The following is a 72089-nucleotide window of genomic DNA, read 5'->3' as shown; positions in this document are numbered from 1 at the left end:
CATTCGCGATGTGTGGGCCTAGAAGCTAAACAAACAGCGCGACAGCCCCATGCACCTCGCCCAGAAAATGCGCCTGCCATAGCCCCAACAGGAACGACGTATCAATGGGCTGGGAGCTGTTGCCGAACCCGGGGCCTTTTGAGATGTGTGGGCCTAGAACCTGGATGAACAGTGCGACAGCCGCATGCACCTTACCCAGAAACTGCGCCCGCCACAGCCACAACAGCGATGGCGTACTGTTGCCGAGCCCGGGGCCTTTCGAGATGTGTGGGCCTCGAACCTGGATGAAGAGCGCGACAGCCTCATGCACCTCGCCCAGCAAATGCGCCCGCCACAGCCCCAACGGCAATGACGTACACAACGGGCCGGGTGCTGCTGCCGAATCCGAGGCCATTGAAGATGTGTGGGACTCGAGGCCGGACAAAGAGCGCGACAGCCCCATGCACCTCACCCAGCAACTGCGCCCGCACAGCCCCAACGGCAATGACGCATACAATTGGCTGGGAGCTGCTGCCGAACCCAGTGTCATTGGAGATGTGTGGTCCTCGAGCCCGGACGAAGACCGCGACAGCCCCATGCACCTCACCCAGAAACTGCGCCCGCCACAGCCCCAACGGCATTGACGTACACAATGGGCCGGGAGCTGCTGCCGAACCCGGGGCCATTAAAGATGTGTGGGCCTCGAGCCCGGATGAAGAGCGCGACAGCCCCATGCACCGCACCTAGCAAATGAGCCCGCCACAGCCCCAACGGCGATGACGTATCAACGGGCCGAGAGCTGTCGCTGAACCCTGCGCCGTTCGAGATGTGTGGGCCTCCAACCTGGACGAAGAGCCCGACATCACCACGAAAGTCGCCCAACAACTCCGTATGCCACTGCTCCAGAGGCGATGACGTCAACAAGGGGCCGGGAGCTGTGGCCGTACCATGTGCCATTCGAGATGTGTGGGCTTTTAACCTGGACGAAGAGGGCGACCGCCCCATGTACTTAAGCTTGGACGAAGTGTATGACACCACCATTCACCTCCTCGAGAAGTTCAACTTCGTCGCAGTTGTTACGGAGTTCCCGGTTGTTCTGGTGAAGCCCGACGGCCCTGACCTCCCACCTTCATTAGGCCACTACGCGTTGGTACGCGATAATGCCAGTCTGCTGGAACTCGCTCAGCGGGATTTTATTTTACTAAATGTAAATAGCGAGCTCATACCGAAGTGCTCCACATTGCAGTATAATTTAAAGGTTAGCGTGGAGAGAGGACGCGTATGTGAATGTTTCATTGCCATTGATAAATTAATCTAGCATTTAATTTGGCAGTCCCGAATGAAACATAATTGTTCCAAATGAGTTTCATTAGCGCTGCGCGACATCCGCGATAGTCCTCTGGTGCAGTGTCGAAAATGCAGCGCCTTTCACGCCACGTACAGTTACGCCTAGTTTCCCAAAGTGCTGACGGGGGAGAATTCCGCATAAACAGCGGCGTTCCCCGAACTGCTTCTGATTTACTTTCCCGTATCTTGTGACGCCAAGTAGATCATGAATGACTGCCCTGGTCTCATTGGAGTTGCGGAGATCGTAGCTAATATCGTTCAGGTTGAACGAGCGGGACCGCAACACCAAAGGAGGCAGTCATAGCATGCCCACAAGATTCGACAAGCGTAGTCTGAGGCGTAATGGACGAGGAAGGCCGCGGGCGGGCATACTCGGCTTGGGTGGCATTTCTGTCGTGCTGTGCGGTAGACTCCACTGTTGGGCATTTTGGAAATACAAGATTCCAGTGATGCCGAGCCTGAAGGTCCTTCTTATACCAAGCCTCCCAGTAACAAACTCCTGATGTACTCGTCCTGAAAAAACATTATGCGGCGATGCAGGGCGGTTCAAGCTCCAGCAATGCATACTCTGTAGCGGTTTCTTCCAAAATATTCTGAGGGAGGCTTTGAAGCCGTCCAAGGTTGGCTTTTATTTCTCTGCGTTTTTTTAATTGTCGTTGTCATATTGGTATATTGACGCCATAGCGTCATTTATGCGCAGAAAATTAGTAGTGTTTTCTGTACTCATAATACTTTTTATAACGAGATTTTATTCTGGTTCGTATATCCGCTTTCACATTGGTTTAATATTTACATGTTACCCTAATTTAATTTGTACTAATTATCTTGACTATTTCTTCTGTTTGAGTAAGTTCTGACACTATAACAGATTTGCCTACCCATTTGTTGTGTGTTTTTATACATTGTTGGGCTGCTTTTGTCCGATGTATCATCTATTTATAGCGTGTATGCATGCTTAGGTGATTTTCTTACGTTCGTGTGTTTCCCAGTGAGTCTTTAGCAGGTATGAATAATTTTAGTGCAGTCGATGCATGTCGAAACATATGCATATTTTTTCTGTTAATAAAACTGACATTGAATGCTGACTTTAATTTTTTTAAAACGTTGTTTCATGTATAGGTTTGAGATATGAATGCACCTTTTGTGACAACGAATGTGCCAATAGAGGTTAGCTGTGCTCTGTTAAAAAATTCACATTGGGTCCCAATCACGAAACCAAAACAAAGCTTTTTGCATTAAGGATATTAAGGTGGTGTCCTAAAGAGGCAAACAAACGACGTAAATTAAAAAAAAAAGGCGAATTCCTATTCAGTCGTGCTGCATGCATGAAACATTCGAAGTTTGCACCCCTATGGATTACCACCTCGTCCGTCATTTTTTCTTCCGAAAAATTGCCACCCTGATTGTTGCTTCTCTGAGCTACATAAGCTCTGCAATCTAAGTCCAGTTACGTGCTCAGCCCTCCGTACATATGCCCGTCCAGCTGGAAGGGCTCTCAAATCGACGTTTTGGCCGGCATCTTTCACGCGTACCGCGGCGACGCGTACATCACCGGTTGCTCCTTTTGCTTGCACGGGGAAGTGGGGGGGGGGGGGGGGAGGGAGGGGGCTTGCATGCACAGGCAGGCTTAACGCTCTAACCGTTGACATATCCGCCCGTGCGGCTGGGAGGAGATTTCAACACGGACATGTCACGGCCCGATTCGACCTGACGGCTATCCTCCGTATCGAGCGGTTGGGCTTGGTGTGCTATACAGATAGTAAGACGCCTACAGCGAAGGAGGGAAACGGACATCCCAATATTCGTCCCCTGGAATAAAATTTTTGTTTTCCGAACATTCATTCAGCAAGTTAGCTAGGAAGTTTCCGCAATCGCAAATAGCAAACAAACGGATTTCGTTTCGTGCACTCCTTGCACCTCGCCAACTTCGCTCGCTATCCTCCTCCACACAGAGGAAAAGCACTCATTTTTTTCTAGGCGTACGTATGCACGGAAGTGCTGATTTAGCTTCTTATACCTACAGAGGAGGACATGCGCCCAGGTATTTGCCAATGCTCTTAGGAATTTTGTTTACTCTTACGTATACCGGTACGCCTTGACGTCTAATGAAGTTAATGTGTGCCTCCTTTTTAACGTGCATTGGGTTTGACATTGCTTGGAGTGTTGTTAGGGCAAGCATTGGATCCACCTGCCTTTAAGCCTTACAGTGGCCATAAAGCGTGCCCAAAAGTGGAGTGGGGTGCGTACCCCCGGGATTTGCCGTTTCATTCGAGTCCCGATAGTCGAATGCCGATCACAAGCCCACACAGGAGCACGTCCCAGTAAAGATGTACAGGCTAGAGCTCACCCCCCTTCCCCTCGACCGCGTATTCACAAACCATATCCCCTAGGAGCTCACACGTGACCAGAACGCGTGACGCCATCTATGTGCCATATAGACCTTTGCGCGTGAGCATGCATGAGCATATGTGCACGTGCTTTTTATTCTGTGTAAACGCACTCGGACTGTCTGGTTTTGTGGTAATGATTTTATACCTGGTTCTTATCCTGTTTTTCACCGGTGTGTATCATTACCGCTTTACTAGCGGAATTGTTGTCAATATTTGGTTCACCGAATTCCAGGTTACCCGTTTCGCCTTGTATATTAAGCGCCATGATTTGTAAATAGTTATGGTACATATATTTCGCTATACAGTCTATTCCACTTATAACAGTGTCCAAGTGCCAAAAAAATCTCATCGTTATAAACGATGATTGTTATATGCGGGTTACTAAATAAAAAAAACGGAGCAAAGCTCAAAACATTTTATTTGCAGGCAGGCAAGGCCGTACTGCTACCTATTTGTGGAAAATAAGCCATACTCGGTCAACTTTGTTTGCTGCACATGAAGCTGGCGCACATCTTTTTCAAGAGCATCTATAGGTGATTCACCTAGCTGAGCAAAGGGTCCTTGGTGGAAACGAAATCCCTGAGAGACTATCATGCGTTGGGCCTCCTACGAGGGTGCTACCCGAGTAGGCTGTCCAACCGCGTCGTCAGAGTTGTCACTGCAACCGCTGTCCGCAACACGTATCCGCGCAACGATCGCCTCTTCAGTGAGGCACTCAGACGCTTCCAAAACATCGGCCCTGACGTCTAATCCGCGGAAAAACGGAGGTAGTTGAAGAGGTACCCAGTCAAATTCAAAGCAGCAGGCACGGGGACGGAGTCAAAGCGGCGGCATCGGGAGGGGTGTTTGGAAGGATAACTGTTTCCCTCCTCCTCTCGCTTCGTCGTAAGCGGCGCGCGGGATGCGAGGCGCATCGCGGCGCATGGCGTCGGCGTGATTGCGTGGAGAGTTCACTGTAGTAAAGAGCCGGCGGCCTCGCATTTTCGGTACTTGCTGTAACCCAATTCAATCGTTATATCCGATATCGCGGCCCTAGAGCATTGTAATAAGCGGTTTATTTTTCCATAGAACGCATACAAAAGTGGGGGGAGCCATAGCTGTTCATCGTTATATCCGATATATTGTTATAAATGGTATCGTTATAAGTGGACTCGACTGTATTAGAATCTCGCACCCCGGTCAAGTCATGCTTACTCATACTCTCGAAGCCGTTCAGGATCGCGCAGCTCGTTTTATATTGTGTGTAATTATTCACGTAATGCCAGCGTCACAGCCATGAAAATTACTCGGACCCCAACCTACTTACTACGTCGTAGTAAATTCTCTCGTCTTTCTCTTTTTCCCAAAATTTATAGTAATAACCCACCTTTAAAAGAGCAGCCTTTCTCTTCCCCGTTCTATATTTCACCTAGTTTATATAATCGTATTAAATTATGCTTGCTTTTTTTTCGATCAAATCATTACGGTGACTCCTTCATTCGAAGAACAGGCAAGAACTGGAACCGCCTTTCCGTCGACACCACATCCTTCGCCGACCCTGCAATGTTCAAACTCTCGTCATCATCATCACCAGCCTATCTACGCCCACTGAAGGGCAAAGGCCTCTCCCATTAATCTTCAATTATCCCGGTCCTGTGCTAGCTGCGACCAATTTATCCCCAAACTTCTTGATCTCATCTGTCCACCTAACTTTCTGCCGCCCCCTGCCACTCTTGCCTTCTCTATAGGGATCCACTCTGTTGCCATTAATGACCAACGGTTATCTTGCCTTCGAATTACAGGCCCTGCCCACGTCCATTTCTTCTTCTTAATTTCTACTAATATGTCCTTAACACGCATTTGCTCCCTGACCCACTCCGCTCTCTTCTTGTCCCTTAATCTTACACCTATCATCTTCCGTTCCATTGCGCCCTGAATCGTCCTCAATTTAAGTTGAACCTATTCGACTGCAAACTCTCCATCTTGCAACAATTTTAACATTGCACTATATTTGTTGCTGCATAGCCCTAACTCCTTTTTGTAAAGCCTTCGGACAAAGAAAGTAGTCAGATAAATAAATAAATAAATACCTAAATAAATAAATAAATAAATAGTGGTAGGTTTGTAAATTTGTTCCGTTTCCGTTTCTGTTAGGACGCGTTGCCGCGCACGAGAAAAGCGAACCCGCGTTGCATAATCATCCACGTTGGTGAACGGTCATTTTCTTCCGCTTCAACAAGAATTGCGTACAGTTAAGCGCGAGAACAAATAAGACAACGGAGAGTTGGCAGGGCACTCTTTGGGGTGCAGGTTAAAAAATGGTGTGCCTCAAATTGGTGTTTTGAACTGAACGTTGTTTATAGTAAAAATCAAATTCCTTTGAAAGGAGCTGCTACCATGTAGGTTTTATTCTATGTATGTGGACGACATCAAAAAACTTTCAAAGCGTGCAACATTGCAATTTGTGAATGCCAAGTGCAGCTAGGCGTCAACAAACTCGCTAACTGGGCAGACTAAAACGGGTTTAGAAACCTCGAAAAAATTACTTGTGTCGTGTTCTCCACGACATGTGGGATCAGGCCAGCACCTGATGTTAGGCTTAATGGTACCTCGATTCCTGCAAAAAAAGCCCAAATTCGAAGGTGTAGTGTTGCATTAAAAGCTAAAATAATTCCAAACATTACAATACTTAAAGATAAATGCCTAAAAACAATCAACATTCTCAAAGTCCCATCACACCACTCCTATGGGGCAGACAAACAACTCCTACTTCAAGCTTTTACCAGCTTTGTAGGTTCGTGCGTGGATACGGGAGTGTTGTTGATGGGTTCGCGTGTGCAACTGCGTTAAAAATGTTGGACCCACTGCTGCACCTAAGGCTCCGTCTTGCGTGCGGAGCTTTCCGGACAGGCCCATTCCAAATCCTTTATGTTGTGTGCGGCAAATAGAGGCTGGAGAACCACCGAACGCACATGAACTTGTTTTATACTTTTAAAATACCTTTCAATGGCCAATAATCCTTCTAAATTTGTCATCTTTATTACGCCTACGTTCCAGTTTTTCTTAAATCGCACATCTATGTCTGCTTGATTTTCACACAGAGTGAAAGAGCAATCGTCTGCACTTGATGTCCCTTTTATAGACACCTTTAAGAACTCTTTTACCGATCCTTTGTCAGCGTGGCAGCTCTGCTCGGTGTCATGCGACTTGCGTGTCATGAAAACTGATAAAAACCTAGTGGCAAGACGAGCAATTTTGGGGCACTTTTTACTTTGTAGTGTAAATATCAACATGCGGAATTCTACATCAATGCATCAAAAACTTCCACTATGGCGTCTTTTGCTGCTGACGGACCAAACTTCAATGCGTGCAGAACCATGAGCGAGCACAGCATGATTTTCTCAGCAGGGGAATATGGCAATTACTCATTGTATAACACATTGTTCAACATTACATTCCGAAGTTCATCATATATACAGATTTCCTGACCGTTGTGGGGGCATTGTCATTTCAGAAGTTTTGCACAACCCAAATAGTCAGTCTGGTTGTTAACTCCATCATGTTTGTGTATGCCCAAAAATTTGAACTGGTCCTGTTGGAGGTTCCAGGGCCACGCTGGGATCGCTGGCAACGAGGTGGTCGATGGGAAGGCCCGTGCTGCTGCACTCAGGAACACAGTGGACATAACTATGGTACCCTGCACTGATTTCAAGCCAAACTTCAGACAACACCTTTGTAAAACATGACACACACATTGAATTGACAGACAGTCAACAAACTACACGTAATAAAACCACACTTGGGACGATACACAACTGACTCACACAACAGATTTACTTAAGGTGCCTCATATAAGTTGCGGATAGGTCACACACATGCAACGCACTCACACATGCTTACAGGTGTGACTGTGCAGCCGGCGTGGACAACACTTATCCGTAATTAACATTATAAATAGGTGTAAGCCACTCAACACAACATGACATAAACACTTTCAAGAACTCTACAGATAACACATTACACCACACCCATCGTGCTTTATGGCTGAGGATATCATGGTTCCCATAAGCAGTTTATTTAAGTATTTATCAGAGGTTATCTCACGCACTAGGAACCGGGGCTTTTACATTAGTATTATCATTGACTTACCATTATCTGACACATTTTAAGTTCCCACAGGATGTTTTAATTTTAATACTTTTTGGTTCTCTTTGCCCTCAGTTGGTCTAGCGCCATTAAATGAAGATCATCATCATCATCAACAACAACAGAGCATTCGCTGTTGCTCGCGCTTCGTGCTGACGCTGCTGCCCTGGAACGTCTCAGGTCGCATTAGTCTGAAGCTTCCAGGCGCCCCTTGCCCCCGCGCTTCAGCACTACGGCCGCCTACAGCCCACCCCGCGTCCTGGTAAGACCTCAGGATAGCACTGTCGTTGCTGGACTGGCAGGGAGGCGATTACGCCCGGCTTCAGTGACGGCAATTAATAGTTAGGCCTATGCCTGTCGCAACTTGCCCCGTGTTGTTAGCGTGCCCTAAAAGCAGATTCACTGCTCTCGTAGCAGGTTTGGTGCTTCCGTCTGGTATCAGTCGGTGGCTAACTTTGGGTCTCGAATGTTCGTGAATGAGTATTAGCTGTATATGACGGACGCGTAAAATGTTTAATACAAACATTACGGCTTCCTTACGGCTTGCTCTAAACTAAACAGGTTTAGGCAACTTACGCCTCGCCCTCAATGGATGAACCAATCTCTGCTTCTATATTCGCATTGTGCTCTTTCCGATAAACTCAGCAACATGATAGCAACGCACTGTCTTTACGAGTTCGTTGATCTTCCCACCAGAAGCACCTGTGAAGGCAGCTGAACATTCGACTTGGGCTTTCTAAAAGCTGAGGCCTTGAATCCGTTACAGCAATCCCTGGCATCAGTGACTACGATGGAGTTCTTGCTAAAATTTCATGCAACCGACCGCAAGAAACCATATTCCAACCACGGAAAGTGTAGATTTTTGAGGCCATTTACAGTTTTAGTCAGTTTGGATGAACGCTATGGTGATTTCATTGTAGCCTTATGAACGTGTACTGTAGAGGGACTATGGGAGCAGTTCAGAAGTAGCCTGGTATTACCGGTCGACACATTCCATCAAAATATTTGTCTGGTACACAACAAGAAAACGTACCATGGTTCACCCGTGAGATTAAGCTATTACTAAAAAAAGAGCACGTGTCTTCAAAACATACCTCAGCAAAAAGAACGAAGGAAGTTTCAGCAGGCGCGAAAAAATTAGTAACGAAAGTGACATAAAAATACGGTATGTCAAAGACACATTTTATTCCTTTTTAAGCGAAAAAATTAAACGCAGTCTTCAGAAATTAGGGAAGTTCGTGAAGCAAAGTCGCAAGAAGGAAGAAACCATTCTTCCGGTGTCTGCGGTCGAGGCTTTATAACTAATTATGTCGACAAAGCTAATCTATTTAGCAAATACTTCCAGCTTTTTCTTGTCCTATAATTGGTGTACCCAGTAGAAAAAGTTCTCAATGTCATATTCTGGTCATGCCAGATATACTTTTAAAGTATAATGGGTAAGAATGCTTCTTGAAAAACTAAAACCTCATTCTGATTCCGTCCTGACGCAATACCCGGTCTAGTTTTGAAAAATTGCGCAGCCACGGTGTCTCAATTTTTTGTCACGATAGTAACATTACTCATGTCTTCAGGTCAGTTGCCGCTAGAATTAAAATCCCAAAACGTCGTACTTATTCATTAAAATGGAGCGCTTTGAAAGGCACTTAACTACAGACCCATATAGTCAACGAGCGTGTGCTGCAACATCCTTGAGCACATTATCTACTCGTACTTATTTCATCAATTGCAGGTAACATATATTTTTTAATGAACAACAAACATGCTTTAAAAGCTGGGAATTAATGCACTATCAAATCTGTGGAATTCTGTCATGAATTTTTTTACTGATGCGGGTGTTCAAGTAGATTTTGTATTTTTGGACTTCTGAGAGGCATTCGATGTGGTGCCTCACTCTAATTTACGTCATAGATTATATTGGTTCCACTGAAAAGTGTTTGCGTGGGTGCGCACTTATCTGTCTAATCGTTCTAAAGAAGGCTATTATTAAGGGCTTTTAATCCGAGATCGCCCGCGTTACCTCAGGAGTCCCGCAGGGGTCCATACTGGGCCCCCTGCTCTTTTTGATTTTTAATAATGATATTAGTGTAAGCGCTTCATCTAAATTACGGCTATGCCCTGATGACGCTGTGTTATACGGGGACATTAATGTTGTGTCGTGGGCGACGGCGAGCGGCCTCGGCGGCGACAGGAGCGAAGGCTCAGCGCGCCGGGCCCACGCACAAGCCCAAGAAGAAAGAGTGCGGCCTGCTCGCACCAAGATCAGAGCCCAAAGAGAACGTTTATTGTTCGACAAGAGACACCTAGACGCATACGCACGTGACCCGTCACGTGCGACCACAGCAACGACATCTAGTTACAATTAACACAACCAAGCGCCCACAGTGAGCGGGCGCTCCACTAGAGGGCGCCACTACACCACATCATCTTCCCGTGCAAAAGAAGTTCGCACACTCTGCGAAATACGCCACTACACCACATCATCTTCCCGTGCAAAAGAAGTTCGCACACTCTGCGAAATACATACAGCATCTTAAATGCACACTGCACATCATTCTCCCGCGCTTTGAAGAATGTCTGCCTCTTCCTTTCACTTGACTCACACAACAGGCTATCAGTCGCTCACGACAGTTCTATAAGTCCCAAAAAAAAAACCCGTCCAAAAAACATTTTCGCTCACGACAGTTCTCTAAAGTCCCAAAAAAAAAACCCGTCCAATACACTTTCAATGATGATATACGATTCAACACAGACATGACACGTTCAACATGACGCAAAGCATGAACCGTACGTATACCCCTTACTGCACATATTCGCGAAGCCACTGAGGCTGCTTAGTCTTACGGCGCGGACGCGTAGACGTTGAACTTGCATTATTTGACGATCCAGAAACCCCCTCATTTTCCCTTGTGTTGTCTACATGGCTATTTGGATCTGTTTGTTCACTATTTTCTTCCTGCCATTCTAATGGTTCCCGAGGGACAATGGATTCAGACCTTGCACTGGTAGAGACCTCCGACAGATCAGGGTCTGTCTGAACACTGGGGCTTGTCCCTTCTGACAACTGTAGACTAGGGGACTGACTGTCACAAATGTCCAAGTTAGACAAAGAGTACAAAAACTCTTTATGCCTCGACGAGAGTTCAACATTGTCATAGGAATACGGTGCCGAGCCAATCACAATTCCTTTCGGAACGACTGTGAGTTTCGAAGCGTTCCAGATCTTTCCATCACTGAGCTTAAAGGTGAAAGGTGCAACCTGAGCTTGCACTGTCAACGGCTTACTATACTTCAGAAATCCTTGCTTACGGAATTTTACCTTCACGACATCTCCCACCTTTATGCGGGTCGGCTGCGCACCTTTCCTTCTGTCAAAGTACTGTTTAGCTTTATGCTGCTTCGTGAAGACCTGATTCCGAACATGAGGCAGGAAATTGTCCGATTCTGCTGCCTTTTTACGTATCCTGAAGTTGCTAATATCCACTTTGGAACGAGGCTGACGTCCATGCAGCAAAAAAGCTGGAGAAAGACCTGTCACTGAATGTGGTGTGACCCTATACGACCCAAGAAATTGTGTAATGCTTTTCGAAGCATCCTTGCCTTCCAGTCTGGCTACCTGTAAATGTTCTTTGAGAACTCTGTTAAACCGTTCAATCTGGCCGTTAGCCTGAGGGTAATAATTCGACGAGAACACGTGGCGGATACCTTTTTCCTTTAGATACTCTTGCATTTGTTTGGAGACAAACTGGGGTCCATTATCCGTCACTAAAACCTCAGGGAGCCCTTCCCGACTGAAAGAAGAGTCCAACAACTTAATGACATCCTCAGTTGAAATGGAATTTGTGCCCAGAACCTCAGGCCACTTAGAGTAGTAATCGACTAGTGTAACAAGAAATCGGGGGTACGACACATCTAACGGACCGACGATGTCCATTCCCAACTTTTGCCAAGGCCCTTCAGGCCATTCCACTGGCTGCAACGGAGCTACATGAGGCTTAGCAGACTTGTCTGCCAGCTGACAAACGTGACAATGCTTTACATGTTCTTCAACATTGCGATCCATTTGGGGCCACCAGTAACGTTCCCGGAGAAGTTGCTTCGTTCGTACTATACCTTGATGATTTTCATGTGCCAACTCGAGAAATGTAGGTACCAGTACACAAGGGATAACTACACGGTCATCACGCATGAGTAATCCGTCCACAACAGAAAGTTCATCCCTTACATGTAAGTAAGCTGTTAAGTCACTGTGTACCTTTTTCTTATCAGGCCAACCCCTTGACACATACTCTGCTACCTTCTGCAACGTCACATCGGCCTTCGTTGCCAGCTGCACGGTTTCTTTATCGACTACTGATGTTACTAATGACACTATCTCTTCCTCCTTAACAAGTTCTTGACCGGTCTGAATGGGTAATCTCGATAGAGCGTCAGCCACCAGATTTTCTGACCCTTTGCAATACTCGATGTCAAAATTGTAGTACAGCAGACGAGCTGACCACCGTGAAATCCTTAAAGGTCTGCGACCTGAGTCTCCTGCGGCTAACAAAGCAACTACAGCCTGATGGTCAGTTCTAAGTGTGAACCGTCTGCCCCAAAGAAAAATGTGCCACTTTTCGCACGCGAACAAACAAGCCAGCGCTTCGCGCTCTCCCACAGAGTATTTTCTCTCAGTCTCCGACAAAGTTCTAGATGCAAAGGCTATGGTTTCAAGCCGAGAACCATACCGCTGCTGTAGTACCGCGCCAATTCCCACATCAGATGCGTCGGTAGTTACTACTACAGGCAAGTCAGGATTAAAGACTTTCACAACCGGAGAACATGTGAGGCACGCTTTCAACTGATCGAAACTGCTCTGAGCATCATCAGACCAACAAAATGTCTGACCCTTCCTGAGCATGAGGCGAAGTGGTTCAACTATCTCTGCATAGTTCTTTATGAACTTAGCATAGTATCCTGCAAGACCTAAAAATGATTGCAGTGACTTTAGGTCCGTAGGAGCGGGAGCATGAACTATAGCTTTTACTTTGCTCTCCAAAGGTGAGATGCCCTCAGCCGAAATCTTGTGACCCAAAAAATCAAGTTCCCTGACCGAAAAAAGACATTTGTCGTTCAACTTCATGCCACTGTTTGCTATACATGTTAAGACTTCAACCAGGCTCGCGTCATGCTCAGCTTGAGTCTTTCCCCACACAAGAATATCATCAAGATAGCAAACAACATTTCTGCAATTTTTTAAGATCTGAGACATCATTTTTTGAAAAACCGCAGGCGCCGACGCCAGACCAAAACACACCCTCTTAAACCTGAATAAACCTTCATGAGTCACGAAAGTAGTTAAGTCCCTACTGCCCTCTTCCAGCAACAACTGATGATAAGCCGACGCCAAGTCAAGCTTAGAAAAACAAACAGCACCATGAAACATCTGCAACAGCTCTTCAACATGCGGTAAAGGATACCCATCAATGATAATTGCCTTATTCGGTTCCCGGAGGTCCACACACAGCCGAATGTCCCCGTTCTTTTTCCGGACGACGACGAGTGGCGAAACCCACTCCGAGGCGTCGACACGCTCAATGACATCATTGTCCTCGAGGCGTCGCAGCTCGCTGGACACTGGATCACGGAGAGCAAGAGGCAATCTGCGTAGCTTAGATGAAACTGGAGTCACACCTGGCCGCCGTTGGATCTTATGCGAGACGTCCTTGACAAGACCCAACTCGCCGTTGAAGAGATGTTCGAAACCCGGGGGCACGTTCACGGGACACTGCACTGCACACACCGATGCTAGTCGACACGTAAGAGACGCACCGTCGATCTGAATGCCCAGTTGCTGGATGGCGTCGAGCCCCAAAAGAGATGTCCCTTTGTCGGTGACGTAGAATGTGACGGAGCAAGACCGTTGCAAGACTTGAACAGGAGCTTGGAATGAGCCGCGGATGCCGATACGTTGTTTGGAAAAATTCCACAAGCTGACGGAAGCCTTGGACAGCGCATGCTGTTTACTGAAGTGACGCTTGAAATCTTCGACAGTCATCAACGACACGGATGCTCCGGTATCGACTAAGAGTTGCATGGTCACTCCGCTGACTTCGGCTTGAACGACTAAGTCCTTTCTTGGAGGATTGTTGACGCTGACTTCAGCTTGGACGACTAAGTCCTTTCTAGAAGAAGTGCTGACTGTTAAGACGGAAGATCTTGCGGGTGCGTTGATCTCCGTGGATGCTGGATGCTCTACAGGTTCCGGTGTCGAAGCGGATCCCGTAGCTTCCTTCGAAGAAACTCGATGCACTGGTGCCGGCTTACGGCACATCGATGCGAAATGTCCCCACTTATTACAAGAGTTGCAGCGCCGATTTCGGGCTGGACAATTTTGAAATGCTGAATTATGCCATTTATTTCCGCATCGTTCGCACAACTGAAGCTTGCCTGCAAACTTCTGCTGAACTGTACCGCGGAACTCTACAGCTGACTGCGGATGGAAACGTCCATCTTGGAGGCCACCATCTTGCCTTCCCGAACCCAGTGGAATGACGTCACGGCCTCCCCGGCTGGCCAGGCCATCTTGAATTCCTGTGCCGCCATCTTGAGCGCGCCGGCCTCCCCGGCGGCCCATGCCATCTTGATTCTCCACGCCGCCATCTTGAGCGCGGCGGCTTCCCCGACTGTCATCTTCCGCGACGCCACCTTCTCCTCGTCGACCTACTGCTTGTACTTGATGCGAACCGAAGGCTTGGTTCGCCAACGACAAAGATTCAAAACTCCGACCAATCTCTTCAGCTTTCTCCAAAGACAACCTTTCGCCATGTGCGAGCAGCTTTTCTCTAACCTGGGGGTTAGACGTTCCATGTATGATTTGATCTCGGACGCGCTCCGCGTACGTCAGCCCGAACTTGCAACGTACGGCTTTCTCCTTTAGAGCGGTCACGTATTCTAAAAAACTTTCCCCCCGAAATTGACGACGGCTTGTGAACTCATGTCGTTCAACAAGCGTATTTGTGGACGCAGCGAAGAGCCGGTCCAGCTGCTCCAAAAGTTGGTCGAATTTCGAAATGGCCGGAGCCGAGGATGCGGTCACACTACAGTCGGTCGCGGAGTCGGTCACGATAGGGCTGGTTACATTAGCGTCGGTCACGTTACTGGCGGCGTCCCTCCTTGCTTCGTCCTGCTCCGCCTCAGCAAAATACCTTCGTTGCCCCTCCCTACCCAAAACACTAACGAGCGCCGACGCGCGTCGTCCGTCATTCCAGTCGCTGCCGCCAGCCGCCTCGAGATGGGCCTGAAACAATTTTTTCCAGTTATGCCACGGAATCGGAGGCGGCCCCGGCAATTCGAGGAAAACGGGCAGGTTATCGAAGAGGCCCATGCTGCCAAGCAGGAAGGAGAGAGACGCAGGAGCAGAAGCAGAAGAACGAAGTAGGGCGAGGCCTAAACGACGGTTCGACAAGCGTCAGCACAAAGAACGCTAGGCCTCGCGACGCCAGACGCGCCGGACAGTCACACTCGAGCGAGGTCAAACGCACTCACGTTTTCATTCTGCCGGACCCGTCGACGATGTCGTCGCAGCAGAAGAAAAGAATCCCATCCTCGTCGCCAAAAAGATGTTGTGTCGTGGGCGACGGCGAGCGGCCTCGGCGGCGACAGGAGCGAAGGCTCAGCGCGCCGGGCCCACGCACAAGCCCAAGAAGAAAGAGTGCGGCCTGCTCGCACCAAGATCAGAGCCCAAAGAGAACGTTTATTGTTCGACAAGAGACACCTAGACGCATACGCACGTGACCCGTCACGTGCGACCACAGCAACGACATCTAGTTACAATTAACACAACCAAGCGCCCACAGTGAGCGGGCGCTCCACTAGAGGGCGCCACTACACCACAATTAACAATTCAAATGACACTAAATTACAGTTGGACCTAAAAACTATTCCTAACTGGTGCGATAAATGGAAAATGAAATTTCAGTCGGAAATGGGCAAATATTGAGACTACCTAATATTTACAGTCCTAAAGCATTGTATTTGCAGGCGATGTTAAGTACCTAATGTGGACCTGACCTGGACCAACCATACTGAAATCGCAGGCATGAAGGCTGGTCGTGCACTTAATTTAAATGGATGAAATTTCAAGCAAGCGCCACAGGACGTAAAGGAGACTTTGTACATCAGTAATGTTCGCCCCATTCTGGAATAGGCAGCTGCTCTATGGTATCCGGACACGAAACTTATCATTAACAAATAGAGTTAGAGTATGCCAAAGTGTGTTGCCAGCGTGGTCACTAGTTCGTTTGGCAGGAATACCAGTATTTCCGCAATAAAAAGGGAGCCTCATGGGACTGCTTACAAACCCGCAGCGCAGCATTCTGCCTATGAATCCGGAATGAAATGACTAACGAAAAGACCGGTATTACCGCCGGCACTAATCTAAACACGAAAATAGCAAAAATATGTGGTAAATTATAAGCCACAACTCGCCCTTTAAAGGGACACTGAAGTGAATTTGCCAAGCTCCCGTTTTTGCTTGCACTGCGTAGACTGGCTCAAATTAACACACTTTTTAACGTTTATCCGGTTGATGAGTCGGTAATTATTTTATAAAGGGCGAAAGAAGAAAACTACCATGCGCAAATGTTTACAACGGCCTAGTTTGCTTATTTTAGGAATATGCGACTTATGGACATGAATAAATACACAAAACTCTCCCTTGCTAGTCAGATAGCGCCATCTAGTGAAAACTAGAACAACGAATATGTGTTTCTTGTTGATTTTTCATTTTATTGAGGAAGTGATATACTTGTAAAAAAAGCAAACTAGGCCATCAGGAACATTTATATGGATTTGTAAATCTTTTCGTATTATTGCACAGCTCTTTTTGAGGCCGTGAGTCATGAAATGGTAAGCCCCATAGCAATGGGATCAGGTGAGTCGCCCTCAAGTAGTCTCTGTTTTGCACTCACAACTGGCGTTTGGAACAGGCAGCAGACGACATCGTTTGTGCATAAGGTGCCGCATTTGACACCGCTTTAAAGCAATACCTGATGGTCGCGGTGGCGACATGAAATTCTTTATTACGCGAAATGCGTGAACTTGTTCCTGTTTTTGTTTTTTATATATCTGATATGGTGCTGCTAGTCTTGCTTGTTGTAATGTTTTTATGACTCCTGTGGATGATCTTATACAATGTTCCGGTTTTCTCTCGTCATTTTATTCCTGCTTTATTGTTTTCCTCCTTTTTTTTAAAAAAAGGGAACTTTTTCTAACGATGATGGTAATGGTGGGTGGAGTGAACGAAAAAAAATTAAAGCCGTTTCACTCAATGTGACAGCTGTCGGAAATGCAGAGCAGTGATTCACCATAATGGGCTGTACCTCCGTTATCCGCTCTCTGCTACCATCCAATGCAAATCAAATTTCCCGCCTTCGCAGCGCTCGCGTCCTCCTTACCTGAAACTGCGCCAGATGGAAATCTGTTCTTTTCATGCTTGCTTTTCGTCCCGCACAGGCCGGCGTTGCACTGCCACTTTTTTCGCTTGCTATCGTAAAAAACAAAACAACGAGCATTCATAACTAAATGAACATGGGCGCTGCCGGTTAATTACGTTTATTTTGTCTGAAATGTACCTGCAGTTTTCTTTGTGCTAAACAATAGAAACATGTATGACAAGCGCCAGCGGTTCACGAGTTTCGAACGCTTATGACTATATAAACCCTTTGGCTCCTTGGTTACGCCGCGACGAACTCCAGCTGTACTTGGGTCCAGCGAGCGAGCTACGATGACAAGGCGCGGCCCTAGAGTGCACTCCACTAAAAACGCTCCCCGTGGTCGGAATTGAACCCGCGTACATGGCGCTATGAAGTCGCGTCTATTCCATTGCGCCATTCCCACGCGGTCGAAACACTTGGGATTTAGAGATGGGATCATGGAAATGCAAAATTGGTCAGAAAAAGTATGTACCCTTCAGCCTAGCGATGACGGGGGTTGAACACGAAGCATCTTTCGTGTGAAATCAAGTGGCGATGGGTCGAGGTCGAAGACGCTGCGATCAAAAGTCCAAGCCGTCTAGGAGGTTATGTCCAGACTCCGGTGACAGCGAAGGAATCCCTCACGGGAAAGCTTCGCGTTCAACCACAGTCATCGTTAGATGGATGGGTGCATCATTTCTCTCCCATTTCTTTTGTCTTCGTTGTCTCTTTCTATGGTACAATCCTCCCGGATGCTATTTTTTGAGACATGTCTCAGTGTAAATGTCTTGTATTTTTGATGCTTCTATTATTCTGGTCTCAGTGCGAGATTGATCTATATTTGGAGTGAACAAATTCTTCGGTGTGGCCCCTGCAAGAACGACGTCTGGACGAACGTAGTAACCAGGATGAATGAATGAATAAACAAACAAACAAACGAATAAATAAATAAATAAATAAATAAATAAATAAATAAATAAATAAATAAATAAATAAATAAATAAATAAATAAATACACACACTTATAGTTCAGAAATAGTTTGACGAAAGCTGCGATTGACGCAGAAACGCGCTTCGGCATCGACTCGAGAGATAATTTATTTTAACGTTTTATATTAGATTGTTTATAACGGCCCGACGAATGCTATGCGAGTAAAATTACTGTTTGCGTTGGTAGAAATAAAGCAATGGCCGCACGTGTAACACGACGAAAAGTTTTATTTTCTGTAGTTGTTGTCCTCGCTCTTCAAGCCCTAGACATGCGATATTAGCGTCAACGCGCACTGCTACTCCTGTCATTGAAATGCCCTAATTACCCCGGTAGGCCTCCGTACATCTTCATAAGCATGCTTTTAAGTGCAAGGCAGCAACGCATTTGATGTCCCCGCTTGTTCGGCTATATGGTGCTATGGGGCAGGAAATGGGTGTTGGAGTCGCGTTCCCAAGCACCCGGGTTCGCATCCCAAATTGACTTGCTTTTTCTCTAGTTTTACCCTGATTGCACTGGCGGGCATTTCTAGGACCATATTTAAGTCACCCCGACGTCATACGACACGTTTCTGCGGAATGGGACTTTTGTTTTCTGGAAAAAAGGATCACAGCGCGGGAGACGAATACGACGAAGAACGCAGGTCACAGCGCTTGTCCTGTGTTCTTCGTCGTCCTCGTCTCCCGCGCTGTGTTCCCTTTTCCAAAAATGAATTACAAACACGCCAAACTTCGGCTGTACTGGGGTTTTTAATGCTTTTGCACCAGTAAAATGAGTCGTACACAGCGGCATGCAGTCGTCCCACAGTTTTTTGGCTGAGCAATGTCTCATAACACTGAAGCCCAAACCACGCAGTCCATTTTCGTGGGGCCATGTCTGCTTATTCTATCTGGGCTGCTGACATTGCGATTTTAATTGTTTTTACTTGTTGGCGCTCAAACTCAACTTATAAAAAGCTTTCTCTTTTTCATTTGCACACCCGTAGAAGCACGCGAGTAATGAAAGTTTGTATGCGTAAATTTTTAGCGTTTCCCGCACAAGTTTGACATAATGAAATTGTGGCGGGGATAAGTTTCTTTGCGTTACCACCGTTTCTTATGTTATTGAAATGCTGCACGCAAGAGTGATTGATTTTGCTTTGAAGGTAACTTGTCGGCTGCTATAACTCCTTTATTTTTTTTTACCGTTCTTCCGATTGCATCAATAACGTCCGCGTGGTCATATCCCTCCCTCCCCTACCCTCTTCCGTTGAATTCCCAAACTTTCGAACTGGGAAGACTCCTGAACGGCTTAATAATTGCTGCTACGCAGCTCTGTTACGGACGTGGAACGTTCTCTTATCTACTTTGTCCGGTAAACCTCGCAATAATTCCTTGTTTTTTCTTTCTTCCTTTCCCTACATTTCACCCTCGTCATCTCTTCGTCTCGACATCTTTCCTCATCCGTTAGCCAATCAGAGACGAGTTCTTCTTCTCCCGAATTTATAACCTCCTCTCGAGGCTTCCTTTTTTTCGGTTCGAGATTTTGCGACCACATAACCTTGGGACAGCTAGCAAAAAAATTTTGGCGCTGAAAAAAAAAAAAAAAACGTTTTGCCCATGACACGTGTTCATATTTTGGCATCGTCCACCAGCACCATCTAATGAAAGGTACATGGGTGGATCTTTAAAAATGCGGGAGCACCCATTTACGCCTCCCTCGAGAGAATGAGGCTTGGTCAAATCGGTGCTATTCGCTGCGGCTTTAGAAACTCGCAACACGTTTTTTAAATGCGAATGCATTTATTAGTCGGGGGTTGTCTTGCGTCCGAGCGGCGTGCGCCTGCATTCCTCCAGCGCGAGCGCACGTGAGCGCGCGCCTCGTAGTTCTGCCTTCGTCGTCGTCGTCGTCGTATATGCGAATGCATTTCTTAGTCGGGGGTTGTCGTGCTCCGTCGGCGTGCACCCGCAGGTGTTATCTCTCCGCGCTCAATGCCGAACGCATGCGCTTGAAGCGAGCTGTACTAGTTTGCTCGAAGCGGCATGGACGGCGAGTACTGCGGTGTTAGTCGTTGATATCGCACGCCGTTGCCACGTCTCCCGTTCGAGACACGTCTCCGTACAAGGACTTGTACACCCTTGCCTACACCGGAGACGGAGTCTTTGTGGTGACCGTGTACCTCGCGCCCAACCTCGCTCGAGACGCCGTTGCCGCGCAGCTGGACGCGGCTATGGAAAGTGTGCGCGTGCGCTCCAAACCCTCTGACCCCATAGTCTTGGTTGGCGACTTCAACGTTGACGTGCGCAAGAAGAGTGGCGAGTGGCTGGTAGAGTACATGCAGACCAGGCACTCTATGCATTGTCTCGCTGCCGGCTTCGACACGTGCCCCACTACCATTCACGGGAGTTGCATTGATCTGGTCTTTACGCGAAACTGTGACGCGCGTATGCTTCTCAAAGACACTTTGACTGTGCACTTTAGCGATCAGAAGGCAGTGATTGTGGCCGTCAGGTACAACGATAACACAAACAGGTGCTGATGAATAAATGATTACGTTCACACTCTCGTCATTAATTACGCCATTACTCGCAACACACTCATTGGTGCACCCAATGCATTCGCATTTCTGTACGATTCCCTTCGGGGAGGTGCGGGGGAATTTTTCTCGCACGATCTTCTCACACCGTGTCAACAGAGCTGTTCATTTTTGTCGTCTCGCACTCCTCATTCGGTCGTTTTATCAGCGGCATTGGCTGCGTCTCCTTCATGTGTTATCCCCCTGTGTTGGCATTTCGTCCACGTCATTCCCGTTTAATCAAGTTTTTCGGACTATTTAGCCGTACACTCACGTCAAACTGGCGTCAACAAGCGGGGTCTAAACAACTCGAAAAGCCGGGCGACGGGCGCATCGGGCAGAGGTAGCTGTGCGAGCGCAGCGCTACCGCAGCCATTGCGACCGCAAACTCGGGGCTCGGCATAAGGCCCCTTCACACTTGCGAGTAGAGCAGCAAAAGAGATATAGATGCGACGGGAGTGGCCGTCACCCTCGGCGTTCAAACGTGCACGCGACACGAGTGACAGGGATGGCGTATTTTTGCTTTTAAGTGCGAATGCACTTTATAAGCGACCCCAAACCATCCACCGCCGGCGGCGGCGGCGGCGGCGTCCGCAGTGCTCCTCTATATTTAAAAAAGAAACAGCATCCGGCGCCAGGTTTTGATCCGAGGACTTTGCGGCCGCAGCGCGACGCTCTACCGACCAAGCCACGGACGCGACGGTGATATCAGTGTTAGTGACGCGCCTTATATCTTTAACGCATTCAAACTACGTCGTCAGCGGCGTGCGTTGGCGACTCAGCGGCGTTATAGCGGCTTGATAACTGCGTGGTGTACACGTGATACTACAAACCCGATGGAAGAGATGGAAGAGAGGGCGGCGAGGCCGTGGGCTGCGGGGGCCGAGCGCAAGCGCCGCAAGCGGGCCGACAACCGTGCATTCGCACTTTCACATTCTCCCCCTCGGGGAAATGCGGGGGAATTTTTTTCTTGTTATTGCTTCTCATTTCGAAGGAGGCTTCACGGTAAAGTTTCAGGTTCGACGGCGCACAGCACCGGGGTGCTATGCAGGATATGACGTCAGAAAATCTCGCGTCCTCTGTCCGCGTCAAGAGGGAAGGCGCGACGGAGGCGATAAAAAATGGTCGAGCCGAATCGCTTTTATTGCGCGAGGAAAGCGATGCCAGGCGAAAAAAGCGACAAAATTCGCGTTACTTCCGTCGTTTATGGTCGCTTTCGCCGCTAGTGTAAATGGGTCATCGGCGTATCCCTTTCCTCACGCACTCTCCCACTCACTGTACTCCTGTCGCTCCGCCTCCACGGACCTACGGCGCAAATTTTTTCACACCAGTCAATTTATCGCTCAAGCAATTATCAGGAACCTTGGGGAAGCCAAATCGAAAACCCGACGCTCTGTGCAGCTGCTCTCCAAGGAGAGGCTCCCCTGATCTGCACGGAGGAGCGCGACCCTGACGTGGTTCCCGCCGAAGCCACCATGGACACAACGAGCATGGTTGCGCGCACGCTGAAGCTGGAGGATGCCCCGCCCCCACCGGACGGAGGCTGGGGCTGGATGGTGGTGCTGGCGGGCTTCATCTGCCACCTGGTGATCGACGGCATCATCTACTCGTCGGGCGTCTTCTTCGAGGAGTTCCTCGAGTACTTCCGCGAGGGACACGCCGCCACATCCCTCATCTCCTCCATCACCTTCGGCTGCCTCCTCATCACCAGTGAGTGTTGCCCCTACTGTCTCTTGCCGCCGTGTAGGTTTCGTGCGCGTCACCGTTAAGGTACATCCGCACTTACGGCAGTAATCTCCCGCACACATGACATAGCGATGCTGAGCGCATATGTGTGAGTGTTGGTTGCTCTAAGCTGGAAAGAATGAAAGAAACATGCATAAGAGCTGACAATTGGGACCAGCACCGGTGGGTGCAGTCCTGGGGCTGGTCAAGTGGTAATGGGCGTGCCGTAAACTTCAACCTTGAGTTCAACAGCTGAACAATATAACATCCAACAAAGCTTTCACATCCACAGCCTTAGAAAGTTCTAACCACCCCACAAACTTTTAAGCGGCTAGCATGTGTATTACGGCCCCTATGTTTTCAGACGACCGCAGATGAGGATAGCTGATCATACTTATTAATATAATGTTGTAGTCGGAGTTCAGCATGTTTTCTTATGCCGAGCGAGATTCGCTGATTTAAGGCGAAAACGTAATTGTCCCATTGAACGAAAGAGCGGCGTCTTCCTTTAAAAGTGTGGAAATTTCTGAAGTGTGGAAATTTCTGCTAGTGTACGTAGTGGGTTTATTCTGGAAAAAGAACTTAATTATAAAAAAAAATGCTCCAATCTACGCTGTGAAGGTGGTTGGGAAGCAAAGCCGTAAACGACACCCTCAAATGTCCATGCGAAGTCACTTGAATTCACACGTGTGGTTCTGCAAAGAGTGAAATCAGAAATTATGCCAGCCATTACCTGAGATTCCCGGAGGCGGTGCCTCGAACGCAGCAGGGTCGACCACGGCCTCGCTAGAGCGGCGCACGCCACCGCTGTAGCCCGGCCGTGCGTCGGCAGAAAAAACACGGAGAGGAGCGTCTTTCGAAGGGTGAGACAGTGAAACCTAGCCATCCTGACGTGCTTGCTGGGGGCTATACTACCGCGCTACACAAGCTCAAACACCGAAACAATTCGGGATGTGAGCTTAGTGATTCCCCTTTATACAGATTTGACCTAGTTAGCTTAGTAAGTTTGAGAATGGCGAGAAAGCTGGGGGAACCTTTGTCATCGCTATCATCAAAACCAGTTGCTACTTCCGCCTTTTGCAATACCTCATAAAACACAACCGAATTGGTATTCACCAATTCAGAAAACTGAGTCCCATTCGTGGCAGGCGGAGCGCAAAAGGTAGCGTTTCTGTAGTGGTCAGATGTCTGTATGTGGTTTGTACATTTCTCTTTCCCGCCCTGCTACCAATCTTTAACGCATGCTTGCCGCGCGACACTTAATTCAGTCGGGTGCGGGGTACCCTGGAGGGGTTGCCGAACAAGTTAATCAAGCCGTGTGAAGGCAGCGCGCAATGGACGCAAAACATCGCCAAAACAGGCCCAAAGAAACCGTCGCTGAAGCAGATGACAAAGCTGACGGAATGTGACCCGCCGGCGCGACCGTCGAGGAGCAGGAGCGGAGAGTGCTGGGTAACCATTCGCCGCGCCAGAAGCGTTGGGAGTTTCTTGTCCCGCACGCCACGAAGGTACGGTTGCCACCTTTCCCCAAAGAAAAAACCTGTCCTTCGAAGAGGGGGGGGCTGCTATATGGGAGGTTGAATTTGTGTTGAAAAACAGACGTCGCGGTTTTTTTTTACATGCAATGTCGTTTATTGTAGCGTTTTCCTACACGGAAATCCGCATAACGTTTGTCCTAAAAGTGATTGATGTTTTGGTTATTGCTCTGAATGTGCTGCAGTGAAAAAGAACCGCATTTGCTGAGCGCGCCGGCGGCATGTCGTCGTGTTGTTCTTCCCTTTGTTCCCCTTCCATCTCAGGAGTCGCGCTGGGCCACGTATTTTCTTGGCTCGCATCCCTTTGCACAATTTTTCGACACATATTTATCGTCGTAGTTGCTGTATTGACGCTTAAAAAAGGCCAAAAAAGAAATACCCGCGGCACGAAGCCCCCCCCCCCCCCCGCCCCCCCTCCAAAAAAAAAAAAACGGCCATTGTCGGCCGGTTTTAGGTACAGACCGGCAACCGGCCTGCTGTCTAAAAAACCGGTCGGGCCGATCCGAAACCGGTCTGGTGGCAACCCTACGTGACGAAGGAACCATTGGCTGGTGAAGGTAGAAAGCTCTGCTTTAAAAAATTGGTTACGTAGGAAATCGTAGGAAAGCAGAAACCGGTTTCCAAATCTAAGAACCGAGTTCGTTACTACCAAGCTATTTTAGCATGTTGCGTACCACTGGACAAGAGTTAGGCTAGTGCGCGGCGGTGACGTCATATCGCGTGACGAGGAACGTGGGGAATGTGGGTAGAACGCGGCTACGCATTCCACCGAACACTGATCCTGGGGAGGATGTGGCGTGAAGTGCCCTAAGTGTACCTGTCGTAGTGATTCGCGCCAAAAAGAGATAAAAATGATAGTAAAGGAATAGACCCAAACGCGATGTAGCAGTGAAGAAGTGATTGATAACTATCGCCTGTAGAAGCCATAATGCTTTTGCCTTAAAATCAGGTAAGTGGACTTGGTGCCCGGAGGAAATCTTTCCTGCTCCGTCTCACGCAGGCCCCATAGCAAGTGGGCTGACGATCCGGTACGGCTGCCGGCCCGTCGCCATCGCAGGCTCGCTCCTGTCTTCGCTGGGGCTGTTCATAAGCGCCTTCGCCACCGGCCTCAAGTTTCTCTACTTCTCGCTGGGATTCGTCACTGGTATGCGCGCGCTGTTTGCATCGGGTAGATGCACATTCCTAACATTCTCTACTTTTGTGCGGTCGTTGTAACCGCGTTGTAAGCGATTACATCTATCTTGGGCAAGCCATTGGTGCTGATCCCAACCATGAAAAAGAAACTACCCGCAGAATAAGCATGCGGTGGACTGCTTTTGTTAAGAATGTTGATATCCTGACTTTTAAGCTTACTTGTCACTCAAAAAGGTGGTATTTAATCGATGTGTCTTCCAGCAATGGTGTACGCGGAAGAAACTTGAGGTCTCTTTAAGCGACTTGAAAGCAAACTTAGAGGAGCTCAACGGGCTATGGAAAGGAGAAGGCTAGGGGTTACGTTGAAACACAGGACTGCCTCACAAGCGAGTAATGGAACAATGAATCAAGTAAAAATTTCTCACGGTGACTGTATGAAGTTTATACGGAGTAAACTCGCAGCCAAAGGGCAGCCGACTTGGGATACTGAAACTTACAAGCTTCAAACGGTTAAACCCACCAAATCAGAATGGGAAACGAGCAGATACGAAGAACGCCTACGGAAATCCGTCAATGTCGCCTCGGCATAGGACATACCAATCTAATAAAACAAGCTAACCGACATGTGGATATTGGAACCCACATCTAATAGTAAACCACATCTTACTCGCATGTGCGAAATTTGAGACCCTGAGGAAAAAAGTTTTGAGGCAGTTATGCAACAAACACACCCCCTTTCACCTCACTTTACTTCTAGAACGATGCCTTTGTTGATATTCCATCCGTTCTTAGTTTTCTTAAGAAAGCAAAGGTCTTAAACAAGATCTAAATGTCCTAAACACGAGTAAGCAGGCACAAAAGTAAATATACGACCTTTTGTTAAGCGCATGATCGGGCTTACTCGCTTATGTTTCATAAAACCCAACACAACCCCCAAAACATCTGCCTGGATTAAGGAACAGACTCAGGTGGAAGACATCCAAGCTCAACTTAAGTGAAGAAAATGTGCATGTGCGGGTCACGTCAGGCGCCTGACGGACAACAGGTGGACCATCCGTTTAACGGAGTGGCTGACAATAGACCGAAAACGGAATATGGGTTGGCCAAGCATTCGATGGAGAGATGAGCTACCAAAATTTCGAGGGAAAGCATGTACTCAGCTATCACTCTAGATGCCTCGAGCTTTGCGATCGCTGCGCCGCCTGCCGCTGCTTCTCCGCGGAGTTGACGGGCTCATGCAGTGTTTTGGTTCTCTTTCGCTTCTTTTTGCCCTTACAAGCGCTAATAAAACTTGTTATGGTGACGGCTGTAAGTAAACAGCAGGTTCAGGTCACTTCAAAAGCCGTTGCGTCTTGGTAGGGTGCTCAAACAACAACAATAGCTAAATAGCGTCCTTCTCGCCCGCTGTTGCGGGCGTCGGCGAATTGCAGCAGCATACCACCACTGTCACCTCCGAATACGTCCGGCACAAGTGAATTTTATTGTTGCCTCGTTTATACCTGATACTGGGACAGTGAGAGGTGTGTTTTGTTTCGTAGCGCGAACAACGAATGCGGCCTCATTACGAATATATGCGTCGTAGAAAAATATATTTCGGGGATGCAATTACCCAATACCTGATAACAACGTGTGCCATTTATAAGAATATCAGCCACGCGAAAATGTTAAGTATATTCCAAGGCTCTGCGTCGTGAAACATGTGCACTCATACCTTATAACAAGAACCAAGAAAAGTGAAATAAACCACTGAAAAATAATGGTCTTCAAGTCCGGAAGAAACAAAACAGCTCGTATAGAAATGAAAAAAAAAAAAAAACTCAGTGCAGCTTTTAAAATGCTAAAGACGTTCGTATAAACTTAAGCCGGGTAGGACTTATGAGACCTACTAGTGTGCGAAATGCACTGATATTTCGCGAGACATGGGGAGGGGGGAGTGGAGGGGGAACGCTTACGTATCGTTGTGTACGGTTGCTGAGCGAAATCAAGGAATTAACGTTTTAGTAATCACACACACAAGCTACTTGTTCACGTCACTCTAGCTTTTAGACTTCAACTAACAGCTGATCACTCGGCGAACACATTTTTCGAGGTATACAAGTTCAAAACTGATAAAAGGTGTCGTTAGAAAAGTGGGGTATCTGCTAAGGCCTTCTGATTTCCGTTTGTGCTAGATTCTGCAGGCTCTCTGCGTCATATGACTATGCTTCGAAGAAACGTTTAGTCGCGAACGGGCATTACTGTAGAAGCCCTTCTCCGGCCTGCTCGCGGAGGATAATATTGTACGGCCGGCCGCCGCGGCGCTGCTACCGCGCGTTGGAGAAGGAAGAAGAAGAAAACGCTGAGTGGTAATAAACCGCGTTCGCTGTAGCTGGAGTCACCCGTCTGTTCGACTCTGTGTACACCAGTCGAAGTCGTATTAAACAGATATATGTAACATATATGAATGTGTGCAGGCGCTCAGCTCACGACAAGACGCCCCATCACTTTTTTTTTTCGTGTGACGATCCCAGGTATAATTTTGGATTATCCATCGCACTTATTTCGTAGAATGTTAGTGAAATTTATGTCCAGGGTAGTGATCAATATCTGAGGTATGATATTGGCAAGCAACTGGCGTGCTGTCAGGTATGAGCGCTCCACTAGGTTATATAAGCGCATAAAACTGGTTTACATCGTAGTGTATAGCCATGGCATGACCATCTGGGGATATTATGCTTACGGAGACACTGTTAGTAAATTTCAGGGCAGTGGAATCACAATAATCTCCCTATGCATATTACGGTTTCGCGACGCCGACCTGTGACGCACACTTGGCGCTTGTACAGACCGAATGTACCATGCTATGATCGCGTCACACACATTTACACTCTCTTAAACAAACCACATTTGCGAACAGAGTGACTTCTTCACATAAATATGTATTTCCAACGCCTACAAACGGCAAATCTCAGTCGTGAACGGGCCCCGAAAGCAGCGGTGACACTAGGGAGTGGGTCGGCGACTCCCGCGGCTCCTTTCGAAACGGGCCGCTAGGGGGATTTCAGTGGCGCCCCTACAGGCCGCGCTCGAGGCGTATACGCCTCGAGCTTCGCGATCGCTGCGCCGCCTGCCGCCGCTTCTCCGCGGCGTTGACGGGATTTGCGCTGCGTGGCTGGTAGGGGCTCGTGCAGTGTTTTGGTTCTGTTTCGCTTCTTTTCGCCTTTCCGTGCCTTAAAAAAACTTGTTATGGTGACGTCTATTGGCGGTGAGGGCGAACACAGGCGGCGCTGCGAAGCGCCCCTCCGTAGGGTGCCTTGATGCTCGCGCGCTCCGCTGAGGGTGAGGACAGCCGCGTCGTCTGCTACGGCATCCGCCATTACGCCTCCCGCCGCAGCTGGGTAGCATGCGAAGCGCGCGAGCATTTGCGGTGCACGGTACGTTCAGGCACAAGCGCACGTTCGCAAGCTTTTCTATTTTGCGAAGCTTAGCCAGCACTTAGCGCTGTGGTTGCCTAAATGCTTATCAAAGAAACGAAGTATGCCTTGTAAGCCTGTGCCTGTGTTAGGCATCAGTGGCTGACGTAGACTTCTATGTATTAAAAACGAATCTTCTTCCTTAGGCGGGAAACAACAGACGTTCGATAAGTCTAAACCTTTACCTATTTTCTTTGTAAAAACGTTGTTCCAAACACTTTACCCATCGTTTAAAGCACTTACATACATGCTGCCAGCAGCCGTACATGTACCACAGCGTAAAAATTTCAGTATTGTGGAGCTGGCTAGTGTTCTCAAACAATGTTTACAAACAATTTAATGATTTTCTAAAACTGGCATCATTGCATTGCACGCAGAAGAAGCGCCCCCTCCACCCCCCCTTCCCCCAAGGAATAAGGTGCCGAGCGGCAGTACTGCGTAAATGTGCTGGTAGGATGAAATGTGAACTACTTTATTAGTATTCTTGGGGAAATGATTCAAATATTTAAATTTTTTGTGGCATTTAAACACCTTTTTTTGCCTTATTATTATGTGATATTGATACCCATCCCCCGCCTCACCATTTACAGAAGATACTTTGCGGGCATACCTGAACACATCACATCCATACTAGCTGTCGCTCTACTTTTTTTTTTTTACGAAACACACAAGGTCGCGAGTTCGATTCCCGGCCGCGGCGGCCGCTTTTCTGATGGAGGCGAAAAGCAAAAACGCCCGTGTGTACGAGATTTCGGCGCACGTTAAAGATCCCCAGGTGGTCAAAATTAATCCGGAGTCCTCCACTACGGCGCGCCTCATCGCCTGCGTTGCGTCGGCGTGTTAAACCCTACAATCAGTACTTTTATGAAACAAAACCCGGGAATTCCAGTGAACATGTGATTTATTCGTGTACACAAATGCTGCGCCTACAGAAGCAATTTCACTAATAAAACCCTACATGGAGAACTTGCTGAGGACTGTCGCTGACTCGCTGTTATCTTCATGACTGCATTCGGTTTCAGCCTTTCCCAACCATCCCGCAGTTTCATTCATAGTAGTCATTCATGCTTTAAACATTTGAACTGAAAATTTATGCGAATAAAAACAATCAGCTGACGAAGAATCAGGTCTGTGGGGCGACGTTTTATAAAGGGCGTTCCTTGCCTGCTGTTAGTGTAATACGTTAAACCTTTGCACTGAAAATGTTTGCGAATAAAAAAAATCAGCTGACGAAAGATAAGGTCGTTGGGGCGATACTTTATAGCAGGCATTACAGATTTATTTCTACGAAAAGTTTGTAGCCAAGTCGTGATTTCCTACTAGGGCAGAATTTAATTATCGTGTAAGAGTGACACAACACTGCGCAATAGGCCTGGACTTGTTTTTACTTGTCATTTAAAAAGCACTGCTTCGCAAGAACAAAGACGGCGGTAGCCGGCCCGGCATCGTAACGCTGCACATTTTTCGCAATAACAGCATAAGTTTTGTGTCCAAAAGTTCTCATTTCGGAAGAGGCATGCAAGGTTCGACGAAGTTGTGGAAAGCGTGCACGAATAAATATAAGTTATGAACCAAGGGTGAAACTTTCCCACGCAACGACACTACTCTGAAACCCTCGGTAGTACCTTTGAATGTATCAGAATACTCGGGGCCCTTTAAAGGAGCCATGAAGAGAAAATGTAAGTTGGTTTTATTCGAAAGATTTCGTGTTTTATAGTGCCCCCAGCGCTTGTCCGGATACAAACGGTGCTTTATTCACTGAGAAATTAAACAATTTAGGTGAAAATTTCGATTTTCCCGCTCAATCGTGCGTTTTCGTGGTCCCAAGTGACATCACGGGAACCGACCGTTCTGCAGCCTAGAGTTCCTTCATTCACGCATCCGCCGTACAGGGTAGAGACACGTAACGCTGGCGCCGCCATGTTCGGTTGCTCGCTCGCCGCCGAAGCAAGTCATTGTGTCAAAACCGCGCTAAAATTATCGCCGCAACGCGGTTTACTGAAGAAGTTTGAATCATATTGTCTGTTTCGCGTTGCTAGGTCTCGTGGGAAACGAAAAGAATAACGCGTTGAGCCCGTTGGCCCAATTGCGGCGGCACGGGACCGTTCAAAGGTTGTCTCCACCCTGTAGCGGTGTTGGTTTGTTCCCACGTTTCTTTACGTTCCGTAACCTAAATGGCGCCACCATACCGTGGCAAGCGTTTGGTTAGTTTTTGCCCGCATTTAAACCTGGCTTGTTTTTGTTCTGGGAGAAAATATTCGTTCCCTGAAACAGTGCTCGCTCGACAAATGGTTGCTTGCGTCAATCGGCCAGTGTCGTCTGAGACAACCCCAAGCCCCATAGTGCTGTGCAGCTAAACCAAAGCATGCTGTGCGCAGTACGAACAGCAGAACGCATCAGTACTTCTATGTTTACATGTGCTTTCGTAACTTCCACTGTTTGTCCCATCATTCCTATTGCTTTGTAAAGAATGTGCCCTAAATTTAAGCGCAAATCGCTCGTTCGTCTAGTTTGTAAGCTCTACCTAATTTGCGTCTGCTTCTGCCAGCCTCCGCCAATCGCAGAGCTTAGCCCATGTGACATCACAGGTTCTGTTGCGGGAAATGAGCTGGTGGGTCGCATGACCATTCCCGTTTTTCCTAATTATGTAGCTTATTTGAGCGAAGTTTACGTTAAAAGTGGTGTCAGTATGATTCTAACGAGACAATCTTTTGAATGAACCAAACTTGTGTTTTCTCTTCATGGCTCCTTTAAGCTGCGCCAAATATTGCCCACACGGGTGCTTTTGTATTTAATAAAATCAAAAATAATGGTGCGCTAAATATTTCTGGCAGATGAAATAGCTTCGCGCTCAAAAAATAAATGTTAACTTACGATACAAACGGATGAGGCTTTGGTGAAATGCCGCTTGTCGCGCTTGATTTTCGCTGTCCAAAGAAGCCTTCTTTTCGATCCCTGGGCAAGTGCTAGAGTTTTCAGCCATTCCTATAATAATTTTTGCCCTGCGGCCCGCAGCACAAGAGCATGGTGATGGCAACGATCGCATAAAACTGGCAGGGAACGAGCATCGAGCGAGCAACAGCATGCACACCAAGCGCCGGGGCCCGGCCGGAGGAGTCAAAATGGCGGCCACGCTACCGCCAAGGCCGCCGCGGCGGCACCTGCCCTTTCAAAAGCTGACACCACTCTAAGCGGGGGCGCGCGCATCGAGGCACTCTACCCCTCCGTGACGTCACCTTAGGGATTCTCGCATTTGTCGTCTGCTTCACTCAGGATCGCTCTCCCTGCTGTTTCTTTGCGCTCGGTCAACGTCTGATGCTTGTCCGCACCAGAATTCGCGTGTGGGTAACTTTTTATCCTAATAATAGGCTTAAAATCGCATACACTAGCTCATGGTGTCAATTAAAGTATAGTTTTGGATACCGCTACGGGAGAAACATTGCCGGCGCCACCCCATTCCTTGCGAAGCCGGTCCTGTGCGGAGCGCGAAGAGTCGGAGCTAGGCGTCAGCTTCTCATGTAAGCATTGGAACAAAAAGAACAGTCAGCTGCTAATAACCGACAACAGCGAAAATGGAAGACCAAAACAAATTCTAGGCCTTCAGGGCTGTCGGCTTTGGCAGAAGGCATCACGATTCCCGGTAATCATAAGGTAAAACAGTTTTTGCAACCTTGCCGAACACTCGAACGCGTTTTGTCACATCACTTTACGTTGTCAAGGCATGAAAGTTTGCCGACATGCACTATAGACTGCAAAAACTGTAGGTTGAGTTCCAAATAACCTAGTGTGTATATACGCGCGTGCTGATTCTATACCAGGCATATAACCAGTATGGAGGTTAATTGAGCAAAACGAGTCACTTCTTCGTTAAATTTATAGTAACACATATATGTTTGTTAAGACCTGGAGGGATATTTCGGAACATTTTGCACATCCATATCTTCCCGATATTGGGATAGGCGTTATAGGAAAAACTGCACTCAAGAGGAGGAGGAGGAGTAAGGGGAGGAGGGGAAAACTTTGTTTAACAATTAAATCAATCTGGTTAGTGGGCCGGGTCCTCACTCCAGGACAAGAGAGTAAAAGTAATTTTCTTCAAATCATAGAACGCCATCCCGAGTAGAATAGGATTTGTTCTTCGCGCCTGGAAGGGTTGAAAAGCAATAAAGAGCTACTTGGAATTCTTCTTCGGTTTCGAGTCTTGTAAATATGCAGGTATACTTTTTATTACGTTAGTTAGCGAGTATATCATGCCTTCAACACCGTAATCATGTCATCATTGTTCGAGTTGAGAGTCAGTTCGTTATGATAACGATATAATTACGATAGAAATTCGGAGCACAAAAGCCGCCTTCGAGTACTGTGGACCACGTTGTTTAGGGTGCGATCGCGGTGGCGTAGCACAAACCTTCTCATTGTATTTGCATGCGAATAAACAAAGCACGCTGCGGATATGCACCTTCTTGCACGCAGTCGAAATGAAAGCCAATTTGTGAAGAAGGGAATGTATGCCATACAAAATGAAGCAAATATCCACACGACCTTTGGAACGCTCCCAAACATCCCGAAACCTCCTAATAAGAAGTTGGTGACGGCGCAGAAAAATCAATGCGTTGGGCAGAAAAAAAAAAGCAAGAAACATTCATCCGATACAAGACAACGACGAAAGAAACAGAAGAAAGCCGCTTTATTTCGATCCTGCTGTGCGATGAGCGTGTAGAGGCCGCTGCTTGGTACGTAGTATTAGACTGTTGAGTCTTCATAGGAGCATCTGAAAAATACTGTAGGGAAGCCTACGCATTTTGAATACTTATCGAGCTCTGATCGCTGATCCTCGCGAATAAGCAAGAAAGGACGAGTTACACACGATCTTCTGACCGATACTCCGAAGAAAGTTGTTCTCTATCTCTTCGTGTGTTGCAAACTTGTGGGGGATACAGCTTCAAATTATTCAGATGCGTCAGAAGCTCGCAAAATAACTGAGTCGCTAGAAATACGCTTTTTTAACGCACTAAAGCAACAAAGCGGGCGATTTCTAGCCCAGGCAATGTTGCCCCTCACAAGCGGAGTGTAGCAGACGACAGCGGCGCGAATCCCTAGCCGACGTCAGAGCCAGGGGGCGCCACTCAAAGATCTCACCGCCAATAGGCAAAGAGTACGTTTAGGTCACTTGAAAAGCAGCTGCGTCTTCGTAGAGGACGCGATCGCCTGCAAGAGCTACCCAGGGACGCGGTTCTGCGCGCTTCGTCGCCGCTCTTCCGGACGTCGGCGACGGCAGCAGCATATGACCCATGTCGCCTCCAAAACATCAGGCACAAATAAATTCTACTGTCGCCTCGTTTAGACCTGATACTGGCACAATGAGTGGTTGGCTTCATTTTGCAGCGTGGACAACGAACACGGCTTCGTTTTAAATATATACGTCGCAGATAAATGTGTTTCGGGGATGTGATTACCCAATCCCGGACAATAACTAATGCCTGTTATAAGAATATAAACCATGCGAAAATGTTAAGTAAATTCCAAGCCTGTGCGTCGTTACATATGTGCCCACACACGCCATATAGCAAGAACCAAGGCGAGTTACTGAAACCAGGGGAAAAAATGCTGTGCAAGTGCGAGATTAAGAAACAGAAATGTAAAAAAAAAACAGTGCAGCTTCTGACATTCTAAAGAGGTTCGTGGAAACTTAAGGCAGGTAGGGTTCACTAGACCAACTATACGCGAAATGCACTGCTTCTTCGCGAGACATCTATGGGGGGGGGGGGGGGGGGAGGGAGGTGGACGCTGTGTACAAATGCGAAGCGGACTCATGCAATGAACGGTTTAGTAATCCCACGCACAAATCTTGCGTACACTTTCTTTTTGTTTTTCTACTTCAACGAAGAGCTGATCGTACCGCGGACGCATTTTTCGAAGTATACAGGGTAGGCTGTTCAATAATGAAGCGATGAAAGGTGTCGCTTGAAGAGTGTGGTATGGGATAAGGCCCTCTTATTTAAGTTTCTGCTTTATTCTGCAGGCTCCCTGCGCCATATGACGATATTTCGAAAAAGCATTTAGTCGCGGACGCAGATTATATTCTAAGCCCGTCTCCGCGCTGCTCGCAGAGGATATATGTTGCAGATGAATGTTTGCGGGCGCTCACCTAACGACAAGACGACTGTGTCGTGTGCTGATCCCCGAGTATAATTATGCATTGTCCATCGTACTTTTCTGAGGTATAATATTGGCAAACGTAACTGGCGTGCTGTCAGGTATGAGTGCCGGGCGCTGATTATGTAAACGCACAAAACCGATTTAAATCGCAGTGTACCGCCGTAGCATGAACATCTGATGAACCAGTTGTTACGGAGACACGGCTAGTAAATTCAGGTCGGTGTAACTACAATCAGCTCCATCATACGCCGGTTCCGCGACGCTGGACTGTGGCACACACCTGGCGCTTATACAGACCGAATATACCGCACTAAGATCGCGTCAGGAACATTTACACTCTCGTAAACACACCCCATTTGCGAACAGAGTGACTGATCCACATAAACATGTATTTCAAACGCCCTCAAACGGTAAATCTCAGTCGTGAACGTGCCGCAAAAACAGCGGCGGCACTGGGTAGCGGGGCGCGGACTCCCGCGGCTGCTTTCGAAACGAGCCGCTAGGTGGATTTCAGTGGCGCCCCTACAGGCCGCGCTCGAGGCGTATAGGAGGGACTTCATTGAGAGGGTGGCGCGACCGCGCGGCGGCCAAACGCAGCATATAAAGCTCTCCCATTCAATTACGGAGCAGTTTCGTGACCAGTAAAGCATTGAAGGACTCTGGTAAAACCATTGCAGATAAGGGATATTTGACTTACAGCAAGGGATTGACTTCTGTGTGAGCAATTATAAATAGTTGGAAGAACTCAGAAGTCTTTACCTGTTAGCGACTGAACGACCACGGAGTAATAATTCCTGAAAGAACTGCGATGAGCCGGAAACCTGAATTTGTACAGCGAAACGAAGGACCATTTCAACGCATGAGCTTTGAGGGAGAAGTCACGGCTCCGTGTTATAGTTGCCGTTACTGTCAGCATTCTTTTTATTTACGTACGTCCAGCCTTGATTGTCAAAAGGAACATTGCTGTCACTTTATTTATTTATTTATTTATTTATTTATTACACATACTGCTGTCTCGATACACGAGACATAGCAGGAGTGGGTCATCAGAAAAAGAAAGAAAAAAGAACACACATTAAGCAACATCAAGGAAAGACACAAAGCACTTCAAACATATTACAAAATATGCTGAGGCAGTTCTTTCAAAAAACGTTCAATTGGTTCTTCGCGCAGGGAACCATCTACGTTTTCGCAAATCTCAACAATGGCTGGAAAAAAGGAATGCCTGAACAATTTACAAATGGCTATTTACAATTTACAATGAGCACGCGTGTGATGAGGAGGAAAAATTGCGGTCATACCTGCCGAAAATGAGCCGTATCGCATTTTTCTGTATGCCCTCGAGCATATTTATGTCAAGTGCAGTATAGGGTAACCATACCGCTGAGGCGTACTCTAGCAATGGTCGGACGAGCGATTTACACGCGGTTAATTTGCAGTCCTTAGTATGGTGCTTGAGTGTTCGTTTTATGTAGCTCAGTTTTCTAGACGCCCTAGCGCAAATTGTTTCGATGTGATGGGGCCACTTTCGGTTTTGAGTATGGGTATCACCAACATATTTGAATGCATTCACAGGGTTTAGGTAGTGCCCATTGTAACTATAACTAAACCTTTGCGACTGTTGTTTATTGGTAAATGTCATCTGAAGAGTTTTTGGTAATTAATACTCATTTGCCACGTGGTGCTCCAACCGCAAAAGGACGAAAATACTTCGTTCAGAACATCTTGTTCATGTGCATAACTTACGCGAGTATAAAGAACGCAGTCGTCAGCGTACAATCGCAGCTTCACTAGTGTGTCCTTAATGACCTGTGTGAAATCATTAATGTAAATATTGAACAATAGGGCCCAAGTACCGAGCCCTGCGGTACCCCGGAAGTGACTGCACACGACAATCTCTGCGCATGCTCAAAATTAACAAATTGTGACCTCAAACGTAGCCAATCAGCTATCCAGCCTATTATTTGTCATTGTTAATAATATTTCTGAGTCCAGTAAGAAGTGTTCTGTGACACACCACATCAAACGTTTTCCTGTAGTCCATGAATATGGCATCAACTGGACCTCGAGTATAAAGAGCCGAAGCGATGTCGTGAGGGAATTCAATGAGCTGTGTGGTTGTAGAAAAACCAGAGCGGAAACCATGCTGATTACGCGACAATACGTTGTTATAAGTGAGGTACTGAAGTATATGTTTATGAATTTAGTGCTCTGAAAGCTTGAAACAGGTACACGTTAGTGAAATAGGCCTGTAGTTCGAAATGAGTTTTTTATTACCCGATATAAACACAGGAATTACATTGGCAATTTTCCAAACGGTCTGCATAGTACACGTCTTTAACGATTTAGCAGAAATTAGAGATAGATAACGACTATTTCATTCTGCATAACGCTTCAAAAACATGTTTGGTATGCAATCTGGCCCGGCACCATAAGAAGTGTCGATTACCTCGGCACGCTGAAGTACTGTATTTTTTCTCACTTTACTTTATCCCTGGAACCGGTGAGCATATGCGAGCGCCGCGATATCGGAGCGCGGCTTGTCCGGGAACAGTCGATGTGACCTGGGAACTTTTCACCAAGGCTGTACGTGCGCACACATCTTTGCTTAAAGGGACACTGAAGTGATATGTAAACATTGCGGGATTACTTGCGCAAATTGTAGTCCGGACTCCCCAGGCCATGTTACGACCACTCTGGGCGCGTTTACGCGATTTTATTTAGTATAAAAATTAATTCGAAAATGCTGTCCTCCTCTCTTTACGCTCGCCCATTTTCTGCGGCGTTTTCGTGTGACGTCGCGAGGAGCCGAGCTCGCAAATGGCTGCGCTACTGCACGGCTCCCCGGCCTTCAGACAGAGCCAGTCGGCCCAGCGTTTCGTCCGCCGGCTGCCGACGGGTCGTCGCAATTCGTTCGCTCAGTTGAAACGAAGCCAGGACACGTTTGTGAATGGAAGAATGGGCCTTTCTTTACTTGGTTAGTTTGTACACTGTATCTATCTCCAAGTCAAGGTCGCTTCACAAAAGCGCTGCAAAAGCGCACATGCGACGCTTCGCTGACTGGTACGCCAGTAGGAAAATATAAGGCCTCTTGAAGGCGGGAGAAGAGTCAGCGAAGTCAATATAGGTACTAAGGAAATAAAATCAACTGATATTTTTACCGTACAGCGTAAAAATAGGGGGCGGGAAGCACTTTCCTGCGCTGGGCGAGCGCACAGCGGTCAGCAGCACGACTACGCATCTGCGAACGCTTTTCCGTCTACGAAATGCAATTGCTAGACGTGACCTATTGTGGAAACTCGGGGGACGCTTACTGCACGAGCGCAATACAACAAATAGTCACCTAAGCTGCTTGAAATTCCAAAACTAAGTAAAAGTGTAAACTTGTTGTGCAATATATACCTTATATTACCAAGCACGGCGGAGCATTGTTTTGTGTTGTGCCGGGACGCTGTGTTCTTCTGGGACGTTTTGCAGCGGACACTAAAAAAGGACATTGACATCACCCCGTACACCATTCGCTTCCTGCCATTTGAAGATGTTAATCGGGTGCCATATGACGTTTTCGTTCTCCTAGGATTGTTTAGCTTGTGGAAGTGCCGTATGACTGATCGGCATGCGGAACCCCCTAGGCCGACCAAGTGCATCTTTCGGGAACAGGCGGCGTTGGTGCGGAGCGTTTATGCTGCGCAGAGTGATCCACCAGAGTGGCTGCCTCTTTTGGATGCGTGCGTTTGCTTGCCTGAGTTTTGATCTTTGTTCGACTGATGTCCTTGCCCTTTGCCGTCTGTTAGTGTTTGTATTGTGTGTTAAGTGTCTTGTCTTTTGAAGTTTTATAAAATTTCCATGCATTAAAGAAAAAAAAGCGTCCCGTGGTTGAGTGGTCTGGGGCGTTAGGTATGTTGCCGCAAGTGTTGTGCAAGTCACGAGTTCGAGTCCCAGCGGGTACGTGCTTTTTTTTTGTTTTGTAAGCTAACTTTTTCGTTTTCTACCGATGTTTTCTACATTGAGTTCACCTTTTTTTGGGCCGCAACGTTCATGGCTCCACGAACTAATTCACAGAACGCGCGCAGGCTGGCACTGGCGCGCTAGCGAGTTCTCGTTGGAGTTCTGTTGCCATAAGCACCGACTGCTTGCGGGCAGTGGGCACAGGCCAGAATGAACAGACCCTTGGCCTGGTGCGTACACGCTTTTTACGGTACAGGCATTTGTGAGGCAAGCTCCAAATATGGGGGGAAAGCGCATGACATTTGGGCGTCTGCGGGTACACGGAGGGCGTCCATGCACTGCGTAGGCCTCGGCTAGTGAATGCTACGATTCCAAGCCGTCCTGGGAGGCTTATCTTATGCATTTTACAGTCGGCAACATGGCAGAAGCGCGGTACGATGATTACTGAGTTATTGAGAATGCCCATCCAACAACGCCACCAGTTGTGTTTTACAGAACCAAAACCAAAACCGAAACTTGTTTGGTTGCTCACCTTGGGCATCGTCCAATCACGGTGCCCGCTCCTCCCAACGTCACAGCTTTAGTTGGTGCGGCCGCCGCAAACCGCGCATGGTAGTTTTTCTTCTTTCGCGCTTTGTAAAATAATTACCGATTTGTCAACCGGATAAACGATGAAAAGTGTGCTAATTTGAGCCAGTCTACGCAGTGCAAGCAAAAACGGGAGCTTGACAAATTCACTTCAGTGTCCCTTTAAGGGAAACCGTATGGTTATAACGGTATACAATCAATATCACTTAAATACTTCTTCCAATGAACTTGTAAAAAATGAACTGAAAGCTGCTGCTTAGTGCGTGTGTCCACGCACACGTGCACGAGAATTGCCCGATGACGCTCTCGGTGCGCGCGCACGTGGCGTACCGCAGGGACCGGATTTGGCCTCACGGTGTTGCCGGCCATCGTGTGCGTGTCTTCGTACTTCGACCGGCGCCGGTCTCTGGCCACGGGCCTCACGGTATGCGGAACGGGGGTGGGCACCTTCGTCATGGCACCGTTCATGCAGGTGCTCATCCGCCACTACGGCTGGAAGGGGGCGCTCATCATCTGCTCCGGAATCAGCCTCCAGGTGCCGCAGAAACACTGCTTAGTGCACTCACCAACGGCGAACGGGCTATGAATTGCACTTATGACTGCGTAATAACGCGATAGGTAGCGCAACGTTGCTCCGAATAGCTTCGTGCTATAATCAGTGGCTCACACGAAGTGGTTTAGAGGGAAAGGGATGGCGAGCGCCTAAAGCGGTGTGCACTTAATAATCATACACCCCTCCTAATGACGGCGATAACTGAACGCGAAGCTTTCTTCGTGTGAAATCAAATAGCGAAGGGTCGAAGCCAAAGGCACTGCGATCAAAAGTTCAAACTGCGTGCTAGTCAAATTAAAACCGTCTGCGAGTCAAAGTACAAACTCAGACGACAACCAAGGAACCCATAGCAAGAAAGCTTCATGTTCAATCATCGTCGTCTTTAGACTGAGGGTGCATGATTTTTACTCGATACGGAAGTAATCTTGTGTTCGAGAGATGACTGAAATAGCACACATGTTTAATGAACGCTCTTTTAAACACGAAAGTGTTTTATGCTGGGGTACAGCAATAACTCACCGAAGTCATATCCGTAGAGGAAAGGACATCGCAAGAAAAAGTTCCACTGACACGGCGGCGCTAGCTTTCGACCCCACGATCACTCAGCCCACCACGGGTGGTGTGAGACGCTCTGCCAACTGGGCTATGAACTCACGCCAATTTAGCTTATGAATGCGCTTTATGTCATTCCCTATAACAATCTACACTCAGGTGGAGCTACCGCCTATGAGAGGTGAAGCGAAGTAGAGAGTCGTGAGGATAATGAGAGCCGATAGTTGGCGCTAGGGCTACGGGTGTGATGGCCCCGCGTAAAAAAAAAAATTGGCCGCGTATCTGCTGCTTTCGTTGCAAATGCCGCCAAAAGACGATAGTCTTTATCGGCTTATCGATAGTCTTTATCGGCTTATCGACGATAGTCTTTATCCGCTTTATCGAAGTAAATGCCTCCCTTCGCTTTCCCGCTCACCTCTCATGTTGTTCCTCTTGCGCCGCGCTCCTCCCAAGGTAAAGACGCCAAAGGTTTGCTTAAATCATTTTAAAATTCCCGCGTTCCACTGCTCCAAACCGGGTATCTCGATGCGAACGCTGCAGTACGGCGAAGACACGCGTTAATCGAGGCGCCCTACTTCAGCGTTTATAGAACCGCGTTTCCCTACTCCACGTGCGTTGCAAGCAGAACGTGGAACCGATCTAGTGGAACCTTGCGTAACTGTTGCCGGTTGATTTCTTAAAATGGCGCCAGAAGCTGTAGTGGCGCGGGCGACAGCAGGCGACGGCGGAGGGAATTCTTTTTCTGCAGTTGATGAAGTATTTAATTTCGCAAATTCAAGTATGTTTGATTTTTTTTTATAAAAGAATATTGCAAATATCACTTCTGTATTGATTTGTTGTCTCATATTTGCGTAATGTCTTGTTCTTCTTCAACAATGTTGGCAAGTATGAACATTACACCGGACATAGACGGGTAGATTTAGCTGTGACTATATAAGACTATTGCGCAGGCATTGTGTTGCTTTGGCCGGGTGGCTGAATCGGGTCACAGACAGACAGACGGACAGACATACAGACAGACCAAAATTTCTGGGTTTAAGTAGCCCAAGAACGACTATCGTCTTTAAAAACCCTGTCAATGACGCCGACTGGCGAATCTCGCGCTGATTACTGCTTTGACGCGACGAGAGACGCCAGGTGGAAGCGGAAGGCGTTCACGCATTCACTTTCAAGCTGGGAACTCTGCCTCGCGCGTTCCACAAGCTGAGGTCGTCGCGACGCAACTATCTGCCGTACACGCCACGGAGCAGGACCGAAGTAATCGCACCTTTGCCGAAGCGACCCGCCAGCAGTACTTAGGTCTCCAAGCACACCCACAAGACAGCTGCCGATCAGCACATCATGCTCCTTTCGATGCAGCGGGCGGTCACTTCAAAGGATTCGCTGACAACCAGTTCGGTTTTGTTCGCACGGTCTGCGAGTACTTGTGATTTCAGTCGGATTTACGCAATGTTTCGGTGCTTATAATCCAGCGTCTAATGTTGTTGTGTCCAATGGCGCCATACAGGCAAAATATAAATAGCGATGTGCAAGTTCATACCGATGCACAATAAGCATTCAACTGCTCCTATAAGGCACATTTCACTTTCGTGTTTACCGGTTCCTATCATTGACGAATCAACCGTAGTTTTTGATACAAGGCCGAGCACCAGTCGCAGCGAACACAGAAGACCGATCCTCGGTCGTCGCGCATTCATGCCAGCAGCCTTTTCGCTTCTGTTTTTTTATTCTTACACCAAATTTCCGTTTTCTCACTCACCAGTTCTTATTTTACATTAACGGCTTAAGTCGTCTGAGCTGCTTTAATTCAGAGCAAACCCAGAAGAACGCGTACTACGGTAACTGTGACTTTAAAAGTTCCAATACTCATATTGAAGGTGTGACATCCAGGTTCAAGCCCGATAAGACGTACATTGAATAGCACTTTTTTACAAAGATGTGTTGGTGAGCTTGAACGCACAGGGCAAGCACACTGGCTGATAGAAGCTTCTACAATACAGCCGTAGACTCCCTCCACGATTAGGGGTCTTGAATATTGCTCCTTCGACAAACTCAAGGTGATGGTCCTTGCAGAGAGAGCGCTTCCTAGTTTATAGTTTGAGAGGATGTACAGTTAAATGGACGACGAAGAACTAGAACTTTGATAAATTTTAAAGAACTAGCCTTTGGTGACTCACTCAGCTTCATTGGGGCCACAAAAGACATTTGTTAAAGAAAGCACAAGAAATACTGAAAGGGTTTCAAATATGGCACTGAAGAAGCGCACTATGGGCAGGGGTGATGCGTTGTGGGCCAGCACTAACATTGGTATCAGTGTGTGCACTGCACGTTGGCATTAAAGTGATACAATCAAAAGAGACAGGAGGCCCCAGTTTCTTTCCCTCAGTAACATTTCTTGGCGGTTGCTTTGGTCGGTGGTGTCCATTGGCAAAAACAAGGTTTTGTGACGCCTCATAAAAATGGCAGCATCTCCACTCCGTGGATGATGGCGAGGGTGCGGAGTACAGGGACTCGAAATGACATCCAAGTTGCGCCCCGAGTGACATCCGATCTGCGCCCCGACCGTCATTCGATTTAAGCCGTGAGTTGCACCTTGATTATCCCCTAAATGAAACTGTGCAACTCACGGCTCAAATCGAACTTCGCTTGATTTTCGCTTGATGGTGGTGTGCGCACGGATGGATGCGGACGGACACTGGGAGGTCCTAAGGTACTCGGCACTGTTACAGGTGTGAGGGAGTAAGCCGTTTGACTCACGGGCCCTAAACTCACGGTCGTAGCCAAATGGGTAAAACGACTGATACTAATTCTGTCTGGTCTACCAGACACAGGTTCGAATCCTGCCGGTGCGTGTGATTTTTTTGCGATTGTAAATGCTATGCCCACGGACGCGGACGGACATTGTACAGTGGTGATCTCGCTAAGGGTGAACACGGGAGCGCGCGGCCGGCGGTACTATCAGAGCAGCCTAGTTTGCACAGCGCGAACCATCACGCATACGCTGTGCGGGCCGAGCGATATTTTGCTTTCAGCGCGCGCATCGCGTCATCGGAGCGTCTGCTCGCCGTCTGCTATGTTGCGTCTCGTATGCTAATGGTACCTTGCGTTGATCCGCGATTCCTGGATTCTTGCATGAAAACGCCCAAATATAAAAACGTAGAGGATGATAGTTTTCTCCCGTATATTGAATGAATGTCGTAGCGCCTGCGCGCCCCCTTTGAGTGACCACCTTCGAAGCCTTGAATTGCATGCTTATATGTGCATTCAAAAGACTTTTTGTAAGCACTTGCAAAAATTAAGTGCTGTTAAAATCTGCGTGATCTTTCGATTGAGTTTGTTTGAAACAAGTGGGCGAGTTACGCTCCTGTGCCGAAACCATTGTATTGGAGCTGGAAAACGAATTACCGCTCACACGAAAACATTTTTCATGTGGATTCTAGTTTCCACTCATTCATACAGTGGCTGATAGCTCCAGCGCTACACGCGCGATAAACATAGCAGACGACGCGCAGACGCTCTGATGACGCAGTGCGCGCGCTGAAAGCATAGTCTCGCTCGGCACGCACAGCGCATGCGTGATGTTTCGCGCTGGGCATGGTAGGCTGCTCTGATAGTACCGGCGGCCACGCGCTCCCGTGTTCACCCTTAGCGAGATCACCACTGTACGGTCCTAAGGTACTCCGCACCTAAAATTGTCGGAAAGTGGCGAAGGAACTTCTTGGCTTCTCAAAACAGGGCGTCGTTGCTGGCTTCCTTATGCGGCCGATGGCGTCTGCGGGAGCGGGCAATGGCCCCTCGGAGAGCGACAGCAGCGCCAGCAGTATGTACGAGCCTTCCGAGCTGGCCTCCGCGACGCGGCCGTTGCGTTCTGTGGCCGTGTACGACGTGTCCTCCACCGTCCGCTCACCTCCCACCTTCGTCGCTGGTCGCGCGAGCCCTGCGACGGGGACGCAGGCCACCGAAGGCATCCAGCTGACCATGGTTCCCGACCCGAGAACACCTGACAGCAGCCTCCAAGTGAGCGACATGTGTTTGTCAGCGGAGGGCAAGCTTAATTTCCAATTTCGCACTCGAACCACTAAAGCCACAGCTGCCAGGCTGAGCTTTGGCATTTACGTCAGCCGGTTTCTAACGAAGTCAGCAAAAACATTAAAGCCGTTTTACTCAATGTGAAAGCTTTCGGAAGTGCAAAGCACTGATTCGCCATAATGGGCTGTAGCGCCGTTATCCACTCACTGCTACCACTCAACGCATCTCAAATTTGCCGCCTTCGCAGTGCTCGCGTCCTCCTTGCCAGAAAGTGCGCCAGCTGGAGTTCTGTTCTTTTTGTGCTTGCTTTTCCTCCCGCACTTGCCGGCTTCGCATTGCCACTTTTTTTCGCTTACTATCATGAAATCAACCCAACGGGGGTTCCTAACTAAATGAACGCGGGCGCTGCAGGTTAATTACGTATATTGTGCCTCAGATGTACCTGCAGTTTTCTTTGCGCTAAACAACGGGGAGATGTATGACAAACGCCAGCGGTTCACAAGTTTCGAACGCTTATCACTATATAAACCGCTTGGCTTTCGAAGCCTCTGGGTTACGCCACGACGATAGCTGTTACGACGGAACGGCGTGTAGCTCTACGTGGGTCCAGCGGGCGAGCCACGACGACAAGGCGAGCCCCTAAAGTTCTCTGCACTTAAAAACACCAGATGACACTTGAGTCTACGATGTGTGGGAATGCGAAACCGTTATATTTAATCTCAAGCGATGTGGTGCTCCATGTAGAATAGTTGGCCTGTCGTGGCTTTTTCATTTCGTTTGCCACAGTCCTTTCTCGTAGTTAAGGGTTAAAGTCGTAGTTACTGTAGTAATGATTGTGGTGCAGTTGCCTGATCGTGGGTTTTGCTGCAGGAAGCTCCTGCTTCTTTCCTCGGCGTACGCTCGATGAGCAGGAAGCAAGAAGGTCATGCAAGATGCCCCGGCTTTCTGCAGGACGAGCACGACGAGTAGAAAGCTCCTGCTTCTTTGCTCGGAAAGCCCCAGTACTTTGCAACCCCCTAATCTAAGTTCTGGGTGTGTTGGGTTCTCCAAACAACCTTCTCCAAAAATTTAAGGTTTCAGAGAAAAGTTGACAAAAGTGTTTCAGGGCCCCTTTAAGAAAGAGTGGTTTCGTAGATGATCACCTTTTCCCGCTCTTGTAAGTGCGTTGCCCAATAGGCTGCACAACGGGATAAAGCGTTGGCAGGAGATATTTGATTGTCATTGGCATTAAAGGAACACTGAAGGCTGAATGAAATTCTGCTTTAACTGAATGATCATGCGTTTTGTAGCTCTCTCGAATATTTTTCGACGCCGGGGTGCGTTATTTGCTGAGAAAAAGTAAATAAGGCTGGCGTTCCCCTTTCTTGTTTTCCTTCAATTTTTTCGTGAAGTAGTGATCACGGCACACAGTTGGATGGAAGCACCGGGGCGTTCTAGAGCGTAAACGGTTGGCGCTAGGCACTCTCACGCTGTCAACGGTTGATTTTACGTCTCCAAGCCATGGCCGACCCCAGAGAATGTCAGGTCGAGAACGTTTCTCTGGCCGAGGAAACTGGCTTGAGCTTTTAAAATTTGACAACGACGGAACGAGAAATGCTTTTAAATTCTCGCGCGGCCGGCGTGCCCACCTTAACCGAACGACCAGCAGACCCCATCAAGCCAGCCGCAGCGAAGCCCCTTCAGTAGCGAGATATTCCGTTTCAAATATCGTGCTAGTGCGACCGCCCAGCGACGCACCGCTAAGGCGGCCGTCTTCTTTTGACGATCACGACCATCTCATTCTCTTTTCTCACGCGAACGTAGCGTCAAATGATCTATCTCTTTCCGGCACCCGTGTTGAGTAGTCCTCGTGGACGAGGCTCGGCTGGGTCTTAATGTTACAACAAAGGTAGAGTTAGCCCTGATTCACACAGCCATCACCTTCTCCGTCACGGCACTGTCACGTCAAGAAACCGCGACGGAGACCTAAACGGAGTAGCGTTCGTACTGGAGCTCTCCCTCAGTGTACAGGGTCGCCTGCCTAGTGATCACTTTAGCCTAGAATTAAGCGTGCGTAATCTGAAAAGTAAAGAAAAAGGCTTGAATTTTTGCGTGTGCTCACTTTTCGCTAAATTTAGCCGTAAAAATTTGTTTTCTGATTGGCTGGTTTACCACGGGGAGTGGTCCCGTCACGTTGACGGAACGGAAACGTAGAGCTCGGCTTCCTGTCACCGTCGCACCGTTTTCGGCGAGCAATCGCCCGAAAAACCGCCGTCCATGATGGAAGACGGTGAGGTGTCGGGGTGAAAAACGGCTGTGTGAATAAGGGCTTACACGACGCACCATTTACGGAGCATCAACGACGGCCCCATTGGGAACGGAAGAGCACAAGGTCGGATCGGTCGGCTAAACACTGCAGTAAGCACCGTGAACTTTTCTAGGCCGATGAGGTTCGAACCGCGCGCGGTAACGACTTACCGATAGCAACATCCGCACGCGGAGAACGAAAGCTGAGATGCTCAGGCGGGTCGCGTAACCATTTGCATCGCCTCTTCCTTTTCCCGCTTCCACATTGCTTGCAGAAGGTCGGGCGTTTGCCGTCGTAGATCGTCTTCGCTAGTTGCACACCAATGTTTTTCCAAAACGAAATTGAAAGCGTGATTGCTGACTGAAGCGCTAGGGAAACAGTATGAGAAGCAGCTTGTCTCGCAATGTATTAATGTTGTAGTCTGTGTTTTTTAGATAAGACGAGCTCACTGAATGTGTAGACACAATTACTTCACCTGTTCAACCAATTAGGAACGGTTAGGGAAAACATTTACAGATGCTTCTTCAATGAGCTGTCACCATTCACAACTTTTGTGACGTCACATAACGTGGTATTGAAAAGCGTACGGGGTGTCGGCACCTGTTTTCACGTTTCTAGAGCTTTCTACCTTATCAAAAACTGAGCGTAGGCGCGGGAATTGGGCATTTAGATTCTGAGCCCTGTAATCTGTCAATACCGAGCAACTTGTTTCCCCCCTTTAGCGCCAATTTAATGTAGCCGCTGTTAACACTGGTGTCGTCGATTGCGGACGCCACCTCCCAGGACCACATCCGGTTGCGTCCCGACCTCTTCTACGAGCGATCCCTTTCCGAGGAGCAGCCCCACCCGTCCATGGCCTTCTTCTCGGTCGACAGCGCCTTGATGGAGGGACCGGAGCATCAGTCGAAATTCGTCACGCTCGTCGACAACCGTAACATCGTCGCGAGGTACGCATAAGCGTGCAGACGTAACGGCCACCTCGGACCTCTTTTCTTTCCACTGGCCTTCTTATTTAGTTGCCATAAAAGTGTTTTTGTACGCGAAGCATGCCATAGCAAGCCCCTACATATTTCTGGTGAGAGTTGTTTCTATGCGCCACTTTGTATGAAGTAATTTTGTTGAGATAGGTTTTGCAGCGAAGTTGTATAATTATAACCCTTATCCAGTTCTCATTCCGGCGAAGCCGCTTCATTCGCAGTTTTCAACCTCTCGCCACCACCGATGCCTCTTTCACGAGTTGCACAATTGTGTGATAACGGCGCTAGCACCGTTACCAGCAGTTGCACATCTAGCCCGATATGGGATGGACGCGTGTTGTTCACTCGGAGGAAGAGAAGTGGCAATTGAAGATGCGTTGACGCCACAGATGCACGAATGGGCACGAAAGCAACAGAAACCCGCGGTCGCACAACATAGAGCTTTCGCCGTTGGCCAATCGAGATAAGGGCTCTTCAGACCGGACTGAATGTCGGGTGCCTGATCAGCTCTCCTGATGGGGCGCGCTTCTGCAGCGGTTCCACAGCCGGAAAAACTCACAGATGGATATGCTGGTGTCCATCTTTAGGGAGAACGTGAAGATACCTCAACCACCACGATTGGAGGCACCACCGTTAAATACCGGGGATGCCCTTCGCTTCGTCGCAACTCTTCTAGGGGTGCGCAGCAAGCGGTGCACATTACCGAGGGCCTGCAGCAGGAAGTTGCTGCCATGCTCCAGGACTAAATTGGCGGCTTCCTGCAAATATTCACGGAAGGCTTGGTCCTCCCCACCACAGGCGAAGCTGCAGGCGTCCGCACAGTGCGAGAACTTGACCATGGGAACAGGTTAAGCGCCAGGCACAACTGGAGGAAGTAAAACAGACAGGAAAGGGGCGCACTAACAACTAATATTTATTCGTTCCGAAAGCGATTATAAAGGCACGAAAAAACACCATGTGACACTAGTTGCACCACGTGTGGAAACGATTGCAGCTGCCGCACTTGCCTAACTAATCATCCAGATAATCCACCTCACTCGAAAGAAGGTCAACTGAAGGTTTGCTGACACACCGGTCCCCCATCTTTTTTAACCGGTCCCCCATCTTAGTTAACCGATGCGGACCCAGGCCTCCTGTCTGCAGCAAGAAGCATGCCACTGCGTTTGTGGAGTGTTCAAAAAACGTAGTATATCAGATCCCCTTGAAGTGTGGCCGTGTATACGTAGGACAGACGGGGCGCTGCCTCAACGACCGGTTACGTGAACATGCGGCGACGCTGAAGACGGGAACAGGAAGCAATCTGGCTCTTCACTGTAAAACTGACTGCAAGCCAAAGGGCTGCGAACCAGCGTTTGAGAGGACCCGAGTGCTGCATTCGTATCGCAAAAAAGAAGAACGGGAAGTGTTCGAGGCCTACGTCATAAAAAAGATGGGGGACCGGTGTGTCAGCAAACCTTCAGTTGACCTTCTGTCGAGTGAGGTGGATTATCTGGATGATTAGTTAGGCAAGTGCGGCAGCTGCAATCGTTTCCACACGTGGTGCAACTAGTGTCACATGGTGTTTTTTCGTGCCTTTAAAATCGCTTTCGGAACGAATAAAGCTTAGTTGTTAGTGCGCCCCTTTCCTGTCTGTTTTACTTCCTCCAGTTGTGCCTGGCGCTTAACCTGTTCCCATGATGAAGTACCAACTAGTTCGCATCGACACATTAATTCAGAACTTGACGTCAGCCGGGTCAACCGCCTGCCTTTCCCCGCTCTGATCACATGTGCGAACTGGCTGGACTGTACCTGAATGCTTCCCTCGTCATCCAAAATGAGCTACCAGAATCCAGGAACAGTGATCCTCCGGGACTGAATATCTGCCCTTTGCGGCTCCATGCGGATTACCAGCCGTCCAGCAGCAGCGGTCGCGTGGAGCGGTCCCTCGCGGCGAAGCTGCACACTGAGGCTTTCCGGGGCTCTGACACCAGGCTGCACTGGCTTCCGGCCCACTCCAGCGCTGAGGGAAGCGAGGCAGCTGATGCTTTTGCGAGGGGCGCCACCAGGCAGGGCCTCTGTCTCTTGGTACGTGACTGCACTCGATGCAGACTGCAGCGTCCTGGACAGCGAGGTCGGGGTCATGTACCCTGACCAAAGGGTCCTCAGATTCCAGGCTCCGCAAACACTTCCCCTCCGAATTTGCAGAAATGCTAGTTTGGCTCTCCTCCGGCCGCGGCTGAAATGCCGCAATTCAGCAGCCCTGCTATACCGCTTAAAATTCTAGGAGTCGCCCTCATGTACCGACTGCACTGAATCGGAGCCGCTGACGTAGCTCTTTGTTCCTGTTTCTACCACGCTGGTACAATGACCGACCTGCCGGGTGCTTTACAGCAGCTGGGACTCCACAGCCCCAACCTAGGGGTGCTTCTGTTTTCCATGGGCCCCTAATTTCTCGCTTGGAGGCGCTGCGCCATGTTCTTATCTTCCTAGAGGAAAGAAGCTTCAACCCGCAATTGTAGTGCATGTACAAAAACCAGTGGCTCGGAGTGCTGTCTAGTAGTGTCCAACAACTCTGTCGTAACATTTGGGCTGTGCAGTGTGTGGCTTAGGTGTTATGTGTTTCACCGTGTAAGCTGCGCTCTCCCACCTGCAAGTAATTAGTCCCGCTACTGCCGGCCTGCATACTCATGCAGAGTCCTTCCTCTTCTGTCTTATTCACTCCACTATATTCTCCCCCTCCACACTGCGTGTGGGAAGGTGTGCCTTCTGACTGGGTGCATAGCATTTTAAATGCAGAGCATTTCTTTAACTCGCGATGTCACCCGGCGTTGTCGGCGTTGGCATACCTCGGCGTCCGCAACAGCCGTTCCAGGTGCGCCCTCTCCCCCACTCCTCCTCGCCTGCTCTCCGCTGCTCCTCGCGTGTTCTCTTGCGTTCGTCGGCGGTCGCAGTTGATAAGCGCCCTCTCCCCCACTCCTCCTCGCCTGCTCTCCGCTGTTCCTCGCGTGTTCTCTTGCGCTCATCGGCGGTCGCAGTTGATCAGCGATGGAAGCAAGACATTCAACTGTACCTCGACGCAATCCAACATCAGCGCCGAAGCAGCAGTTCAAGACGTCGTACCATCGTCTTCGTCGACGGCGGCAGAAGACAAGGCGGCGAGGCGGCGGGCTGCCGACGCCAAGCGCAAACGTCGTAAGCGCGCTGCCGACGCCGAACTTCGTGCACGCAAAACCGCGGCCAGGCGTCAACGTCGACAAGCGGATCACGAGCAGCGTGCACGAGAAGCAGCGACCAGGCGTCAGCGTCGAGAAGCGGACCCTTCGAGTCGAGAGCAAGACACAGCTTCGAAACGTCAGCGTCGGGCCGCGGACCCGGCCGTACGGCAACGAGAGGCGGCGGCGAGCAAGCGTCGTCGTCTGGAGGCCGCAGCCGTCCCGGAACCCGCCGTCGCGGAAGCCATCGGGCAACGTCAACGGGACTTTGGGGGTGCCGACGCGCGCTTCAACCCCACATATGCTCTGTATTTACACGTGTTCCTCGCGCGGGGCATGCGACGGAGGATTTTTTAATTCGTTGGTAGTGGTATACCCTTTGAAACCGGGTGATGACGTGTCATTCTTCACCTCCGCACTGCGTTGCGGGCAGGTGTGCCTTCTGACTGGGTGCATAGCATTTTTAATTCCTTGGTAGTGGTATGCCCTTTGAAACGGGGTGGTGACGTGTCATCTTACCAAGAAAAAACTAATATAGCTACGTGTTCTATACTAGCGCTGCTCTGAGGGCAGGCGCAACATACTTTTTTTCTGTTGCAGGTGGTATCTGTGTTAAAAATCATTCTTCTCTCTGCTTTTCGCCCACCATCAATTTAATCTTCTTTTAGTCGCCTCGACAGCCTTGAAGTTACCTCCCTCTCTTCTAACCTTATATTCCAGGGCTTCTGGAAGCCAATTATTTTTCTCTTGAAGATTTGGATGGATACACTCACATTCTAAAACAATGCGCCGCATAGTTTGTTTCTTTTCTGCGATAACACCTGCAGTAAATCCTGCCCTTCTCATCTATTTTTGACGCAATCAATAACCTCACGCGTTCGCGAGACTTCGTAATGCGCGTCTGAAATCACAATCCCCTGCTATTTTGTTCTTTGCAGGATGCTGTTCTCGTACCAGATGGCAGCCGTCTTGGGCGAGATGCTCAACTTCCGGCTCTTCGCCAAGCCCGCGTTCCAGGCGTTCGCGCTGTCGCGTGCCTTGTGCGGCATGGGTTACAGCGTGCCCTACCTCTTTCTACCCTCGAGAGCCATCACTGACCTGGGTGTCAGCGAAACCGACGTGCGTGTGCTACCTTTAAAGTGCGATCGAAGGCAACGCCGAAGCTATAAAATTGGTCGCAGATCTGCTTGCGTCGCTCCTACTGTCACCGGAAAACGATAGTTGTTGGCCGCCCCTACCTCAGTCTTAACTGGATACCGGAATTTCTGGCAAAATTCCTATTTTCCCCATGAGTCCCTATTAGGCCTATTTAACATAACAATCAACTAAGGTAAGGGGAGCATTTTAAGCAAGGTTTATTGCGCCTATAACTGCCTATTTTTAATATATATATATACTTTTTAGGTGCTAGTTTGGCTTTATGGGCCAACATGGGGTTTTTAGAGCCTAGAAATGTCTTTTTTTGTGTTTTATATATCACTTCTCCGTCCTTCGGGTGAATGGTCTGCACGTAATATGATCGCTTTACATGCCCGCAACGCGTTGTTGGCCACACCCCGTTTGCAAGAAAAATCCGCGGGCCGTGCCAGACAAGCCGAGAAACGCAAACCATGCACGAGCCACCGCCACCTCGACCTCGCCACATCGGGCAAGCCGGCAGAGGCCCGTAAGCAACTACACTGCGGCAAACCTAACCGTTTCAACCCTGCCACACGAGCCGTTCTGTTCTAGGTCCTTGTGACGCGCTGTGTGCGTTGATCAAGGCGAAAACTTTCGTTCATGCGCCCTGCCTACTTCTAACGCAACAAAAACACAAACAACGAAGAAAATGCACGTGACGCAACACGCACATTCCACTCAGTCAAAAACGCTCCTAGGGGAAAACCACGTGCAAATCTGACACACTTAAGTTTTATGGTGACGCCACGAATACCTCCACCGTCATCCGCTGATGACGGGAACACTGCCTGACGGCAAGAAGAATCACGTGCATGACAAAGAAGGCGCCAGAAACGGAGCATATAGGAATGAGCACCGGGGCTTTTTGAAGTATTCCAGTCGTGACAGCCGTCATTTTCTGTGCTGGTTAATATTCACGTGCATTTGGAAATCGAGCAATAAGGGAATTTGATGCAAAACATCTGTGCTCTGAAATATTGATAATCGTAGAATAATGCATAGTTCATGAATGGTGTAATGCTCGCAGCTCCCTTATAGTCATCTTTGAACAGAATAGCTCAGTAATTTGTACAGAAATATTTCTCTTCTCATTACTATCTATGGAATTAAATGGTGCTGTGAAGAGCTCAGGAGGTCTTTCTGCTATGTCAACAAATAACTATGTGCAGTTAAGATCTTTCTTCGGCCTGCAGTTGTCTTCAAGCAGCAGCGGCCGATTAAGCCTCTTTCACCAGAGCCCGTTCTTACCCCTTAAAAACTCAGCCAAGAGCGGAAAAGTACTACAAATACACTCGCAGGTGGTACTTGTATCATTGCAGACGGCAAAAGACTCGAAGCCGAAATTTACACCACGATGCACTTGAACGTGTAGCGTGGTAATTACAGAAGAAGCAGAGTTTATGACACAGGAAGCCAGCGACAACCTTACACGCATTATCACGGAGTGTGCAGTAGAAGTCGGGGGCCACTATGGCTAGACAGGATACTGGTAAACTTTCACAGGAGACAAAACATCTAATTAGGAAACGGCAAACCATGACAATCTCCACCCCAGCTGACAGAATAGAAATGGCGGAGCTTTCGAAGTTAATCAATAAACGCAAGACGTCTGACATACGGAAGTATAATATGGAGAGAGTCGAAAAGGCTGTAAAGAACGGAGGTAGCCTGAAAGCAGTGAAGAGGCGTCTTGGCGTGGGAAAAATCAGATGTATGCACTTAAAGGCAAGAAAGGCAATGTCATCACAAATAGGGATAAAATAGTCACAGTAGCCGAGGAGTTCTATAGTGATCTGTACAGTAGCCGGCACGTCCAGGATAATGCCGAAAGAGAAAATAGTTAAGAGGAGATAGACATTGCACCAGTAACGACAGAAGAAGTAAGGAAGGCTTTGAGAGAAATGAAAGAGGCGAAGCACCTGGTGAGGATCAGATAACAGCAGACCTCTTGAAGGATGGCGGAGAAATTGTACTTGAAAACTGGCAAACCTGTATACGCAATGCCTAATGACCGCAAGTGTACCGGAATCTTGGAAGAATGCGAACGTCATCCTTATCCATAAGAAAGGTGACATGAAAGGCTTGAAAAATTACAGGCCGATCAGCTTACTGTCAGTTGTCTTCAAGGTACTCACCAAGGTAATCGCTAACAGGATTTCTGCAACCTTAAATTTCAGTCAACCTAAAGAACAAGCAGGGTTCCGTAAAGGCTATTCAACAATGGACCACATTCACACGATCAATGAGGTGATAGAGAAGTGTGCTGAGTATACTGAACCCCTATATATAGCCTTCATAGATATTGAGAAAGCATTTGACTCGGTCGAAACCTCAGCAATCATTCAGGCATTTCGGAACCAGGGTGTAGATGGGCATTATGTAAGAAAACTAGAGGATATCTATAATGGGTCTACCGCTACCATCATCCTCCATAGGGAGAGCAGTAAAATACCTATAAGGAAGGGTGTCAGACAAGGCGACAAAATCTCTCCAATGTTATTCACAGCATGTTTACAAGTATTCAGAACATTGGATTGGGAACTGGTGGGAGTAAGGGTTAATGGAGAATACCTCAGTAACCTCAGATTTGCTGATGACGTTGCCTTGCTAAGTAACTCGGGGGAGCAATTGCAAAGCATGCTTTCGGAACTGGAAAAAGAGAGTAGAACCGTGGGCCTGAAAGTAATATGCAGAAAACGAAAGTAATGATAATAATCTCGGGACAGCACAGCGGTTTGAGATAGGTGGCGAGGCAGTGGAAGGCGTAAGCGAATATATCTACTTAGCCCAAGTTGTGACCCCGGATCCCAACCATGAGGCAGAGATAAATAGAAGGATCAGAATGGGGTGGAGTGCATACGGCAGACATTCTCAGATAATTAATGGCAGCGTATTATTGTCCCTGAAGAAGAACGTGTATGACAGCTGCATCTTACCGGTACTCGCATACGGGGCAGAAACTTGGAGGCTCACTAAGAGGGTTCAACTTAAATGTAGAACGACTCAGCGGGATATGGAACCGAAAAATATAGGTGTAATATTAAGGGACAATAATAGAGCGGAGTGGGTGAGGGAACAAACGCGTGTTAAGGGCATATTAGTAGAAATTAGGAAGAAGAAATGGACGTGGGCAGGGCATGTAATGTGAAGTCAAGATAACCGTTCGTCATAAAAGGTAACAGAGTGGATCCCTAGAAAAGGCAAGCGTAGCAGGGGGTGGCAGAAAGTTAGATGGACAGATGAGATCCAGAAGTTTGCAGGGATAAATTAGTCCCACTTAGCGCAGGAAACGGAGTAGTTGAAGAATAATGGGATTGGCCTTTGCCCTGCAGTGGGCGTAGATAGGCTGGTGATGATGATGATGTCACTTGAACATGACTTGGCACACTCGTGTGCTTATTTCCCACTCTTAGCAGAAAGAATTTCCGCAGCTGAAAGCTCGTGCACCACTATGAAGACGACGCGTGAGCATACCGAAGGACCCGTTTCCGACAGAGCCATTCCTGCCTGACACTCTGCCATTCTGTCTGACATCAACAGTTCTGGGTTCCCTTTGCTAAACGAACTACTGAAGGCTCTGAGCAGCAAAAATTCCAATATTCCAGGTGGAATCAGGTAGCGTCCCGAAGTACAAGCACGCTCCCCGAAATTCACTGAATATTGAGTGTTTTTTTTTCGCACACAATTACCGACAGAAATGAGGTAAAACTTCGAGCCGCAAACCATTGAAATGCATTGTCTGGCTTGTCACGGCGTTTAAGCTTTTCTTTTGTTGTCGAATTACCCTGCATTTTGCGGAAACCTGTTAAAAGAGCAAGTCTAATGCGGATAATTCTCACGAAGAAAACGTTGCATTCCCACAGAACACAACTTGTCCGCTGTTTTTAATGCAAGTCATACATTTGTCGTGCAATTTGCTGCTGAAGTAAATGCGCAGTGATTTGTGTGTGCCGAAACGATAGTATTTGGTGCTGTAAATGCATGAATCTCACTTTTAAGTGCTATTATAGGGGCCTAAAACCTTGAATTGTTTTGCCCAAGGTTCCGGTCTCTGGTCATAACATTCGCTCCTTTCTCATAATACCACCTCTGAGCCTCCTGCTTTGTGCTCTCGCTCCTCTCCTACGATTAAAGCCATTGAAAATTTTCCACTTTAATTCAATTTTCTAGCGCCCTATGTGCTGAGACATCGCGAACTTTACATATTCTCGACATTGCTTATTTTCAACGCATTCCTTTTAGTTTTCTATCTTTAAACTCCCTCCTGAGTACTGGCCCAGCCCAATTCCGCTTATCTTCGGGGATCGGACGAGTATTTGAAAACTACTCAAGCCCTGGAGTTTTATCAAACGAGCGCTGCTACTGTCGCTTGTGCTCCAATATCTTGCCTAAAGAATGTCTAAGCTTTCCTTAGCACTACTCAATGTGGTCGTGTTTGACCAATGCCAGCGGTTTTACTAGCTTGGAACGGGTTAGCCTGTACATTCTTCTTGTTGAATCCTTAATCTCAAACTCTTCGTCAAGCGGTTGAAATAGTGACAGAGACTAAGGCCGAGTTCAGACTGCTGCCGCAACTGTCGTAATAACTTTAACGAATGACGTCATTCCCGTCTCAGCCAAGCGAACTGCGTGACACGCTCCATAGATCACGGTATGGCTTTCGCGCCGGCAGGTTGAACATAACCTCAGACGTTCGCGCTTAGGTAGCCCAAAAATGCTACGGGCTCTAATAATGCCATCAGGTAAGGGTGATCCAGCGCGCCTATGCAAGGAAGGGCGCCTTTCTCGGAGCGTCTCCCACTCGACTGCACTGTCTCTGAATACTGGTTGCGCAGGCCAGCTTCCTGCTTTCGGTTACCGGCATCAGCAACGTGCTGGGCCGCGTAGCCATCGGAGCGGCCGCGGACTTGGCGGGCCGGCGCCGCATTTGGATCTTCATCGGCTGCATCATGATCTGCGGACTCTCCACAGCGCTCAGCGTGCTGGCGAGAACCTACTCCGCTCTCCAGCTCTACGCCGCCACATACGGAGCGGCCGGAGGTATTCTAGCGTATAAAGTACCTTGATGAAAGTGCGGCATGCGTTTACACGCCATCGCCAGAGTACTTGCAAACCACGCCAGGTATAGACACGTTGCCCTGATGTTTGCTTCGCAAGCAGCAGCGCCGTTTTCGATATGCTGGTGGTTCGGGGAATCATTGCTTGTAAGAAAAAATCCACGCATATCACGGGATCGGTTCGTAGCATTCATATTACGTAAGTGTCGGCGCCCTGTCTTAGACAGCAACAGCCGGTATTATCACGAGTCACGCACGGGTGCCCACACAAAGATGGCCTCTAAGGCAACGCCATTATAACAAGGCCGAGAAGAACGAACAGTTCAAGTCGCGCAGACGAAAATACGTTAGCTGTTGATATTGTAGTGGACCAGTCAGATCGCAGATAATACAAATGGCAGGTTGGAACCAATGCATTCATTCATCGCGGCCGTCATTCTTGACTCCGTGCCTCAGCGTCAACCTCAACCCCATAGATTGTTGTCACGGCATGATTCAGGCAGTGGGTGATAACGGGTCGAGGGACCGCCACTCCTTTACCGATGGCCTAGCGTGCGTTACAGACACCTTTAGTAGGAAATGTGCTGCGCTCACAGCGGCCTCTAGCCGCGTTTATAAGAATGCGACAAAATGCGATAGCCGCGCGTCACAATTCCTAGCGCATCATGAGTAATGCGATCCGCTAGCGTTTACATGTACCGCATTCCCCCTGGTGCGATGGTGGCGCCATACGGTGTCGCACATCGAAGGTAAAGCAGCGTTTCTGGCGCTTCCAAAGCTTCCGGCACGGCTGGTGCTTGTTCTTTTTTCACGACTCGCATTTTCTGGCGTCTTGTCTTACACTCGATTTAGACGTTTTAGATGCGAAGCTGCGTTTGCAGGGCTTACTTTTCTTGTCGACATAATTCCTATGCGATGCGCTCGCGTTTACATGCACTTCGAAAGTAGACTTACGCGTCTCAATCCACCCCTTTGTGGCGCAATAATGCGAAGCGCTTTCCTAGCGCATTAGCCCCGTTTACATGGATGCGATGCGCTAGAAAATTGATGCGATGCGATGCGCCACTTGTCGCATTTATGTAAACGCGGCTTCTGTCCGGTGCGACGGGCCTATAGAAACGCTGCCGCCAGAGCCAGTGCAGCCGAAGGATGTTCAGTGTTCTGTGACTGGCTTTTGAGGGTGCACTGGATGTATATATTTAAGCTTTCTTAAAATATTGAGGTGCCTGAGAAAAACAAGTTTTTTCTCAGAAAAATCTGAAAAATTGAAAAATACGATTCCGCAAAGATCTATAGAATATTCGACATACTTCCTAAGCCGGAAGCCATAGATGTCTCATTAAACGCGAAAAATGACCGTAGTTGCTGGCGCCTACACGAATGAAACAAAATTACGGCTGCTGTAAAATGAACGTAAGTAAAAAAATATCCGTAGAAACCTATTTGGGTTGGAATGGGATTTCAACCGGGGTCGCCAAGAGTCGCAGCCAAGTGGGGTAACTACAGCCCTAACCCTGTACCGTGCCAAGATGGAACAACAATTATCGGGATGCGTGCAGCATGAAAGGTGAACGTGACGTCACTGCAAAGACGATGCAGCAGTGAAGAAGTCTTCGATAACTGCTGGCTTTCGCCTTCGAATCGCTTAAAAAACTTAACTTTCCGACGAATGTTTTCGTTTATTTTTCATGCTGCATCCAAAAGTCCCAGCAGAGCTTCCACTCCCGAAATGTTTGCACGATTTCACTGTAATCACTGACTTCAAAAAGCGTTTCCCTCAATGCAGATTGGTCGCATCACAATGAATTTCTCTAGACAAGCTATGTTTGCTGCTTTTCAACATTACCTTTGTGGAAAAAAAAGAAATAAAACCGTAATATTATTGATATTTTTTTTTCAACCACTCACATCTCTAGCGTGAAGAGACGATGACCAAAACCAAACTCTAATCCCGCAAACTGCTTAAAAAATGGTAGCCACCTCACGCCTCGTGCATCATATGGTCCGGCAGCCCCACGCAACTTAAAAGAACGAAGATCGTACACACTACAAACTACCGTCGACATCACACTTGGTGTATCGGACACATAAACCTCACACATCACACCTCGTAACGGTTATATTATGTACTGAATCAATGGCACACTTCAGACATCTCCTTTAGAGTAGTATTGGGCTGTGATTGTATAACTTCAAGGATCTACCAGGCTTGGAAATGAAAATTATATTTCTAAGCTTCAATTGTTTTGTTACTGCTTCCGCTCTTATAAATTATGATTACTTGCTCATCTTAAGCTGGACTGCGGAGCTGGGATGTAGTACTTGGGTCTGGACCCGTTGTTTTCTTTCATTTGCATTTCCCAAGTACCCTCTGTTCTAGAGTGAATTTCTCGTGAAGCTCGCTGGCGGCCACTGAAGGGGTAATAGCAAAAATCCTGCTTGCAGCTTTACTGCGGTATTCTCAGCGAAGGTTGCCACGATGGCCATCCTGAAAAGATCCTGCAAAGTTAACGCCGTTCCACTAAATGTGAAAGCTGTCGGAATTGCAGAGCAGTGATTCGCCATAATGGGCTGTACCGTGGTTATCCGCTTACTGTTACCACCCCATGCAAATCAAATTTCCCGCCTTCGCAGAGCTCGCGCGCCCCCTTCCTGAAACTGCGCCAGTGGGAGTTCTGTTCGAGGTTGACCAGTTTCGCGTAGCTCCTGGAGAGCCGTGCTGCGCAAGCGCGATGATTGGATTGGCTTTGATTGGATTGAATTCGTTTTGGATTAGATTAGATTGCATTAGGATTAGATGACAAGCGGTAGTGAGCATGATAATCAGTTAATCCTAGACAACCAGGAAAGCTAAGAATAACCAGCTGAACCTTAGTCCACTCTATGTATATCCTGACATAGCCGACCTAAGCCACTGCTAAGCGCCAGTGGTTCACGAGTTTCGAGCGCTTATGACTATATAAACCGCTTGGCTTTCGAAGCCTCTGGGTTACACCGCGGCGAAGAGACCGTGTTACACCTTAACGCCGTGGCATATGCTTGGTTCTTGCGAGCGAGCTAGGACTACAAGGCAAGCGCCTAAAGTGCTCTGCACTTAAAATGTAGAACTTACGGCGTCGCTGCAACACAATCCACAGTAGGCCTCTTTCCAATAAATTGTGTCGTGCAGTCGGACATTGTTTCAGACAGCCGCGACCTGCGCCACTATATATTAGATCTATGCCACCCAAATCCCTCATATGCTTGCTCTTTACCACGCACTCTAAAAGTATGATGCTCGAGGAGCTAAATGCGACTTTTGCCACTTTACTTTGCAAGTGAGTGCTACGGGCGGTGACACTTCGAAATGAGTAACGAAAACGGGTTAGGTTTAGGACTTTTAAATCACGAGCGGGAGTCTGTTTGGTTTGGCTTTGCAAATACTATTGTGGCTCAGTGGCTAAGGTGCTGTGGCGCTGAGCGTGAGGTTGCGGGTTCGTTTCCCGGCCGCGGCGGCCGCTTTTCCAATGGAGGAGAAAAGCACAAACGCCCGTGTCTACGAGATTTCGGGGCACGTTAAAGATCCCCCAGGTGATCAAAATTAGTCCAGAGCCCTCCACAACACGCGTCTCATCGCCTGCGTTGTGTTGGTGCGTTAAACCATACAATCAATCAATCAATCAATCAATCAATCAATCAATCAATCAATCAATCAATCAATCAATCAATCAATCAATCAATCAATCAATCAATCAATCAATCAATCAATCAATCAATCAGTAAATCAGCCAATCAATAAGTCAGTCAATCAATCAATCGATCAGTCAATGAATCAATCAATCAATCAGTCAGTCAGTCAGTCAGTCAATCAATCAGCAAGTCAATCAATCAGCAAGTCAATCAATCAATCAATCAATCAATCAATCAATCAATCAATCAATCAGTCAGTCAGTGAGTCAGTCAATCAGTTAGTCAATCATTCAGTCAGTCAGTCAGTCGGGCAGTCAGCCAATCAGTCAGTCAGTCAGTCAGTCATTCAATCAATCAGTGAATCAGTCAATAAATCAGTCAATCAGTCAATCAATCAGTCAATCAGTCAATCAATCAGTCAATCAATCAGTCAATCAACCAGTCAGTCAGTAATCAGTCAGTCATTGAGTCAATCAGTCAGTCATTCAGTCAATCAGTCAGTCAGTCAGTCAATCAGTCAGTCAGTCAGTCAGTCAGTCAGTCAGTCAATCGAAGTAGCTGTCAAACGGTCGCCTAGTCACGTGGTACAGCAGGGGTGAGGCTACAAACAAGTGCAGTTGCGCCGCCTCTCCGCAACGGAAGACGTGGCATGGAGTCACAACTGCCTCCCTCATTGCGGCGGCACAAGGTCATTGCGACGCGCTGAATCACCATGGGAGACATGGCGTAGTAAAGGTTTTGCTGAAATAACATCCTAGTTTTTTTCCTCCAATCGCCCCGCTGATATGACGCTCTTGTTCGCAGGCGGATTCATTACTCTGAGCTCGGTGGTCGTGGTTGACCTGGTGGGTCTCGAGCGGCTGAGCAACGCATTCGGTCTCAGTCTGCTCTGCGTGGGCGTCGCTACGCTGGTCGGACCGCCTCTCAGCGGTGAGGTTGTGAGTAGCGCGCGCGCCCTTATTGGGCTCACAGTGAACACGCAGTGCCTATTTTGAGGCAGTAAGGTGTTGCATGCAAAAACACCGTGCCTAACACTAGGCACTAGGCTACTGGTGTTTTAGCATGTACGGATGGCTGTGGGGATGCTCGCAGCAGTGTATAAAAAAACAAAGTAAAACATTCCTGGAAACATTTATGAAGGAACGCGAAGCAAATGCTGAATGGATCCCTTAAAAGGCGCTCATTGTGAGGTACACAGTGAACGAAAACAAGCCGGATGGGGTGTTTCATTAGGTTTATGCTCCGGTAAATCCTCCTGCTGTACAACGCTTGCTCCGCACTGCCGAGTGTATGAAGCACTATACGCCTAAACACTCCGTCAACCAAGTGACTGTAAATACGAAGCGATAACATACCATTGGTCTGGCCTAAGGCGGAGTTCCTCCAAAAAAACTCCGACTTGGGAGATTCATGCCTGGAAAAGCTTCGCCGATGAGCGGAGTTACAGCACGAGCCTCTCGTGAGACCTCAGCGCGAACGAAAGGGCAGTCGTCAGATGGCCGCTCCTCCCGGTGGACGTGCAGCTAGACACCGAGCTCCGATATAGAAAGCGTGGCATGCCACGTGCAGTTTCCAAAAAGTGACGACCTTGCCGCCTAAACAGCATGCAAGGAAGGAATGTATCAGCAAGATCAGCCAAGACTGTTCCTGACGTATTGTGTGGTGCGTGAGTTCGCTTCGCGGTGGTAGAATGTGGCGGTGAGTGCGTGCGGGAGCATGAACAGGATACTTGAAGTGGCGATCGGATCAACAACAAGCGTAGGACTCGTGGACGCACAAAAGTGTTGCGCTGTGAAAGCAACCAATATTCCTACATAGCAAGGTGGATATCGAAAATGGTAGGGAGGCTTTCTGGCCTATACTTTGTACGTCGGTAGGTTAATACTCGATATAGTCGGTTAACGCAGTGATGTTTGTGAGAGCCTGAAATTTCAATTTTGATTTAAAGATACTGCCGTTGCGGACTGTGAAGTGGTGGTGGTGGCGTAAAAGTGAACGTGTTTCCCCTCGCTGCAATAATTTGGTAAGAACGACTCGCGTAATGTCTTCATTCTTTATTAAAAATAGTCCAGGGGCTGCACTTTGCTTCAAACTAAGAGGAGTCGGTCAAAGAGAGGATAGTCTTTTCCGCAATAGCACCATCATTTGCAGACTTAGGTTCAAATTTCGTTTTTTTTTGTAAACAGCGCATGATTGTACAAGGTAGCTCTGCATGTTTATTTATTTTTTTGTTTTCCTTGCCTAAAGTCGTCCCACTTCCTTTATATCCGTGAGTTTCTAGTCCCAGGAAAGATTTAAATGCGCCGTAAACACGCCGCGATGGCGTTGCTTCAAGCAGAGATTGCCCACTTCGCCCTCCGTCACGCGGGGACAAAATCTCCCCGTCGTTTTCTGGGAACGTTCACGAACGCCGTGCCGCGCGCAGGCACTGCCACGCGCACCTACCGTTTAGGAAACGCGATTAAAAGAAGGGGGTGTCACACAAGAATAGTGGACTGGCACCGAAAACATGTGCTCTTTTTGGAGATTCCTATGAGCATTTCAATGTCGTCATCGTGCTTACATTCTCATAGCTAAACATCTCCTTCTTTTCCTCGGACTTCGTGATATTTCGTTTTCGTCATGTCTGAATACCCTGCCTATTTGTTTTGGTGATTCCTCGTTTTTTTTTATTGAGACGTCGTATGTGGGTCCCTTTCCGGTACTGCCTAGGCTGTTTTGAATTCAGTTAGCCTTTCCGTGGTTGTTTTTCTGACATGGCTAGTACTGGCATTTTCGTAAACTGTGTTGCAAAATTGGTAATAATGATCCTCGCCAAATATGGTCTTGATTTCCAATGTGATTTCTGTTTTTATTTTCAAATAAATCGCACGGTTTAAAGAGGGAAGACCTCTAACTTGCGCTTTGCAACGTTTGGTCACTTTGTAATTCGCGCTTAAGAATGAATAGAGTAGGCGCAGAGGTTGGACCTGCAAATAAAATATCTCGGTGTCTTAACGAGCCCAAGGTGCTATGACTATGGGGCGCGCCGTAATGGAGGATTTTTGGCCTCCTAGGGGGCTTTTAAGTGGCGGAAATATCGACACACGAGATTTATTGTTTTTCGCGTTAATCAGAAAAATGCCACTGTGGCCGAAATATTACCACAATCCTTTGGCTCAGTAGCACAACCCCGCTGGGACACCGTATGACTGGTAGCAGCATATATTTTCTGCCATGTTTCAACTGATTGGTATTGCATTTGAGTTTGATGCGATTTATTTCTCGATGTGACTTATTATGTGATGTGATTTATTTCTCGATGTGATTATCATATTTATTCGTGTTCCATCTATATGTTTGGGTATCAGCTGATGTATTTTTGAACGCAAATATTTTGTTCAATTGTGATGTTAGTCCTAGTTGTTCTATTTTGTATTCGAAATTTACGTGAAGTTGAGGAGAAAACAAATCTCTGTTTAATTTTTGCTGTTTCATTGATTCATTCATGCATTTTTACAGCAACAATATGGCTGCAGTGATTAACTGGTTGATTTCTTGATTTGTAGATATGTTGGTTGGTTGAATAATTGCTTGAATGATAGCTTGGTTGATTGCTTGATATTCGGTCACGCAGGCTGGGTGCTGGACGCGACCCACTCGTTCAGCCCCGGCTTCATCCTGGCAGGCGTGTGCTTGTATGCGGCCGGCGTGGTGCTCATCGCCGTGCCCTACCTGCAAATGAAGGAGACGCGCCGCGGTAGGGTAGCCACGGGGCGGGACCCAGCCGAGGCATAGCGCCACAGACCCCAGCGGTTCGCCCCCACACGGCCTCATCGAACGGGGTGGCCGCACAAAAAAACTGTTTCTGCCGAGCGACTCTGTAGACACGGGCAGGTGCTTCCACGTTGTGCACTTGCCTCGGACCCGGCGTCCTTGTCGAAGGGTGTTCGTGAACTCTGGCGTCGCTCCACTGTCACTGTTCGCTTTTGTGCCAGGGACACATGCCTCAAGCCTGCGAGGCGGTCTACTTTTAGTTCAACGATTCGAAGGCCGTCTTTAGGGACCAAGCAGACCGAACACGTACCCATTTGCTTTTTTTCTAGCGCACGGGCGATGTATTGCAGTGTATAATACATATAGCGTATGTTCCTTGTTTTTTTGAGTACACATAAACCAATTTTTGTAAGCGATCATGGACACCGATTGGACGTAGGCCGTCGTTGTACTTCAATTTCTTATTATAACGTGCAGGACGGGGTATTGGTGAGCCTGATAAGAGGAAGAACACTTTGCAGTCATTCCCCTATTAGCACTCAATTTTCAACTGTTTTCAGGCTAGCGGCGGCTCATATTTTGCGGAGTTTTAGTGCGAAGACCCTTGTACAGTGCCTTCTCCAGTTCGGGGGATGTAAGATGAAATACTACCAATTGCGAAACTGTTGTTATTGCCATTGCGCCAGACGAACAGCTGGTGTGCTGCGGAATGCAGTAGGTGTTAGGACTGGTGTTTGGGCTAGCATTGCGTTAATACCTAATATCATCCGTACCAATGTCTAGCGGTCCCATCACTTTTAATAACCCTTGTGTCAACTCTGGACTCGTTCATTGCCAAAGCGGGTTCGAGTCACGCCACTGGCTACGGTGGAAACACAGCGACTGAACAAGCTGCTGGTTCCCGCTATAGGGACGTCAGCGCGCGAACCCTTGGTGGCCGGGGCATAACAGTTTGAAGCATTTTCCACAGGTAGTTAAATGTATGTATCTTTCGGGATGACCTCTGGACCTCCGCGGATTCATGCGTCGTCGCCATGTTGGCCGAGATCGTGCAGCGGCGCCTTCGTCCGCGCAGACACGTGTTTCACGGAAGAATACTCCTTTCCCGTACTCACACATCTCTGTTCCCCCTAATGGCCTAGAGGTCTTTCTCTTATGGATAAAGGCTGTTCATCACAATCTACAAATTTTGCAAAATGTTGTTGCTGAAGAAAAAAGCAGTCATGAGCATTTACATTTAACCTGCATTAGAACCAAGATAGAATAGCTTAAAATATGAACAATGTAGCTATGACATAGTTTCAGGCCAAAAAGTGGTGGTTACCGTAATTACCCGATTCTAACGCGCACCTTTTTTCCGGAAAAATAGGTCGCAAAATTGCATGCGCGTTAGAATCTGATACGAAACCGAAACTGCCAAAACAAGGGAAATTACGTCCGGCCCATCGCCATCGTCATCTCAAGATGCCGCCAAAGGTTTTAGCTTCGATTTTTCGGACGCAGGAAGCATAGGCGCCGAGGTTTTTCTATCGGCGTTCACACAAATCGTCAAATCGTTCCACTTGCGCACTTGATAACAGCAATGGCAGCAGCGACTCTCACGCGTTCAAAACGACTGGTCGGCTGAAGCGTGCGCCTCAGGAGAAGTTCGCAGGATGGGCGTGCGAGGCGTGGGCCACGATTCCATCGATCATGGTTGAACGTTCGTTATGAAGTGTGGCATTGCGAACGCGCTTGATGGCAACAAGGACGAGATATTGTGGTCAGCGGAGAGCGACGAGGAGTGAGATGAGTGAGATTACTTCGAGAAATAAATCGCCCGTTTCTCTCGCATTCGTTTTTTTGCTCGCAAACTTCCGTGCGCGTTACAATCGGAAGTGCAAGTTTTTTCGGTTTTTTTGCCAGGTAAATCGGGTGCGCGTAAGAATCGGGGGCGCGTTAGAATAGGGTAATTACGGTACTCATCATAGCGGGATGTACGCACGTGTCAGACCCAGAGTGGCCTGCGGGCAAGTAGATGCAACGTGACAGGCAGGATGATCCGTGTACAGTGCTGTCATTCATGCATTTATTTTCGTGTGTGTAATGGCAACAGTCGTGCTAGCCAATTCTTCGTGCGAGCAGCGATGGCGTCTGAAATATTTAGTATGATCGCAGCAGCTGCTAATTTGCAGACGACGCGCCTCCGTGTTCTTCAGTGATTACAAACACCACGAGCAGACATTATTCGAGAACAATGACGTGGCGTATTGCGTTGGCATGGCGCCTCTGTGGACGGCACTTGGCGTTTGGTTTCCTGCATGTCTACAAATTGAGAGCTGCGGTTCCTCTCCCTCCATTTGAAGAAGTCATGGCGGAACATTACGGTCAAGCAATCTTTAAGGGGCCCTTGACGCCTCGAGTTCACCGGCTCATTGCATGGGATGCTCAGTTACACCGACCAGCCCCCCTTCCGATCTCATTGCACCCGTTAGGACGATCCGTCGTCACCGGCTCATCATATACCCGGCTGCGAACGACGTGCCGGCATCAAAGAAACGGCACCGCAGAAAATACATTTTCATAGATGTGAGCGTGAATCCACCCAACATTGTCACCCTGATATGTGGCTCGAACACTCTTGATGATCCTCATGCAACTGAACTTGAAGCCAAGCTATACGATGCTATACATGCTACAGATTTCCTTATGTTTGAAGACACTATCACCATTCCACCTCACAAACGCATTCTCACTGGCTGGTGTGAAGCCCTTGAAATTACCAAGCAACCTTCGTTAGCACAACCTCTTCTTTAGGAAATCTTGAAACTACCGTCGTGTTACTCTGCAATGTCAATAATGGTCGCATCGAGCGCAGGCCTAAAAATGCGCCTCCTTCGCCAAGGAACCAGACAGCCTAGGTGGATGCACACGGGAGTTTGCGCCCGAACACGTCGACGAATTCCTTTCGGCACCGCTACCTCCTCCTGCCCCAAGACCACTTCAAGGGATGCAGTCATTCGTTACAGAAGACAAAGACCCGGTTAGAAAATCTCACCCACAGGAACACTGTGTTCCTAAATCCCATTCTTATCCTGCGAAAATCTGAAGAAGGTTTCATACGGAAATTTCTATCCGATGCGTCCTATTATCTTTAAACATTCCGCCAGTGGTACGCCGCCGCCTCCTCCCCATTATTGTTACGGGTTTCCCGAAACAGCATATCGCCGTCATATCGATATCGATTAGCGCATCTGTAACTTATTTTAATAGGGCAATTTCTCGCCGCTCTTCCTTAATCCTATAGTGTCCCTATCGACACATGTACTTTAGTCACAAACACCGTTGCCGTCACCGCAACTTGTTACATTAAAATTGGCCTAGCACAGACGGTATATCGTAGTTCTCTCGTGCGTCGTATGTGGTCGTCAGCCTCGCCGTCTTGGACTCGTCGATCACGGCTCGCATGCCCTTGGGATACCATCCTCTACTGCCCAAGGCGACCACTGGCTGCCACATCCCATGCCATCCACCCGTCCCCGCACCGTGGCCTACAGGCATAGAAGCCAATAAAGGTTTTGACTTCATCCCTGATCTTTGCCACTTTGTTGTTGCTTCCTTCTTTCTGTCTTACCATATTCACCTTCCTCGCACAGGGTCCGGAGTCCCCTGACCTTAAACAAAAATTTTGTGTACGCCGCTGATTCTCCTCAGTGGGCGACATTCCGTCTCCAAGGTCAAAGAAGTGGCATAAAAGATTACTAATTAAAATGACATACGATTCTTCTAATATTTCACGCTGTGTATCTGTACACAGCATGCACGAATTCATTTTTTTCTAGACGCTTCCTTTGAGACAAAGTTGTATTTTAACAGCCAAACTGTTTAGCAAATCGTTATTTCTGGTGTCCGCAGTTAAACAAAATGCCGAACGCACGTGAGCGCGTGCCTCGTGGCGACCGCCTAACGTCCCCGGCGCACGTTTTTCAAGCCAAGAATGCCCACTTAGGGGATTGGCCAAGATTGCGCCGACCGGCTGGCAGTTAACAATACCAATAAAATGCCGAGCGCACATGAGCGCGTGCCTCGTGGCGACCACTCGGCAGGTAAAAAAAAAATGTCCGTGTGCGTGCCTCGCGGCGCCCGGGCAGCGTCTCAGGAGCACATTTTCAATCCAGCATACACACTTAGGCAGATTGGCCAAGGTTTGCAAAAAACACTTAAATGTTAGCGATAATCATGACAGCATTGATCGGAACCAGAAATATTCCAGCGTTCTGTGTAATCGTGGCAACACTTCCTCGGAATCAGAAAGACACGACATGTCTACAGTTTCGAAATTACGCCAATTCCGTACAAATGAGAGAACATATTTTTTAGAGCTTGGCACTGATGTCTTCCAGAAAGTGCAATTTTAGTGCCATTTACTCCAGACATTCTAATATAGCACGCTGACACGTTTCTACATAGTTATCGAAGTACGGCGTTGACCTTACCTGAGGGCCGAAGAGTGAGGAGTTTGCGTCAGCCCAGTTCAGACGGAGACGGTGGTGCAGAGTTTCCAGTTTTCTAGGATGCTGTATTGGGAGTCCTCACTTGAATTCTTGGTTAATCAGGTGTGAAAAGGAGGGGTTTACCTTGCGAGTTACTCCATAGAAGTTTCCTTCAGTTTCCGCAAAGCGTTCAACTATGTAGCGGATGCTTCTGTATTCGTGAAGAACACCTTGCGGTATTTTTGGCGGAGAAGGCGTGTACCGGCCGCCCAATAAGCTTTTCGGCTCCCTTTGCTGCCGTGGTATCCAGGTATTCATTGCAGTTTTGATTGAGTATGGCGTTTAACGCGCCGAAGCTACACCTGGGCCACGTGGCGCACCGAATTGGAGGTCTCCGGAATAATTTAGGTCACCTGGGGATGTTTTATGTGCACCTAAACGTCGAGGCACGGGCGTACTCGCTTTTAGCAAAGGACCCACCGCGTCCCGGATCGAACACGCGTCGCTGGGCTCAGCAGCACAGTGCATTATCCACTCGTCCATGTCGGGGAAGTATTCATTGAAGTTTCCCGCTGTGTCCAGCGACTGAGGTGATATCTCAGGCGTACAACTGCACATTAATGCTTCGGCATTCAGAGCCCTTACTAAATGCTCAGGTGTCCTCGCACTGTCACGAACCGTACGTCAGCTGGGATGGCAGCATACCAAGCAGTTAGGATTTCAAGACAAGCGCTTCCAATTCTCCTTCAACGACCCCCACTGAAGCAGGTCAGAATAATATAGACCCCGGCCCACTCTGCTCTTCGCGGCAACCAGAGAGCACACGTCCTGGCCCGAGAACTCGCCCACTAACACTCGTTCTGTGTTGGCAGCATTTGGCTCGCGATTCCGCCCTGATCGGACCCAAACGACCGCCCAACTGCGTACGTGCATGGATTTGACGTTATCCAAGAATGTTTCTGCTGTGGCAAGCATGCTTATCTGCTCCGCGCATTATCCACGTTCGCGTGGAAGAAGGGCCTGGAATTTGTTAACGCTTTCGGCACTGATGGTGTCATATTACACCCCAACATAAAAGTTCCTATGGTGCGTAGAGAACGAAACCAAAACTGGTAGCTTTCTGGGAAATTGTTCTGGTAGGATGCCTGTTGCGATGGACCTTACGGTTGTTGCGTTTGAGTGCGAGCTGGTCGCCGCAAAGAAAAAGAAGGTCCAGTGAAGGCAAAACTACGACATTGAGGCCGAAAAACGAAGGTCCTACGTCTATTCCAAAGCTTGTAAGACTACGACTACGTGCACAACGAAGCTCATTTTCTGTTTTTAGGCTCATGTGGTCATACAATTTAGCACAACGTGCAATAAAGATGTTTCTGCCTAACATCACATTTTAATTGCCAGTTCACCTAAGTAATTGCCTGAATAATAAACCAGTCATTACTTCCACTACCAGCCCTGTTTTTTGTCTATGGGCTTATGGGGCTGCAACATTTAAGAAAACACTCATAAATCATTGTTTTTCTTGAAATAAAGAAGCCAGAGTTTAAATTGCTAAAAACGATAGCCTTTCTTGGGATACTCAAACGTGGAATGTTTTGTTATCCGTTTGCTCCCTGAATAAGCCGGCCAACCAAAATTGAAATAATTTATGAGCGAGCTGTTTATACAGTAGAATCTCGATAGTAGTAGCAATCGCTTAAACGGAACTGCCGCTTAAACGGAACAGTTGCCTGGAATTTGGTTGATTTCGTATTCAGATAACGTAAAAAAACTCTCGGTAATCGGGACTAAAATTTCCGCATCACCGTGTAAACGGAATCAGAAATAGAACTTCTTGTGAAATCCACTGGCATGAGAATCAGCTTTTTGCGGTTCTGGCTGTTTCGTTCTTGTGTTTTTTTCTTCTTCCATGCTTTTTTAGCCTTGTTGGCCTCGTAAACCTCGTCTCGTAAGTGGTTAGTCGTGTTAGCGCAACGAATGCAACATCTCAGTTCTTGTTCCAGTCGTTCGGTCTCGATCCTAGACGCGGACGCTACAGGGCTTACCTTCTGCCGCCTCGTTCAAAGCCATTGTTGTGTTATTCGTCCTTCATTACCACGTTTCCTTCTTCTAAATTTGGTGTCTCGTAAGCACTCGCGAAGTTGAGGCCTCTAGCCTCCGTGAAGATGCAGTTGCAAGGACTCAAAGAAAAATAATTGACGCATTTTGTAGTGCACAGCGACTCATTGTTGCAAATCAACTTTGTGAATGCTATGCCTACGCTTGTAGTTTTGTTGCTTTCTGAAAACTATCAGCTACAGTCACTTTCTAGTGGTTAGAGTTCCATGAAATGCCCTTAGAAGTGTGTACGCACATAAATTTGCACCCTAGAACATCTCTCTCAGTAAACGGAACTCCTGTTATATGGAAGTAATTTTTCCGGTCCCTTGAAGTTCCGTTTATTCAGAGTCTACTGTATAGGCAAAACATTCCAATCAATCGATAAAGGTGCTCCATATTTGTCAACGTTGTCAAAAAAATAATAAAATTAGGCTTACTTGAAGAAGAAAGTCGATACATAATTGGTGTTTGCAATGTTCGTTTAATTACAAGTATAAATGTTCTCGATTTTTGCGAATGCAAGTTTATCAAAAAAGAACGCGTTGGAAACAATGTTTTAAGCGGAAAATAGAAGCAACGTTGGCGCCGAAGTGTCGCGCTCGTGAATCGAGCACTAATCAGTGCAGTCCGTATAGACAGTATGCCACTAGGGCGAACGCGCCAAAATCGAACTCCGCAAACCTCCAAGGAGGGGGCTGAGGATGAGGGGAACAGCGTGAGAGATGGGCGGATCAGACAGGAAAGGCAGTTACGTGGAGGGGGTGGCAGAAGACTGTAGCCTTTCGCAGACATTTCCACCATCGCAAGCAGATGCGGGGGCGGATATTTATCAGTTTATTTTTAGTCACATATAACTCAATACATTTCTTAATTCCCAGCACCCACCATGATCTG

General features: G+C 48.0%; 1 protein-coding gene across 1 annotated transcript; it reads left to right on the top strand.

Moving 5' to 3' along the window:
• The first annotated feature begins 22310 nt into the window (after window positions 1-22310).
• Window positions 22311-65773, top strand: LOC144169029 (monocarboxylate transporter 13-like). Its single transcript, XM_077698022.1, has 9 exons — window positions 22311-22545; window positions 25096-25239; window positions 39712-39911; window positions 44217-44498; window positions 47581-47744; window positions 51904-52084; window positions 56980-57184; window positions 61675-61800; window positions 64487-65773. The coding sequence occupies exons 1-9, from the start codon at window positions 22311-22313 to the stop codon at window positions 64645-64647; spliced, it is 1698 nt and encodes a 565-aa protein (XP_077554148.1). The 3' UTR covers window positions 64648-65773.
• Window positions 65774-72089: the final 6316 nt, after the last annotated feature.

The sequence above is a fragment of the Haemaphysalis longicornis genome, unplaced genomic scaffold (genome assembly GCF_048455015.1).
Source record: "Haemaphysalis longicornis isolate Haplotype H1 unplaced genomic scaffold, Haemaphysalis longicornis Haplotype H1 scaffold_2, whole genome shotgun sequence".
Classification (NCBI taxonomy): Eukaryota; Metazoa; Arthropoda; class Arachnida; order Ixodida; family Ixodidae; genus Haemaphysalis; species Haemaphysalis longicornis.
The sequence above is the reverse complement of the archived record's forward strand: the minus strand, read 5'-3'. Positions and strand labels throughout refer to the sequence as shown.

Bases quoted from the DNA above. Each gene is read 5' to 3' on its own strand.
- LOC144169029 (XM_077698022.1), top strand. From the start codon at position 22,311: ATGGACACAACGAGCATGGTTGCGCGCACGCTGAAGCTGGAGGATGCC. The intron at 52,085-56,979 runs GTGCGTGTGCTA...CTGGTTGCGCAG, and splicing joins TGGGTGTCAGCGAAACCGAC to GCCAGCTTCCTGCTTTCGGT. The intron at 57,185-61,674 runs GTATTCTAGCGT...TCTTGTTCGCAG, and splicing joins CACATACGGAGCGGCCGGAG to GCGGATTCATTACTCTGAGC.